Below are 72089 nucleotides of genomic sequence, written 5' to 3' on the forward strand. Positions count from 1 at the left end.
CACCATGGACGTCCAGTCCCTGTACACCTGCATTCCGCATGGAGATGGCCTCAAGGCCCTCTGCTTCTTCCTGTCCCGCAGGCCCGACCAGGCCCCCTCCACCGACACTCTCATCCGCCTAGCGGAACTCGTCCTCACACTCAACAACTTCTCTTTTGACTCCTCCCACTTCCTACAGACTAAGGGGGTGGCCATGGGCACCCGCATGGGCCCCAGCTATGCCTGCCTCTTTGTAGGTTACGTGGAACAGTCCATCTTCCGCACCTACACAGGCCCCAAACCCCACCTCTTCCTCCGGTACATTGATGACTGTATCGGCGCCGCCTCTTGCTCCCCAGAGGAGCTCGAACAGTTCATCCACTTCACCAACACCTTCCACCCCAACCTTCAGTTCACCTGGGCCATCTCCAGCACATTCCTCACCATCCTGGACCTCTCAGTCTCCATCTCAGGCAACCAGCTTGTAACTGATGTCCATTTCAAGCCCACCGACTCCCACAGCTACCTAGAATACACCTCCTCCCACCCACCCTCCTGCAAAAATTCCATCCCCTATTCCCAATTCCTCTGCCTCCGCCGCATCTGCTCCCACGATAAGACATTCCACTCCCGCACATCCCAGATGTCCAAGTTCTTTAAGGACCGCAACTTTCCCCCCACGGTGATTGAGAACGCCCTTGACCGCGTCTCCCGCATTTCCCGCGACACATCCCTCACACCCCGCCCCCGCCACAACCGCCCCAAGAGGATCCCCCTCGTTCTCACACACCACCCCACCAACCTCCGGATACAACGCATTATCCTCCGACACTTCCGCCATTTACAATCCGACCCCACCACCCAAGACATTTTTCCATCCCCTCCCCTGTCTGCTTTCCGGAGAGACCACTCTCTCCGTGACTCCCTTGTTCGCTCCACACTGCCCTCCAACCCCACCACACCCGGCACCTTCCCCTGCAACCGCAGGAAATGCTACACTTGTCCCCACACCTCCTCCCTCACCCCCATCCCAGGCCCCAAGATGACATTCCACATTAAGCAGAGGTTCACCTGCACATCTGCCAATGTGGTGTACTGCATCCACTGTACCCGGTGCGGCTTCCTCTACATTGGGGAAACCAAGCGGAGGCTTGGGGACCGCTTTGCAGAACACCTCCGCTCAGTTCGCAACAAACAACTGCACCTCCCAGTCGCAAACCATTTCCACTCCCCCTCCCATTCTCTTGATGACATGTCCATCATGGGCCTCCTGCACTGCCACAATGATGCCACCCGAAGGTTGCAGGAACAGCAACTCATATTCCGCCTGGGAACCCTGCAGCCATATGGTATCAATGTGGACTTCACCAGTTTCAAAATCTCCCCTTCCCCCACTGCATCCCTAAACCAGCCCAGTTCATCCCCTCCCCCCACTGCACCACACAACCAGCCCAGCTCTTCCCCCCCACCCACTGCATCCCAAAACCAGTCCAACCTGTCTCTGCCTCCCTAACCAGTTCTTCCTCTCACCCATCCCTTCCTCCCACCCCAAGCCGCACCCCCAGCTACCTACTAACCTCATCCCACCTCCTTGACCTGTCCGTCTTCCATGGACTGACCTATCCCCTCCCTACCTCCCCACCTACACCCTCTCCACCTATCTTCTTTACTCTCCATCTTCGGTCCGCCTCCCCCTCTCTCCCTATTTATTCCAGTTCCCTCCCCCCATCCCCCTCTCTGATGAAGGGTCTAGGCCCGAAACGTCAGCTTTTGTGCTCCTGAGATGCTGCTTGGCCTGCTGTGTTCATCCAGCCTCACATTTTATTATTATGCTTCTTTTGCAAATCACTTTAAATTTTTGCCCTCTGATTCTTGTTCCTTTTTGCAATCAGGAAAAGTTTCTTCCTATCTAATCTATCTATCTATCTAATCTGTCTATCTATCTATTTATCTATCTATGCAGCCTGCTCATGAGTTTGAAATCTACTATCAAATCTCCTCTCAGCCTTCTTCTCTCCAAGGAGAACAATCTCTTCAATCTATCCTCATCACCAAAGTTTCTCATTCCTGGAACCATTCTTGTAGATCACTTCAGCACTCTCTCCAGTGCATTCGTGTTTTTCTTAGAATGTGCTACCCACAACTGTACACAATGCTCCAGCTGGGATCTAACAAGTTACTCTTACAATTTCAATATCGCTGCCTTGCTGTTCCACTCCCTGGCCCTATTAATAAAGCCAAGAACACTCTCTGCTTGATTAGCTGCTCTCTCCACCGGCTCTGTCACAATTTCAGTGATCTCTGCACAAATGGTCCCAGGCCCGCCTTGTTCGTGCACCCCATTTAGAATTGTACTCCTATTTTAAATTGGTTTTCAATGCTCTTCTGACAACATTGCAACCTCTCACACTTCTGTGCATCGAACCTTAACTGCCACCTCTCTGTCCACTCATCAACTTGTCAATATTCTTTGGGAGATCCACACTGTCCGCCTCACAATTTACAATTCTTCCAAACATTGTATTATCTGCAAACTTTGAAATTGACCCCTGCACACCAAGATCTGTCAGTGCAATCTAGATGGGCCAAAGGGCCTTTTCTGTACTATAATGATTCTATCGAGCTCATCAACATATATCAGGAAATTGAAGGGTCCAAATACTGACCTCTGGGGAACTCCACTGCAAACCTTCTTTCAGCCAGAAAAATATCCAATCACAATAAATCTGTTTCTTCTCATTCAGCCAATTTTGTATCCATGTTGCTCCTGACCTTTTAATTCTAATACCTGGAACTTTCCTCTCAAGTCTGCCATGTGGTGTGACTATTACTTGCCAAATATTACCTCAAGCCTGGGCAGCACGGTGGCTCAGTTGTTAGCACTTCTACCTCACAGCACCAGGGGTGAAGGCTTGATTCCAACTTCGGCCAACTGTCTGTACAGAGTTTGCACATTCTCCCTGTGTCTGTGTGGATTGTTGCTGGATGCATCAGTTTCCTTCAACTGTCCAAAGATGTGCAGGTCAGGCGGGTTAACCATGGGAAATGCAGGGATAAGTCTGGGTGGAAAGGTCTTCAGAAGGTCAGTGTGAACTCGATGGGTCGAATGGCCTGCTTCCACACTGTAGGTATTCTATGATCATCTTATCCTCGTTGATTCTCATTACCTTAATAGAAAAAGAACTAATTTGAAGAACAGTAGATGTTCATCTTGTTATTAGTATAGATTTGGTTCCTTATTACTCTTAATACAGAACAATGTTTACCTTTTTGGTATTACTCTATAGTATGGAGACAAGCAATTGACATGAATCAGGATTAAGAAAACTATGCATGAGAATTACTTATTGCAATGAGTATCTGAATTTTCAGGCTTGATTTGATCTGAATACTGAGCTCAAAACCATAATGCCTATGATTTCCCAATCATCACTCAGTGTGATTGATAATGTCACATAATTAGTTGAATGATTAAACAGTATTGGAAGTACTACCACTTGCCTCAATGAGTGCAGCTCCAACAACTTTCAAGTAGCTTGACACCATCCAGGACAGAGAGTCTGCTTGATTAGCACCGCATCCACAAACATTCACTCCCTCCCCCACCAAAGCTCAGTCACTGCAGTGTGCACCATCTACAAGACACATTGTAGAAATTCACCAGGTCTCTGCAAACAGTACCTTCCAAAACCATGACAACCAGAAGGACAAGACCTGCAGACACATGGGAATGCCACCATTTACACATTCCCCTCCAAGCGACTCACCATCCTGTATCGCTGTTCCTTCACTGTCACTGGGTCCAAATTCTGGAGTTCTCTCCATACCGGCATTGTGGGTCTAACCTCAGTAAATAGCAGCAGTTCAAGAAGGCAGCTCACCACAGCCTTCTCAAGGGCAGCTAGGCATAGGCAATAAATGGCCACATCACCTGATCGAATAAAAAAGAACGTTAATAAATTGAGTGCTTGACTTTAATTTTTCAAGGCCTTATTGACTGTTAAGAATGCTAAGAAGTAAATGTATCACTCAATATGATCATTTGTGGGACTATCCCACAAGTAATTCTGACAGCTAGCATCAGACATGAATAGATGAGTGGTATTTTGATGGCGAGTACCAAACACTGTAAGCTAATAATCTCTAATGATTGCAGGATAAAACTTGTCAGTAACTTCAGGGCCATGAGAACATGCTGCACCCTAACAAAACACATCTTCTGCCAAGGTCAACTTTGTGTTTCCTTTCACATGAGGCATACGCTGCAATGCCTCCTGAATACCAACGCAAGCAGAGCATCTAGCCCAGATGACAAAGGTCAGTATTTCTGTCTCCTGCCCCTATCTCCTCTACAAAAGCTGTCACAGACATATGACGTTAGCAGTGTGGTGGTCAGCTCACCAGCTGGGGAACCAGAAGCTGGACCCGCACTAGAGCATAAAATTGGATGAACTACGAAAACAGAATTGCAACAGATCTCATTTGTTTTTTGATTGCAGATGGGGTACTAGGTTAAAATTGCAACGCTGCTGATGCTACTTATCATGGCCTGAAAAAAAGTAGAAGTGAGGAAATCCTAAAATGGGAAGGCAAGGAATTTTGCAATGGTTGTGTGAGAAGTCACACATTTGAGAGTCGTTTGTGCTGGTGTCCTGATAGCATCATGAAGCCATTTAGCCAAGTGGAAAAGGAATGTCTAGACCTTTTCAGTCTCAAGCAAAGTGAATGTGATTATAATCCAATGGTCAATTAAAATTTTTATTATGCAACTGTGCCTTACGAATTTTCACCCCATTAGAAGAAAGTGCATAATTGCAATCCCGCTGGTATTGACAAAAAATAAACAGCAGATCCTGGGTTTGTTTCACGTTATGGAAGCACCTTTTTGTCCTTAGTAATTAAGTCTGACTGTGAAACGTCTCAAACTCCAAAGAAAGATTGTCACGGTAGGAAAGTATTTTTTGCTTCAAAGCACATTGTTACCTTCAAAACTTGCACTCCAGTCATTGTAGTGACTGTTTTCCAAACTTCACAATTCTCTGAAGGTTTTGACATGATTGTTTCTAATTGCTCCAGTTAATAGTCTCAGAACATTTTGCATGACATCAAATCAATGACAAATAATTCCTTGCAGATCGCATTATAACTAAACACTAATTAGACAGAAAGATGTTACATAATGTTTCAGATGTAAGAAGGTGGTGTTTATATCTAATCCTCAATTAGAAATAAAATTCAAAGCCACAAGACAGCTCTTTGTCTTATGCATATACTGTTTTAGTCCATTGCTATTACTCTGTTTTCCAAACTGACCCTCTTGCAACTTTAAAGCTGTAAGTTTGCATTGATGCCAATTGAATGGAATAGAATTTTCACAAACCTGGAGGTTTTCATTCACAAACATTGATTTTCCCTATTAAAACTAATGGATTAATTTGGCTGGGTTTGCATAATTTAACTGAGAGCAATAAAGTGGAAAATTTTCTTTTATCATTGTTCTCGGAATGAGGACAAATTTGGCAAGACCAAATAACTTTCTCACGGCTAGTTGCCCTACAAAAATGATTGGCTCTCTTTGTATTCATTGTCTGCATGATTAAGCATCTGTGCTGGCCACTTCAGAGGCAAGAGGATCCACTGTAAACTTTGAAGGGAGTTTCAGACCAGGTAACAGTAATGTCATCTTTCCATGAAGGGCTATTAATGATTCAAGATAACAAAGTGTGGAGCTGGATGAACAGAGCAGGCCAAGCAGCATCTCAGGAGCACAAAAGCTGACGTTTCGGGCCTAGACCCTTCATCACAGAGTGGGATGGGGAGAGGGAAATGGAATAAATAGGGAGAGAGGGGGAAGCGGACCGAAGATGGAGATGAAACAAGATAGGTAGAGAGGAGAGTATAGCTGAGGAGGTAGGGAGGGGATAGGTCAGTCCAGGGAAGATGGACAGGTCAAGGAGGCGGGATGATGTGGTAGGTAGGAAATGGAGGTGCGGCTTGAGGTGGAAGGAAGGGATGGGTGGGAGGAAGAGCAGGTTAGGGAAGCAGAGACAGGCTGGGCTGGTTTTGGGATGCAGTGGGGGGAGAGGACGAGCTGGGCTGGTTTTGGGGTGCAGTGGGAGGAGGAGAAGAACTGGGCTGGTTTTGGGATACAGTGGGGGAAGGGGAGATTTTGAAGCTGGTGAAGTCCACATTGATACCATTGGGCTGCAGGGTTCCCAAGCGGAATATGAGTTGCTGTTCCTGCAACCTTCAGGTGACATCATTGTGGCACTGCAGGAGGCCAATGATGGACATGTCGTCTGAGGAATGGGAGGGGGAGTTGAAATGGTTCGCGACTGGGAGGTGCAGTTGTTTATTGCGAACCGAGCGGAGGTGTTCTGCAAAGCGGTCCCCAAGCCTCCACATTACCAAGCGGAGGCTTGGGGACCACTTTGCAGAACACCTCCGCTCGGTTCGCAATAAACAAATGCACCTCCCAGTCGCGAACCATTTTAACTCCCCCTCCCATTCTTTAGATGACATGTCCATCATGGGTCTCCTGCAGTGCTACAATGATGCCATCCGAAGGTTGCAGGAACAGCAACTCATATTCCGCTTGGGAACCCTGCAGCCCAATGGTACCAATGCGGACTTCACAAGCTTCAAAATCTCCCCTTCCCCCACTGCATCCCAAAACCAGCCCAGTTCTTCCCCTACCCCCACTGCATCACAAAACCAGCCCAGCCTGTCTCTGCTTCCCTAACCTGCTCTTCCTCCCACCCATCCCTTCCTCCTATCTCAAGCCAAAACTCCATTTCCTACCTACCACCTCATCCCGCCTCCTTGACCTGTCCATCTTCCCTGGACTGACCTATCCCCTCCCTACCTCCTCACCTATACTCTCCTCTCTACCTATCTTGTTTCCTCTCCATCTTCGGTTCACTTCCCCCTCTCTCCCTATGTATTCCACCTCCCTCTCCCCATCCCCCTCTGTGATGAAGGGTCTATGCCTGAAACGTCAGCTTTTGTGCTCCTGAGATGCTGCTTGGCCTGCTGTGTTCATCCAGCTCCACATAATGGACGTGTCCTCTTGGATTCTCCAGCATCTGCAGTTCCCATTATCTCTATTAATGATTCAATCAGGTAATCACCACATAACTGCAGTTTTAAAGCACATACAGAGTTGTTGTGCTGAGTTATCATTCATAACCTTTACTGAAGTCATGTAATATTGAGTTTTGAACTTTTAAACTTTCAGTACCATAATAATCATACAGTCAAATTCAGCATTTGTTCTTTGGGGTTCAAGCCCCACTCCAGAAGAATAAGGAGCCCAGACTTAAAAGAAAACAAAAGAACAGAAGATGCTGTAAATCAGGAACAAAAACAAAAGTTGCTGGAAAAGCTCGGCAGGACAGGCAGCATCTGTGAAGGAGAAAACAGAGTTCACGTTTCAGGTCCGGTGACCCTTCCTGAGGAGTCTAGACTGACCCTCTAGTGCAGTACTGATAGAAGACTGCATTGTCTGAGCTATTAATTTCAGGATTATGAAGTAAGTCCCTCTCTGCCTATGAGGTAAATGTAAAGATCTTTTCTCAAGACCATAATTCATAAGAGTCAAAGTAGACCATTCAGCCCATCAAATCTGCTCTGCCTTAGGGTGAGAAATGGCTGACCTGATAATCCTCAACTTCACCTTCTTATCTTTTTCACATAACCCTTGATTCCCCTTACTGACTAAAATCTGTCTATCTCACCTTTAAATATGCGTAACGATCTAGCCTTGACAGACTTCTACAGTACAGATTTACTTCCCTTCTGAGATAATAAATTGCTTTTAAGCTGCCTTGACTGGGCAGCTCATTACTCTGAACTTGTGCCCTCTGTTCCTACTCTTGCTATCTACTGTGTCACACCCCTTAAAGATCTCCTCTCATCAGACAGTCCCTCCATTCCTGGGATTAACCTAGTGAGCCTCCGCCAGCCTGCCTCTAATGTCAGTACATCTAAGATAAGACGACCAGTTCACGTTTAAAGTAGAACAGGTAAATTCTCATTGGTCTGGTTAATATTTATCCTTTAAACCAACACAGCCATCCAATGAGATTGTGGCTGATCCGTGGCCTAACTCCAAACACCTGGCTTTAGTCCTTATCCCTTAATACTTTTGTTTAACAAAAATTTATCTCTCTCAGATTTAAAATTAACAACTGATCCAGCATCCATTGGAATTTGTGGAAGTGAGTTCCAAATCTCTACCATCTTTTATGTGTAGAAATTCTTCATAACATCCCTCCTGGCTGGTCTGGTCCTAATTCTCAGACAATGCCCCGAGTTCTAGAATCCCCAGTCAATGGGAATAGTTTATATTTTTCTACCCTTCTTTTCCTGTTAAAATCTTGAGGAATTCGATCAGGTCACCTCTTGAGCTTCTAAATTTGAGAAATAACAGGCCTTATTTAGATAATCTCTCCACATCACTTTATCCCTCTTCAATAAATGCACAGAGGCCATCTCCAAGTGCCCTTTATTTACATGTACACATTACACTGGCTGTGGCCAACCAGCTGGGAATCAGTCCCTGAAGTGAGGAGATTCTGAATCCCTTGTTTACGTCAGTCAGCCAGGGCTCCCAAATTGTCCCTAGTTAACAGCCCCAATTAAGGGTCACATAATGAATAAGATCCATCTGGTTCCAATCACCTCACCGTCTCTTTTTATCTTTGGTTTCTCTGTTACAGTTATCCCCACATTTGCATGGTATCTTATGAAATCCCTCACTTAATTCATCCTTTATCATGAATTTTTACTTTTGATAATTTAATAGTATAGTTTAATTTTTAATTTAATTGTTCAAAGATTTAATTACAGACCAGTTAGCCTAACATCAATAGTAGATAAACGCTGGAGTCTAATATGGGCAGATTTCCAGTTTTAATGTGAATTAAATTTCTATATACTCTGCTAGAACAAATATCGGAAGCACTAAAAAGTTTCCTCGAAAATCACAAAAGAAGAAGTCGACGCTACCACTGAAAATAGAGGACACAATGTTAACAAAGTGGTGAGGCCACTTCAATACTGTTCACAGGTGACAAGATGAAAGGATAATTATAACTCACAGAAACGAGCACAGAAATACAGTAAATGTGAGAAGTAAAGGGAATTTTAATTTACAATAAGAGAATGAACTTCAGAAATGCTCAGGATGGAGTCACTTGCCATTTCATGTGCAATTCAATGTATCAAAATGCCACAGAAAAACTGAAAGGGCCGCAGAACCTGTAAATCAGAAACAAAAACAGAAATTGCTGGGGGAGAAAAGTCAACCGGCCTTGCAACATCCGTGGAAAGAAATCAAAGTTAACATTTCAGGTCCAGTGACCCGACCTCCCAACGGTTTTCTGAAGAAGGGTCACTGAACCCAAAACATTAACTCTGTTTACGCTCCACAAATGCTGAGAGACCTACTGAGTTTCGCCAGCGATTTCTGTTTTTAATTATTGTTTTAAAATATTTAGGTGCTTGTTTTGACTGATGCAAACTTGATGGGCCAGCGGGTCTTTTTCTGCGCTCTGTGTCTTCGGCTCTAAGGCCTTGGGAGGAGGCAGAGTATGACAGACATTGACAAAGAAAGAGACCACAACATTTGGGGTGAGATTGGTTATTACTTGGGCTGAGACTTGAAGGAGACTTTAACACATCAACCTGAAATACAGATGGGACATTTGTTTTATTTGCAATGAATGAGGGTGATTGGAATGTAAATAATTAGATGCTAACATATAAAGAGAATTAATTTTCTCTATCTTCCAAAGCTAGGCTTTGACCTAGCAACGAGGGTCGATCTTTCCTTGCATCGTTTGAATAAAACAAGTGTAACAACTACACTCCATCTCCAGCAATTGATTGTTTAAAAATCAAGATGGCATCACCCAAGATTTTTTGTTCCCTCATATAAATGGACGTTGCATATATTTTTCATTGGGAACACCTGGATTTCCCTTTTGAAAGGGAGTTGGACATCTACTAGAAAAGGAAAATATTTTGGGGTTGTAAGATTAGAGAAGAGGTGTAATGCTGTTGGCTAACTTTCAAAGAAACAGCACAAATTAATGGGCTTTCGACTGCATTGAATAATTCTAATTATTCAGGAACAAGAGATATAACATTGGGGGTAGTAGGTGGCTTAATTAGGTGGGGAAGCAAATTTTCAATTTTTCAATGGTTCGTTCCCAAGTAGTGAGGACGTCAGTAGCAACTCTACAGCATGTCGACAATGATACTGGCATGTTGCACGTTTCTCCATAAAATACATTTCCATGCTGTGACTATTTAATGGCATGGATTTTTTTGATCAATCCTACCTGTTAGTTAAAGTCAGCAGAGCACAAGCATCTTGTGGCACCTTTTCATGATCTTTTAAAGAATACAGGCACCTCACTGTTCATTGCAATGGTGATGAATGTAACCAAATTTCTGGCTGGATCGTTTTGCAAAAGCTGGTGGGCGTTGAAGGTTTGATGTTCGGGTGAACAGAAGGTCCAGTGGAGGGTAGGGGGCCCAGGATGGAGGGTGGGTTCCAAGTGGGCAGAGGAGCGATGGAAGGTCTGGCAGGCAAGTACAGTCTCCCTCTTTGAACAGGAAGTTCTTTCATAATCTGTCTATAGATAGAGCAGTTTCGGCTCTTTCCAGTGAAAACATCTTCACCACTAGGTTACAGTTTCGCCTGTACATCACTGGCTTGCAGAATTTTGACTGTAAGCATGTAGGGAAAGGCAAATAAGCAAGGCAATAGAGATGGCACCCAGTTACTAGAAATATGTCAGGAAGCTGAGGGATGATGTTATAGAGGTTTATAAAACCATGCGGGGAATGGATAGGGTGAATAGCCAAGGTCTTTTTTCCCTGAGGTGGGGGTGTTCAAAGCTAGAGGGCATAGGTTTAAGGTGAGAGGGGAAAGATTTAAAAGAGCTCCAGGGGCAACTTTTTCACACAGGGGGTAGTGCATGTATGGAATGAGCTATCAGAAGAAGTGGTGGAGGCTGGTACAATTACAACATTTAAATGGCATCTGGATGGGTAAATGAATAGGAAGGGTTTAGAGGGATATGGGCCAAATGCTGGCAATCCAAATGCTGGTTTTGGTTACCTGGTCAATGTGGATGAGTTGGACCAGAAGGTCTGTTTCCAGGCTGTACATCTCTCTGTCTCTGCAAACAGCTCTCTGTTGACACTAGAAGGAGTGCCAGGCACAGTGCAGAACTCAGGATTTCCAACTCAGGATGGTGAGTGGTTTGGAGAGGAACCTGCAGGGGGTGATGTTCCCATGAATGTGCTGCCCTTGTCCTTTTCTATGGAAGTGGTTGTGAGTTTGGAAGATTCTGTCATAGGGCCCTCGGCGAATTTCTGCACTACATCTTGCAGACGGTACACCCTGCCACCACTGAGCATCGGTGGTGGGGTGAGTGGATGTCTGTAGATGGGCTGCTTTGTCCTGGATAGTATCAAGCTTCTTGGAGCTGCACCCATCCAGGCAAATAAAGGTTAAATACAGAAAAGAAAGCCAGAAGAAACAAATATAGAGAGTGTTATTATATCAGCATGGCCTTAGTTTCTTTTTAAAAAGGAATTATTCTTACCAGACTAGCCCTGTTGAATTATAGCTAAAGTAGTCATCACCATTGCATAATGTGTTGTACAAGATCTCCCGCTATTGTTGTCTCAATATAAATGAAAACCTGAAACTCAAGCTTCAATTATTTTCCTTTTAACTGAATGTGTGTCTTTGAACTGTCGAGAAACGACAATCTTGTGTAACATCATTGTACCGTTTGAGTGGCACAGCTCCACAGGATAAAAGAATAAAGATCTGCATTTTCAAAGATGTATTTATGTTGCCTTTGAATGCCACCTAAAGAACAATCAGTGTCACAAAAGAGTGTCCAACCCACTCAATCCATGAATCTGAGCCCAGTAAATTCCATCAAGATAACTATGTTACAAAACCAAAACACTCCACATGCTGGAAACTGTTTTGATGTGTGGATATCACTGACTAGGCTAGGGGGCAATGCAAAATCAACAATATTGCCATGGGTCAGATCCGGTAAGGACAGCAGCTTTACATCCCTAAAAGATGTTTAGTGAACCAGATGTGTTTTTACAACAATCCACTGTGGTTACATGAGCTGGCTGTTCTTCCCCACTCCTGCAGATTTTCATTGATTCATACTTCAATGCTTGCCTTTATGGGATTAGCAACTATGCTCACAGCGTTAACCAAGGTCTCTGGATTACTAGACCAGCAACGTTACCACTTCATCGCCACAAGCTACAGCTGCCTCCCTCCAATACATAGCAACTGCTCCAGATGCTAAAGGGTTTTGGATGACGATCATCGGGTATGTATCCAAAATTTCCAGGGGCGCTTCTTTCAGCAGGCGAGGAAGGATATTTTCAAACCCTGGTGATTTGTCAGCTTTCAACCCCACTAATTTCTCAATCACCTTTTTCTTTTAAACTGATACTGATTTTGTTTGATTCCATCCTCTCACTTGACCCTCGGTTCCCTAACATTTCTGGGAAATTTTCCATGTCCACTTTTTTGAAGGCAGGACCAAAGTATAGAAACATATGTGCAGGAGTAGGCCATTTGGCCCTTCAAGCTTGCACCGCCATTCAATACGATCATGGCTGATCATACAATCTCAGTTTCTCACTCCCACTTTCTCCCCGTACCCCTTGATCCCTTTAGCCACGAGAGCTGCATTCAGTTCCCTCCTGAATATATCTAATGAACTGGCCCCAAACAGCTTACTGTGAGAGAGAATTCCACAGGTTCACAGCTCTGTGAGTGAAGAATTTCTTTCTCGTCTAAAGCCTGAATGGCTTACCCCTTATTCTCAGAATGGTGAGTCGAAGCCTTCACTGTGACTGGCCCAGGATAAATGAAGCATAATAGCTTCTTCTTTTGTCTAACTCAAAGTACACAAAGATGGCACATGAAATTCCAAATATTATTTCAAACTGAATTCTTTTATAGTTGTAGGCAGTAATTGATTTTTGGATTCTGTCCCAAGCAACACTGAAAGTAGGGACACATTTTCTCTGTTGAACTTTGCTGGCAGTTAAATTATTGTTAATTAAAATAATTAAGCAGGAGTAATTAAATATAAGGATTAATGTTTCACTAAATAATTATGAAGAAAAGTCACATTGCATGAGTGCGAGAGATGAGATTTCAAGCCCAACTCTGATTCAAAGGATAAGATCTGTACTCAAGCTAAAATTGGGAAATTGGTTCTACATTTTAACTCATTGTTGGGAAATTAAAAGTTTGCATTTCACCTATTTGAATTATCTCACACATCACTTTTCTTGTGGGTTTCATAAATCTTTCCCTTGTTTCTATAATTTCTTTCAAATCTATTTATCTAAGGTAACCAGAATGATTGCTTTTCCCCATTGACTCACTTGGAGATGGATGATGAAAAGGAAGAAATGCTTTTGATTTGCATAGTGCCTTTCGTACACACAGCGCATCTCAGAAAATGTGAGCACAGCCTGTGAGATCTATCTGATACATGAGTAATGTAAGAAATGCTGTAGCCATCTTATACCCTGCAAACTCTTAAAAAACAGAAATTGCAGTAAAATCTCAGCAGGTCTGGTAGTATCAGTGGACAGAAAGAAGAGTTAACATTTCGGTTCCAGTAACCCTTCTTCAGAACCAAAGAACCCATTAATGCATACTCTCTGTTTTCCTTCAGCCAACCAATCCACAATCCCCCTTCACCTCGGGCTCCTCCTTTATGCATTAACCCACTTATGTAGGAACTTCTCACAACAAAAGCCCCTGAAAATTAACCCTTAGTTTTCCATTATTTGAAAGCTGAGTTGAGCCCCAAAGGTGAAATTAAATAAAGAACCAACAGTCAGCAAAAATATTGAAGGTAACCTTATCAATTGACAGGACACGCTTGCGAGGGAACATAGGACCAGGGGTAGGCCATTCAGCCCCTCGAGCCTGTTCTGCTATTTATAAAGATCATGACTAGTCAGTGCCTAACACTTCACCCGAGGATTGTCAAAATAGCCCAGTGATCCCACACAGAAGTCAGCAGCAATCCAATGTTCTGGTGGATTGCTTATTTTTAAAAGAATAGTAACAAAATACAGGGAGTTTCTCTTCTTATGAATATAAACAGGTAAATTGTGGTGAATGAAACATCCTGACTAATTTGTCACATGCAACTCTGATTTCTTTTCTTCATAGGTGCCACCAGACCTGCTGAGCTTTTCCAGCAACTTCTGTTTTTGGCCCGATTTACAGCATCCTCAGATCTTTCGGTTCTAATGTATCATACGAACAGCTAAAAATGACGGCAAGAAACCATCACCTGGTGCAGAAAGCTAGACCCAAATACATGACATGTGGAGGGCCAATACCACCCCTTATTCACCCTCAGTTATGTAGCTATGTTTCTGTTGTGTTGGGCTCACCCAGGAAGCTCTTAATGACTTCTTTTTAATATTGCAGATTTTTCCCACTCGTTTCATCTATATCGACCACAACCTTGCTCGATCATCTTTGCAAGATACTTTCCTGTCTTTGTGTCCCATCCTTGGACTTGCTGCTTTTCGACAAAGCTGATTGTGGATCTGGTCATCATCTTGTGCCTGACATTCCCAACCAGGCTAGAGGGGTTTCAGGTGCTGGGGATTCACTGGTTGACAGAAGGGGCAATCAGCACTTTCCTTCCCTCCCCAATACACCCATCCCTCATCCCCATCCCTTGATCAGCCACTGTGTCTCTCATCAGCCCCTCCATGGAAGCTAGAAGCAAGCTCCTGTCATCTGTTGATAAGCTGCCCACTGCTGCATTAATGCCAGTACCAGAAGGATGAGGCCTTAAGGGGTCACATCCCGAATTCATTAGCCACGTAAGGATCTTAACTGGTCATGGGATGTGACGTCTTCCTGCCCTGGTAGAATTCTAATATAATAAGGAGGTTAACATGGACCATGGTATCCAACATAATTAAATGCCCTTCCTACTTCAAAACATGCCCCCAGAGGGGCAATTAAATTCAATTCTAAGAGCACCGTACTATTCTACACTTCGGTGGTGTGTGTGTGTGTGTGTGTGTGTGTGTGCAAGACTGTTCATGTGTTTGTGCGTGCAAGTTATGTGTATGTGCAATTGTGTGCATATATGCAAGTGAGCGTGTGCACATGTGTGTGCATTTCTGCAAGTGTGCATGTGTTTGTGTGTGAAAGGCATACGTGTGTGTGTGTTTGTCTGTGTTTGTGCGTGTGGGTGTGCATGTATGTGTTTATGAGTCTATGTTAGTGTGTGCATGTGTGTACATGTGTTTGTGTCTGTATGTGTGTGTATATGTGTGCGTCTGTGTGTGGGTATATATGTGTGTCTGTGTATGTGTGTGTGTCTTTGTGTCTGAGTGCATTTGTGTGTGTGTGTGTGTGTGTGTGTGAGCATGTGCCTGTGTGTGCATATGTGTGTCTGTGTGTGTATGTGTGTTTGTATAGTGGTGTGTGTGCGTCTGTGTGTGTGTGAGTGTTTGTATAGTGGTGTGTGTGTGTGTATGTATGTGTGCATGAGTGTATGTGTGTGTCTCTGTTGTCTCTGTGCGTGTGTGTGTATATGTGTGTCTCTGTGTGTGTGTGTGTGTGTGTCTGTGTGTGGGTAAATGTATGAGTGTGTGTGTGTTCAGCAAATCCTGCAGACTCAACAACTGGTAATTCTCTCTGCTTCTCGTAATATATTGTTTTTCAATGTCCTGAACACACTGAACAAAATGAGACAATTCCACATCTATTGCAAAAGACTTGACTAATGTTTGTTTAAAATTAATCATTGTGTTTTTCAAGGCCAGCCTGTTTTAACAAACTGTCCAATGTCAAAAGCAAGAATGTTAGCTTATGTGATAACCAGGTGAACATTATGAAATAAAAGCTGAAGCTTTGCTGATATGGAGATGAGTGTAACACACTGGAACAGTACTGAAATGACTACTTATTAGAAAATGGTTTACCATGAAGTAAATAATTGTACCACACGGTGTGTATAAATCTCCAATGGAAACACAAGCAAAACTGTGCTTTAACAGAAATTACAACGTCATCCTGTCAGCAGTGAGCATGTAACAAATATCAATGTCCTAATCCAACCTCTGCTGATTACGCAGGTTAAATTAAATGCAGAAAAGGACAGAGATCTAAAATCATTTGGAATATATCTGGAAGATGGGATGGAGCTGTAAAAGTTGGACCGAAATATCCAGGCTTCTTTAAAGCTGTGTCTTTATATTCCCATTGGAAAATAATTCGCCCTCAGTTACGATGGGAAGTGCTTTCATAACATTGTCAGCCACCTGTCATTTGCGATGTTGTGGTGACTCCACTAGAGGGAGATGTAATTACAGGCGTTATGTTTACGTAGCCAGTTTTCATGCTCGAAACAGAGGCTGAAGAAAGGATAATGTCTCTATCTTTGGACTAGGAGGTCTACGCTCAAATCTCACCAGCTCCAGATGTGTATCTTAATGTTGCTGAACTGGTTAGTTAGAAAATACATAAAGAAATGGAAACAGCACTTGGGATGGCTTAAGGTTGCACAAAGGTGATTCAAACTTCATTTTAAGATTATAAATTCTGTTCATAATTTGTGTCCTCATTGTAAACTCCTGTGTTCACATTTATAGTGGAAACTATTTGTCTGAACAATTTACTCTCTCTTAATGCTCTATTTCCATCAACACTCTCATTGAATTACTCTCTTAACCACTTCCCTCAATCTCACCTCCCCACCTTTCAACTTCTCCCTCCCCACCCCCTCAAGCTCAACTTTCTCAAACCCAAATGTCCCTCTGATGCACATTTTCATGTCTCTATCCTTGTCAGAACATCCCACCCATTGCACTGTGGTGTACTGGATTAAATCTAACGGTTTAATATGCTTATTTGTTGTATATGTACATAGAGAACAGAGATGTATGACATGAAAATAGACCCTTCAGTCCAACTTGTCCATGCCGACCAGATATTCTGCATCAATTTAGCCCCGTGTGCTAGCATTTGGCCCATATCCCTCCAAATCCTTCTTATTCTTGTCTACATGATCTATGCCCCTCAGAATTTTATGCATCTTAAATCATGTCCTCTCTCAGTCTCATGTGCTCGAAGGAAAATAACCCCAGCCTATTTAATCTCTCCTCATTATTGACACTCTCCAACACAGGCAACATCCTGGCAATCTCCTCTGCTCCCTCTCCATTGCTAGCACATTATAGGGCTAATGTGGATTCTTGTAAGACTCTAGCAGCCTAACTAACATTTTAATCAGTTTAACCTCCCTGCTCTTAAACTCTATGCCTTGCCTAATGGAGGCAAGCACACTGTATCCTTCTTAACAATTTTATTGATCTGTCCTGATACTTAAAAGACTGGTGTATGTGCACTACTGTGTGCTTTCCAGGATCTGACAGTTCATCCTGTCTTGTTTGTCCTGCCCCAGTGCGTCACTTCACTTTTATCCAGATTGAATTCCATTTGCCACTGATCAGCCCATTTATATTCTCTTGTAGTCTAAGGCTATACTCCTGAGTCTTTAGCACTTCACCAGTTATTTTATTGCTGGTAAACTTACTGGTCGACATTCCTCCATTCAAGTCCAAATCATAAGTGTAAACCACAAACAACAAGGGCCCTAACACGAATGGTTTCAGGTACATTTTCTTTGAAATTTGCGTCACAGCTATACAGGGTAGATAAGAAGCCATTCAGCATGCTTGCTTTCATAGCTCAGATCATTAGGTTTTGGAGTTGGGCTGATATGTTGCACATATATAGGATGTTGGTGAGGCATCTTCTGGAGTATTGTGTACAGTTCTGGTTGCCCTGCTAAAGGAAGGAGATAGTTGAACCGTCAAGGTTTCAGAAAACATTTACACAGATGTTACCGAGACTGAAGGGTTTGGGTGATAAGGAGAAGCTGAATAATCTGGGAGTTTGTTTACTAAAGCTTAGGAGCTTGAGGGGTGACTTTACAGAGATTTATAAAATCATTAGGGGCATAGATAGGGTGAATAGCAAGGGTCTTTTTCCCTAGGCTGGGGGAGTTAAAAACTAGAGGGCACAATTTTAAGGTGAGAGAAGAAGGATTTAAAAGGGACCTGAGGGGCAGCTTTTTCACCCAGATGGTCGTTCATGTGCAGGATGAACTGCCAGAGGACCTGTTCAATGCAAGTACAGTTACAACATTTAAAAGACATTTGGACAGGCGCAGGAATAGGAAAGGTTTGGAGGGATATGGGCCAAATGCAGTCAAATGGGATTAGTTTAGTTTGGGAAAATGTGTCAGCATGGACGAGTCGGAGCCGAGGGTGGGTTTCTCTGCCATTTGCTTCTGTGACTCTAGTCATGTCCCCATCCAGATGCCTTTTAAATGCTGTAATTGTACCCACCTGCACCACCTCCTCTGGCAGCTCATTCCATACACACACCACCCTCTGCGTGAAAAAGCTGCCCCTTAGGTCACTTTCAAGTCTTTTCCCTCTCACCTTAAACCTTTGCCCCCTCGTTTTGGACTCCCCCACCCGGGCACAAAGACTATTTACGCTATCCACGCCCCTCATGTTTTTATAAACCTCTATAACGTCACCCCTCAACCTCTGATGCGGCAAGGAAAATAGCCCCAAGGATATTCAGCCACTCCCCATAGCTCAGAACCCCCAAACCTGGCAACATCTCTATAAATCCTTCCTGAATCCTGTGACGTTTAACATGATCTTTCCTGCAGCAGGGAAACCAGAAGTGAACGCAGTTTTCCCAAAGTGGCCTAACCAATGTCCTGTAACAGCCACAACATGACCTCCCAACTCCCATACTCAATGTTCCAAACAATGAAGGCAAGCATACTGAATATTTTCATCGCTATCTTGTCTACCTGTGACTCCACTTTTAAGGAACTATGCACCTGCACCCCACGGCCTGTTTGTTCACTGGAAGTTTTGCGTCACTTGATTCACACTCCTATTGAAGCAGCTCTGTGTAAAATTCAGTCAAAGCAATATCTCCCCTTATATCACCGGTCTTTGCAGGCTCAGTAGGTATTCTGCATTGGTTGAACAATACCAATTGTATTCTATGGTGGCAGCATACACAGTCACAGAGAGGTCTCTATCATTGTCAGATGACTTTGCAAGAGTCACAGGCCCTAACTAAGCTGAACCATGGCTGAGTTGGTACTGGAGATTTCATAGAATCCCCACAGTGTGGAAACAGGCCCTTCAGCCCAACAAGTCCACTCCACCCCTCCAAAGACCCATCCCCCTATAACCCACCTAATCTAAACATCCCTGAACACTACGGGCAATTTAGCGTGGCCAATCCACCTAACCTGCACATCTTTGGACTGTGAGAGGAAACTGGAGCACCAGAGAAAACCCACGCAGACACAGTGACACTGTGAAAACTCCACACTAACAGTTGCCCAGAGGTGGAATCGAACCCCGGTCCCCAGCACTGTGAGGCAACAGTGCTAACCACTGAGCCACCGTGAAGGTTGTGGTTTGACCACATTTGGAATATGGTGAGCAGTTTTGGGTCTCTATCTAAGGAAGGATGTGCTGGCCTAGGAAGGAGTCCAGATGAGGTGTAAAAGAATGATCCTGAGGATAAAGAGCTTTTCATATAAGGAGTAGTTGAAGACTCTGGGTCTTAAAAACTTGATACAGTTTAGGAGGATGAGGGAGGTCTGTTTGAAATTTACAGAATACTGAGAAGCCTGGATAGAGTGGGCATGGAAAAGATGTTTCCACTCGTAGGAGAGACTAGGACCCAAGATCCTCAGAGTGAAGGGACAAACCTTTTAGAACTGAGATGGGTAGGAACACTTTCAGCCAGAGGGCGGTGAATCTGTGGAACTCATTGTTGCAGAGGGCTGTGGAGGCCAAGCCATTGAGTGTATTTAAGAGAGAGATAGAAAGGTCCTTGGTTAGTAAGGAGATGAAGGGTTACTGCGAGCAGACAGGAGAATGGGGTTGAGAAACATATCAGCCATGGTCAAATGGTGAAGCAGACTTGATGGGCTGAATGGCCTAATTTTACTACTATATCTTATCATGTTATGACCTTACGGTTTTATGATCTTGCCGACAAGCAGTCTCTGGGATAGCAACCCATTATCAACGGTTCCTTTGACTACCATTGGCAGGAAGAATAGAAAAGCAGAATATCAATTTAGTGGAGAGGCACTGCAAAATGTTGCAGCAAAGAGTAATCTAAATGCCCTGATACATGTAGCACCAAAAGTTAACATGTTGGGACAGCAAGTAATTAGGAAGACAAATGGAATACTGGCCTTATTTGCAAAGGGAAAAATACGGAGGACTTGTAACAACTTTACAAGGCCTTGATGAGACCTCACTAGAGTACTGTCTACAATTTTGTCTTCCTTCAGGAAGCATTGGAAGCATATCAGTCAAGGTCCCCTAGATTGACACCTGGGGCTAAAGGGTAGGTTAGATGAGGAAAAGTAAATCCTTAACTCCTTGAAGCTTAACACTTGAGATTGTTGAACAGTATAAGATTCCAAGGGGATTGCTATGACAGATGCTGAGAGAATGTTTTCCTCCGTGAGGAGGTCTAGAATAATGGACAATAGTTTAAAAAATAAGGGATCCTTCATTTTGATGGAGATGAGGAGGAATTTATTCTCTGGGGATCATTAGTCTTTGAAATACTCTGCAACAAAGAGCAATGGAGGCTGCACCATTGAATATATTCAAGTTGAGATCAACAAGTTTGGTTTTTAAGGGAGTCAAGAGTTAAGATATCAGGCAGAAAAGTGGACAACGCCATAACATATTGAAAGGTGGAGCAGGCTTGAAGGAATAAATCTGCTTTCTGCTTGATCTTGTGAAACTGTGTGGTCTTCAACTACTGCAAATTCATATTACCAGACTAGTCACCTGTACATCAAATATTAGAATTCAGTTAAGATCAGAGATATTGGGAACTGCAGATGCTGGAGAATCCGAGATAACAAAGTGTGGAGCTGGATGAACACAGCAGGCCAAGCAGCATCTTAGGAGCACAAAAGCTGATGTTTCAGGCCTAGGCCCTTCATCAGAAAAGGGGGATGGGAGAGGTTTCTAAAATAAATAGGGAGAGAGGGGGAGGCGGACCAAAGATGGATAGAGGAGAATATAGGTGAAGAGGAGAGTATGGGTGGGGAGGTAGGGAGGGGATAGGTAAGTCCAGGGAGGACGGGCAGGTCAAGGGGACAGGATGAGGGTATTAAGTAGGAAATGCAGGTGCAGCTTGAGGTGGGAGGAGGGGATAGGTGAGAGGAAGAACAGGTTAGGGAGGCGGGGACAAGCTGGGCTGGTTTTGGAATGCAGTGGGGGGACGGGAGATTTTGAAGCTGGTGAAATCCACATTGATATCATTGGGCTGTAGTGTTCCCAAGCGGAATATGAATTGCTGTTCCTGCAACTTTCGGGTGGCATCATTATGGTACTGCAGGGGGCCCAGGATGGACATGTTGTCTAAGGAATGTGACAGGGAGTTAAAATGGTTCACGACTGGGAGGTGCAGTTGTTTGTTGCAAACTGAGCGGAGGTGTTCTGCAAAGCGGTCCCCAAGCCTCCGCTTGGTTTCCCTAATGTAGAGGAGGCCACAAAATGTACAGCGGATGCAGTATACCACATTGGCGGATGTGCAGTTGAACCTCTGCTTGATGTGGAAAGTCATCTTGGGGCCTGGGATGGGGGTGAGGGAGGAGGTGTGGGGGCGAGTCTCCTCCCACATTTCCCGCAACACATCCCTCACACCCCGCCCCCTCAATAACTGCCATAAGAGAGTCCCCCTCGTCCTCACACACCACCCCACCAACCTCTGGATACAACGCATCATTCTCCGACACTTCCGCCACCTACAGTCCGACGCCACCACCAAAGACATTTTTCCATCCCCACCCTTGTCTGCCTTCCGGAGAGACCACTCTCTCCAGGACTCCTTTGACCGCTCCATACTCCCCTCCAACCCCACCATGTGTGGCACTTTCCCCTGCAACCACAGGAAGTGCGACACCTGCCCCCACACATCCTCCCTCATCCCTAACCCAAGCCTCAAGATGACTTTCCACATCAAGCAGATGTTCACCTGCACATCTGCTAATGTGGTATTCTGCATCCGCTGTACCCGTCGTGGCTTCCTCTACATCGGGGAAACCAAGCGGAAGCTTGGGGACTGCTTTGCAGAACACCTCTGCTCAGTTCGCAACAAACAACTGCACCTCCCAGTCGAGAACCATTTGAACTCCCCCTCCCATTCCTCAGACGATATGTCCATCCTGGGCCTCCTGCAGTGCCATAATGAAGCCACCCGAAGGTTGCAGGAACAGCACCTCATATTCCGCTTCAGAACCCTGCAGCCCAATGGTATCAATGTGGATTTCACCAGCTTCAAAATCTCCCCTCCCCCCACTGTATCCCAAAACCAGCCCAGCTTGTCCCCGCCTCCCTAACCTGTTCTTCCTCTCACCTATCCCCTCCTCCCACCTCAAGCTGCACCTGCATTTCCTACTTAATAACCTCATCCTGCCCCCTTGACCTGTCCGTTCCCCCCTGGACTGACCTATCCCCTCCCTACCTCTCCACCTATACTCTCCCCTCCACCTATCTTCTCTTCTATCCATCTTCAGTCCACCTCCCCTCTCTCCCGATGTATTTCAGAACCCTCTCCCCATCCCCCTTTTCTGATGAAGGGTCTAGGCCCGAAACGTCAGCTTTTGTGCTCCTGAGATGCTGCTTGGCCTGCTGTGTTCATCCAGCTTCACACTTTGTTATTTAGAATTCAGTTAAGTTTATTCATTATCAATCATAATCAGCTTATGTCAAATCTTGATTGCAGAATCACAAATCTATTCTGCATTTAGAAATTATCTGTAACCAGGTTTACTTTTTGTCATTCACAGCTAATGAAATAATAGTGATACAGAAAATGGTCTCTTGCATTTATATTGCACTCCTCACATCCACTGGACATCTCAATGCACATTCTGGTCAACGAAGTGCTTTATAAAGTGTGGCCAGCTATAACAAAGGAAGCATATGACAGGGTCCAAACAATCATTAATGCACTCAGCAAACTACAGGTTCCACCTCATTTATACAGCAAACTCGGCGTCAGGCCTTTTCTGGGCCAGAGAATGTGCCAGACTTTGGGAAAACACATGTCTCTGATGAAGGGTCTGGGCCTGAAACGTCAGCTTTTGTGCTCCTAAGATGCTGCTTGGCCTGCTGCGTTCATCCAGCCCCACACTTTGTTATCAGGGTCAATATAATCATTATTTAACTGCAAGTTAATCACTTTAATGACAGCGTCACTGAAGTCTTGATGGAACTGTATAAGCCATCAAAACTATCAAGCATATTCAACGTGAGAGCACTTTAAATGTAAAGACGTCACCTTGACTGGTAACAATCACACGCTAGATGGATGAATGAATCATTTTCCAACTGGATACGAAAAACAGGATTGGATAAAGTGTAACAAAATGTAATTCGGATAAAGATGATTATACAGCCACTAATGGAAGACTCAAAGTACTGAGGGTGCTGGGGCACAGAGGTTGCTGGATTACACAAGAACATAAGAGCTAGGAGCAGGAGTAGGCAATCTGCACCACCCCTCCAGGCCGCTCAATAAGATCATTCAATAAGATCATGGCTGATCTTTCCATAGACTCAGCTCCACTTACCTGCCCACTCACCGTAACCCTTGATTGCTTTTGATGTTCAAAAGTCTAAATTTGCCTTAAAAACATTCAATGAAGTAACTGCAACTGCTTCACTGGGCAGGGAATTCCACAGCTCCACAACCCTCTGGGTGAAGAAGTTCCTCCTCAACTCGGTCCTATATCTGCTCCCTCTTATTTTGAGGCTCTGCCCCTTTGTTCTAGTTTAACCTATCAATGGAAACAGCTTCCCTGCTTCTGTCTTGTCTGTTCCCTTCATAACTTCATTTGTTTGTGTTTATTAGGGAAGTAGAACCCTTTTTTTAATTTGTTCACAGTTTGTGGGCCTCACTGGCTCAGCCAGCACTTATTGTCCATCCCTAATTGTTCAGAGGGCACTGGAATGTCAGCCCGAAGTTTTGAGCCTAGGATCTGCAGCGGGTCCTGAAGCCAGAGAGCTGTGATTCAGAGATGAGATTGATCCCAGCTGAGACACAGCAGACAAAAAGCACACCAACACGCATAAATCTTCAAACAGATCATATTTACTGATTACGACTTCTCAGTTTGATTCTATTTACATTCATTATGATAATAAAAGGCACTATTTAAATACCATAATAAACGGATGATAGGCCCCCTATAACACCAAAGTCACAATATATTGTTTTTGGGGAAGGAATTGAGACTTTGTGTTGAGTTGACTGATTATTGTTCTGCCATTCACCTTCACCAGAGTTTGAACATTTTTAAAAATTTAAACACTCAGGACAACATGCAGATTACGGAAGATTTGAGTATATTTCTCCATTCAAAAAAATTGCAATGTGTATTCAGCGCCTGTGGCAAACTGCCATCACAAAGCAGAGAAATTTTGCTTCAGCTGAAAGACTTCTGAATCAGCTACAAACACAATAACAGTCAGTGTGACCGCTCAAAGGTAAAGTAAGTTTATAGCATGCTGATGCTTTGTTCTTTCTTCCTTTTTAAATAACTGCTATATTTACTTTGAAGGAAAGAATTGTGAGACATTAATGGGCATAAAGTTGCTTTTGTGGCAATTGAACAGTTGGGACACCCAAGGTCCCATCTCCTGTCAGGACAGAGGCTGTTATTCTAAACATGTTCTTACTAAGGCTAACAATTGCATTATACCCAGCTGATAATGGGAATGAATGGGCTTGTCTTGTGAGCAATAATTGGACAGTCTTCTTTCCATCAGTGTTCAGAAGAATGAAGAGTGTTTTTTTTATTTATTCATGGGGTGAGGGCATCTCTGGCTATGCCAGCATTTATTGCCCACCCTTAATTGCCCAGAGGCAGTTAAGAGTCAACCACATTGTTGTAGGCCTGGAGTCACATGTAGACCAGACCAGTTAAGGACGGCAGTTTCCTGCCCTAAAGGACACTTGTGAACCAAATGGGCTTTTCCCAATGATTGATTTGTGGTCATTGTTAGACTCTTAATTCCAGACTTTTTTAAAATTCAAATTTCACCACCTACCATGGGAGGATTTGAACCTGCATATCCAGAATATTACCTTGGTCTCTGGATTAACAGTTTAGTTGCTTCGCCCTTTATAGATTTATAAGATCCTGAATTGTCTTGATAGGTGGACGCAGAAATATGGTGGATTTGTCCTACTATCTCAGAGCCAGAAGACACAGTTTAAAAATTGGAAGTGGGGAATGTGTCACACTTTTAGGACAGAGATGCGGGGAAGTTTTATTTGTCACACAGGGTTCTGTCACTTTTGAACTCTGTCTCAGAAGGTAGTGGAGGTTGAGTCATCGAATATCTTAAAGGCAGAGGTGGAGAGATTGTTGTTGCTGTCAGATGGGAGAGAGTGGAGGTGGTGGTATTGTAGAATTCGAAACGTAATCATCTCAAGCATGGCGTTATTGGATGGTGGAACAGGCTTGAAGTGCCAAGTGGCCTATATCCGTTCCTACTTATTATTGTGTTTGTAGTGATTAGAACAAGGTCAGCTAGGTAGACCTCTTAGGATATGAGTTCCCTCTTTGGGGCTGTCAACCTGGTCTGAGCAGGGAGCCCTGGTTGGCAGATATAAACAAGAGTGTCAGAGGTTCTGCTCACTTTAGGAGCCGCCTCTGAGCTAGCAGAGTCAAAAAATGTGAAGCTGGAAAGTCACAGCAGATGAGATAGCATCTGAAGAGCAGGAAAGTCAAAATTTTGGGTTGGAGCCCTTCTTCAGGACTCAAGATGGACTCCGCCCTGAAGAAGGGATCCAACCCTGGAACTTTGGCTTCCCTGCTACTCGGATGCAGTCTGACCTGCTCTTCTTATCCAGTTCATATTTTTTGACTCTAGCTTCTAGCATCTGCAGTCCTTACTGTCTCTGAATTAGCAGGGTCATGTACAATGCACATGTAAATAAAGAGTGACTTGGTGATGGGATATCAGCCTTTGCGGGGTTATTTCAGTGTTCATATGACACAATTCTAATCAAAAGCTATAACGAACTTTGTGATTGTTAGCCAAGTGAACTAATTAATTTATTAATGACTTGGATGAGGGGCTTGAAGGATGGGTCAGCACGTTTGCAGACGACACAAAGGTCGGAGGTGTCGTTGACAGTATAGAGGGCTGTTGTAGGCTGCAGCAGGACATTGACAGGATGCAGAGATGGGCTGAGAGGTGGCAGATGGTGTTCAACCTGGATAAATGCGAGGTGATGCATCTTGGAAGGTCGAATTTGAAAGCTGAGTACAGGATTAAGGATAGGATTCTTGGCAGTGTGGAGGAACAGAGGGATCTTGGTGTGCAGATACATAGATCCCTTAAAATGGCCACCCAAGTGGACAGGGTTGTTAAGAAAGCATATGGTGTTTTGGCTTTCATTAGCGGGGGATTGAGTTTAAGAGTTGTGAGATCTTATTGCAGCTCTATAAAACTTTGGTTAGACCGCACTTGGAATACTGCAGCCAGTTCTGGTCGCCTATTATAGGAAAGATGTGGATGCTTTGGAGACGGTTCAGAGGAGGTTTACCAGGATGCTGCCTGGACTGGAGGGCTTATCTTATGAAGAGAGGTTGACTGAGCTCGGACTTTTTTCATTGGAGAAAAGGAGGAGGAGAGGGGACCTAATTGAGGTATACAAGATAATGAGAGGCATAGATAGAGTTGATAGCCAGAGACTATTTCCCAGGGCAGAAATGGCTAACACGAGGGGTCATAGTTTTAAGCTGGTTGGAGGAAAGTATAGAGGGGATGTCAGAGGCGGGTTCTTTACACAGAGAGTTGTGAGAGCATGGAATGTGTTGCCAGCAGCAGTTGTGGAAGTAAGGTCACTGGGGACATTTAAGAGACTGCTGGACATGCATATGGTCACAGAAATTTGATGGTGCACACATGAGGATCAATGGTCGGCACAACATCGTGGGCTGAAGGGCCTGTTCTGTGCTGTACTGTTCTATGTTCTATGTTCTATGAACTATGAATGATGTACAACATTCCACTTTGATGGTTTGTATGTGATATCTAAGTTAGTACATTTTTCAGTTGCAAATCAAGATTTGTATGATAGTCTCCTCACCTTTTCCAAAGAAAAAAACATTGTACATCCTGTGTAGACAATTCTCTCAGTTTTTTAGATTTACATGTCTGAGCCCTTGGGGCAGTAACGAGGAGACAAGAAACACAAATCCTAACTTACAGCAAAGGCCAATATATTCTGCAAACTGGCATCTCAAGACATCCTGCTGCCTCACACCAAGTATAAGACTTAACATGTAAAGCAATTGGGTTCTATTTGAGAGTACATGGACATGACAGCACAGCAGTTTTCCCTGTGACCCGAATGCAGTCTGCTCAGTGAAAAATCCCACAGCATTCTAACAGGGCTGTGGCCTCCATACTGCCTACTGCCAATCACAAACTTCAAAAAAAAACATTGTCATCATAAAATCACATGTATCTCATGAGTCAAAGAACTTTCGAAAAAGTTTTTATATGAACAGTCGAAATACCATAGTTTTCTGAAGTGTTAGCATTTATTTACACAAACTCACTCAGTCACTTGGCAAAATCTCAAAATAAGTGACAGCCTTAATCTGTAGAGAAGGTAGTTATTAATTAATTGTAAAGCAAACATTGGAAATTACAAGAAACATATTTGCTAAAGTGCACTTATTTGAATATACAGAATGTTAATGAATCAATATTTGAACTGCAGCAGCTTTTATTATACAAACAAGCCTTGCTCCGTGAGAAAATATTTTTCCTCATCCCAATCTCATTTGTTCTTATCCTGAGATTGTCCCCCAATGTTGTAAATTCATCAGCCAGGGGAAATGATCCCAGTGTTTACTCTGTCAAACATTTTCAGAATCTTTTTGATTTTGATGAGATAGTCGATCTTTTCTATGAAAGGATATCAACACTGTAAGAATGGCACTCATCACATTCTCAAGATTTTACAAGACATTACCTACTTTTCAAGTACATTTCCGGTCATTATCTCACTGCTGGTTGTGGAAGTTTGCTGCAACAAGGCAGGCTTCCATGTTTCAAAGCTGTGCTTCAAAATTCCTTCATTGATTTTAAAGATTATAGTAGAACCTGAGGTGTTAGAGAAATGCACGTTAATTCTGTCTTCATTCTCTTAGAGGGGCAATCATACAGAGCAAGATCCCACCAACAGAAAATGAGATGAAAGTTAATTAGAATCTTTACAACACTGCAGTTTAAGGGCAAAATGTGTCTTCTCAGGCAGTACCATGACCCCTCAACCTCACTCCTGACCTCACTCTTCTCCTATCTTCTTAACTTATCGTTGGTCCTGTGCGTTTCTCCTACTACACTGGCCAGTTCCTGCCCGCTGGCCTCCGGTAGTTTTAATCAATCACATTTTATTTCCTGAACCTTATCAAGATAAAATGGCCTGGAGCCTCACTCTGAGAAATTGAGGCCAAAATGGCACTCACCGTTAAGACCACTTGTTGGCATCCAACCCAAAGATAAAATTGAGATTACTGTCTCCAGGCCAGCCTTCAAATATTATGAATAAATTATCAGAGTGCACTTATCTCTAGACGGCACGGTGGCCCAATGGTTAGCACTGCTGCCTCACAGTGCTAGGGACCCAGGTTCAATCCCACCCCTGGGTGACTGGCTGTGTGGAGTTTGCACATTCTCCCTGTGTCTGCACGGGTTTCCTCCCATAGTCCAAAGATGCACAGGCTAAGCGGATTGGCCATGCTAAAAGTGCCCAGAGTACTCAGGGGCATGTAGATTAGGTGGGTAATCAGGGGATGGGTCTGGGCAGGATGCTCTGAGAGGCAGTGTGGACTCGTTGGGCCAAAAGGCCTGTTTCCACACTGTAGGGATTCTACAATGATTCAATTTAATGAAGAAAATATAGTATTCACTTGAGGTCCCTGATATACTTTTATCAGAGAGAAGAGGTATTATTGAAGAGGAATTAAGAAGCTAAGTGCACCCCATGTGAAGGCCAGATTTGGGGTAGAGTCCGGCCTCTCCCACTTATGTGGTAATTGAGCTCTGAATAAAAATCCCTTCTGCTAAGGAACACACGACTTAAGTCTTCTCTTTGATATTTCTCCCTACAACACCTGAAAATGAGGTGTCAAACTGGTGAAGTTTCAAAACAGGCTTACTTGCCTTAAAGCAGATCACTGGACCCTGCACAAACATTCCCATGGTCTAAAGATATACAGGTTAGGGTGGACTGGCCATGCTAAATTGCCCTTAGTGTCCAGGGATTTGTAGGTTAGGTGGGTTAGCCATGGGGAATGCAGGATTTCAGGGTTAGGGTATGGGATGTTCTTCAGAGGGTCAGTATGGACTTGATAGCCTGAATGGTCTGCTTCTGCACTGTAGGGATTCTATTCTTTTACGTATTCAGACTAGCTCTCCTGAGGAAATACACCATTGTTATTAAGATTGTTGCCATTTCCTTTCCATTAATGGATTTATTTGCTCCCAAGATTTGTTTTAAAATATTCAGTGCAGATGGGGCTAGCTTCTGTATTACTTCAGAAAATGTCGACCTCTTCATGACATCAAAGGCTAGAAATTCTTCCACGTGTTTCCGAATGTTTTGAGGATTAGAAATCGCTGCCCAATCGCTGCTCTGCTTCAATTTTATTTTTTGCCACTAAAACAGGTAACCGCAATTCTAGCAGGAGACTCTGATCATGGTTCCTTCAGGAATGTGGAACATATCTGGAATTTAAGAGAACTCTCATTGTGCAGGCTAGTCAGAGAAATGAAAGCAAGTCCCCTTTCACACAGCCTGTATTTCCCCTGTATTCTGTGAATTTAAATGTCCAGTATTACAGACAGCCTCTTTGGCATCTCCTGTGGAAGGATAAGTATGTGAGTGCGGGATTAGGGTGCCAGGTGAATAGGGTCCCAGGTTGGTAGGGTGCCAGAGAAGTGCTTTGGATTTTGGATAGGTCAGGAGGACATGGTGGTGTCACATTCAGTGGCAGAGGAGTGGGTTGCCTGGGCCAATGTGGGGACGGGTCAGGTCCCAACAAAGTTGGGGTTTAGCATCATGTTGGATGGAAGGTATTATTGGTATTGATCAAGGGAGGCATGAAGATCAGAGGTCAGGGGTGAGAGGGGGCTTGGAGGAGGCACAGGGGAATTCCCCATCAAAGTCTCCAATCTCTTGGCCCATCCCAATGTGCAACTCCTATCTGCACTGCATATACACTAGTTTGAACATCAGAAATTCCGGACCTTTACGTTTGTCCCAAAGTCTAGGTGTTCATTATGAGTTTGCCCATGGGATAATTCAAAAGAGCGTTTTCCTGATCCCCTATCAGCCCATCCTGAGTTTATGAGTTACCATTACTGCCTTCAGTTCCTGAATGGAAAGGGTGGCGCGGTGGCTCAGTGGTTAGCACTGCTGCCTGACAGTGCCAGGGAGTTTGATTTTATCCTCAGGAGACTGTCTGTGTTGAATTTGCACATTCTCCCTGTGCCTGCTTGGGTTTCCTCCCACAGACAAAGATGTGCAGACTAGCTGGATTGGCCATGGGAAATACAGGGTTGCAGGGATGAGGTAGGGAGGTGGGTCTGGATGGGATGCTCTTTTGAAGGTCACAGTGGACTCCATGGACCGAATGGCCTGCCTCCACAATGTAGGGATTCCATGAAAGCTGTGCTATTTCATTATGGCTCCTTGCTGGCTTCCAAAATTGATGTGCTGCATATTTTTTTAACTAACAAACAAACCAACGGCAGAATACTCAATTCTATTTCTGTCTTGTTACCCTTAATGCTTTCCTTAGCAATTCAGTTTGCATTTCAAAGTGTGCCACTTTACCTCAGATTTTTTGTTCAAATATTTTTCTTCAAAATATAATATATTACTTCACAAATTACTCATTCTACTTCAGTTTTTGTGACAGTAGATATAAAATTATAACTTCTTTCATCTAATCAGTGATAGAAATGATGAGGTAGAAGATTTGCTTTGACACTTTGGGATTGAAGCAATATGTTGCCAGAAGAGACATGGGCCATGGAAAAGATGGGGCAACAATCAGGAGGGTGGCAGTCAGGAGGGAAACACATTATGGTGAAAATGGTCCTCAGCGCTGCAGTTATCCAGGATGCAGATTCCCGCTTCTCCTTACTTCATCTTCTTTTCAACATTTTCTTCAATTTTCCAACTAATGCTTTAGTTAGCGCCAATGTTTGCTATCCAATGATATGGAGACATGGAAATGTAGGTATTAAGAGCAGGAGTAGGCCAGTTGGCTCTTTGAACCTAGTCTGCCATTTGATATTATCATGGCTGATCATCCAACTCAATCCCCCGTTCCTGCTTTCTCCCCCATCTCCTTTGATCCCTTTAGCCATAACAACCATATTTAACTTCTTCTAGAAAACAATCAATGCTTTGGCTTCAACCACTTCCTGAGGCAGAGGTCACAGGCTCCCCACTCGCTGTGTGAAGAAATTTCTACCTGTCTAGTCCTGTAGAATTTCATAAGTTCCTGTGAAATCTCCATCTCATTCTTCTACACTCTGGTGAATATATTCCTAACCAATCCAGTAACTGTGGGGTTAGGATGCCAAGTGGGAAGGGTGCAAGGTGGGTCTGGTGCTAGGTAAGTGATAGCCAGTTTAGGATAGATAAGGAGGCATTGGGTCTGTGGGTTCTTGCTTGCAATTCATCATTGTATAGCAAAGCATACTGCCCTGCTCATATCATTGATCAGCTTCGTTCATAAGTTGTCTCCCAATTTTTTTTTTCAGTAACTCAAGAAATGCAGCAACTGGAGAAAGGTCATGTCATCAGAAGGGCTAGAGAGCATACAACAAATATGGCACATCGAGCACAATGCCAATATGTAAAACATTTGGTGTGTCTCAGGTAGAAGGACAGGACTAACACACTTAATGGTAGGATCCTGGATGTTGTTGCTGAATGAAAAGACCTTCGTGTGCTGGCTCATAATTCCTTGAAAGTGGAGTCGCAGGTAGACAAGTTAGTGAAGAAAGCATTTGGTATACTTGCTTTTATTGTTTAATGCATTGACTATAGGTGGTTGGATGTCATGTTGCAGCTGTACAGGGCATTGTTTTGGCCACTTTTGGAATATTAAATTCAATTGTAGTCTCCCTGCTAGAGCAAAGATGTTGTTAAACTTGAAAGAGTGCAGAAAAGACTTCCAAGGACGTTGCCAGGATTGGAGGGTTTGAGCTACAGGCTGGAGAGGCTGGGGATGTTTTCCTCGGTGCATCAGGAGCTGAAGGGTGACTTTATAAAGGTTTGTAAAATCATGAGGGGCATGGATTGATAAATAGCCATGACCTTTTTCCCATGGTGGGGGAGTCCGAAACTAAAGGACATTGTTTCAAGATGAGGGGGAAGATTTAAAAGGGACCTAAGGGGCAACTTTTTCACGCACAGAGTGTTGCGTGTATCGAATGAGCTGCCAGAGGAGGTGGTGGAGCCTGGTACAATTATAACATTTAAAAGGTATCTGAATGGGTCCATGAATAGGAAGTGATCAGACAGATATGGGCCAAATGCTGGCAGATGGGACTAGATTTATATGGATATCTGGTCAGCATGGGAAAGTTGGTCCGAAAGGTCTGTTTCAGTGCGGTACAACTCGATGATTCAATGACCTCATGTCACATTTGAAACACGTCAAGGGATAAATACCACAATTGCTGATCTCGACCATTTATCCTCCGGAGGTGGGGGGAGTCAGGTAAATAGGTTATTGTAATATTCAATGCCACTTATAGGCAAATCTATGCAGTGTAATTGCAAATAATCTCCAGAGTAAAGACTTTTGTGGAATTACACATTATTTTTTTCATTGAATTTATCTCATAACTGTTGGTAGTGCCCATAAATGTTTTGTTATAATGAATGACAGAATCTCTATGATGTAGAAGGAGGCCATTCTACCCATCATCATGAAGCTGCTCATTAGCCTAGTCAAGGGGGCAGACAGGCTCAAGAAACCTTGAAATTTGGGAACTATTTCCCTCAAATTGGTCCTTTCCCCTTCCAGGAATTAAAAAGAAAATGAGAACCAAGTTCTCTCTTGTAACATCCTGACTTTATAGAGTCATAAAGTTACAGCACGAAAACTGACTCTTTGTTCCAACTTGTCCACTCCAACCAGATAGCTTAAATTAATCTAGTCCCATTTGCCAGCATTTGGCCCATATCTGTCTAAGCCCTTCCTATTCATATACCCATGCAGACGCCTTTTAAATGTTGTAATTGTACCAGCCTCCAGCAAATCCTCTGGCAGCTCATTCCAAACATGTGCCATCCCAGTATTCACATTAGATGATGAAAGATGATTTAAGAGACCAACTCAGATCAATATAATTTGCAAACACAAGCTTTCAGAGCCTCAGACTTTCTTCAGGTGTTAATGAGAGAGGTGGTACCAGACACCAAATTTATAAGTAAAAGATCAAAGGTTCATACCATTGATAAGGATGTACTAATCAAACCTAAAACGCTGTTTAATCTTTAGTCAGTTGGAAAGTTTTAATTGAGTAATATGTATATGTAAATCTTTCGTAGTGGAGTGTATGTGGGGTCGAGTTCTATGTGTTTATTGATGGCTTTCTTCATGGAGTACCAGGCTTCTAGGAATTCTGGTGCCTGTCTCTGCCTAGCCTGCCCCAGGATTTTGGTGTTATCCCAGTCAAAATGGTGGTTCTACTTGTCCATGCAGATTGGAATGAGTGAGTATTGGTCATGTCTTTTTGTAGCCAGTTGGTGTTCATGTACTCTTGTAGTTAGTTTCCTTCCTGTTTGTCCGATGTAGTGTTTCTCACAGTCTCTGCAGGGGACCTTACAGATGACATTGGTCCTGTCCATGGCAGGGAGTGGGTCTTTAGTTCAGGTGAGCATTTGTCGTGGGGTTGATGTCGGCTTGTGTGCCACTCTGATGCCCAGCAGTCGCAGGAGTCTTGCGGTTAGTTCCAATGTGTTCCTGATGTGGAAACATCCCCATATACACTCCACTACGAAGGAGAACTGGAAGTGAGGCAATCCATCTCAACGGACCCCAGAGTTTAAAAACCAGGCGGGGAAGCACGCCAACACTTCATCGGAGGTTGCACTAATGATGTTCAAGCGCGCTAATGAAACATCTGCAGAGCAACCAACCAACCAGTTCAGTGAGCCAACCAACCTCAACATATATATGTAAATCCCCGAATTCCTTTCAAGTCATGGTCCTGAGAGAACTAAAGGTTTTATTAGTGTAAAGAGGAATGACTTCATCCATCCCAGTCCAACACAGGCACCTCCACATCATCAATATAATTTGCAAAAGGTCTTCATTGAAAAACTTATTTTTGCTGCCTCATCAGCTCACTTGACGATCGCTAGTCTGCAAAAGCTAGACTGTTGACACCAGGTTTTGCATATGATGGAGTATTTGGTTGCAAGCACAGCTTATTTTCAGAAATACCTAATTTTTACCTTGTTTTATCAGCTGGAACTATAATTAAATCATGTCCAAGGAGGAAATAACAAACCAGTTTATAATGAACTAACATATTACCTTTTCCTCAAATTGCAATAAAATAGCTCCTAATGCATTATTTAATAGATTCTGCCCTGCATAAACATTGCCTTCAAACTCTCATAAAGTGTTCTGTAGTTTATGGCAAAATCGAACCTGAAAGAAGAGGAAGATTTGCACTTCACAACTCTGAAACATTCCGAAGTGCTTCCTAGCCAAAAATGTAGAAGCTTAAGCAAATTTAAATTTGCTGCAATATAATTGAAGAAGGGAGTCTGGAAATGTAGACAAGTCAGTTTAACATCAGTGATAGGAATGACAGTGAAACCTCAACAAAACAGAAAATACACAAACACATCTAGAAACCAAAACTATAATAATGGTTAGCTCGTATGAATTTCCCCCTCATTGAATCCAACAAACAGGTAAATTGAGCATTGTGAGGGGTCATGCTGGAGACATTATTTATCAGGCTTTGCAAAAGCCTTAAACAAGGTGCCATATGTTAGATAAATGGATATGGTTAAAACATGCGGTGACAGGGTACAAATAACAGAATGGATAGTTAGAGATAATGGGAACTGCTGATGCTGGAGAATCTGAGATAACAAGGTGTAGAGCTGGATGAACACAGTAGGTCAAGCAGCATCAGAGGAGCGGGAAAGCTGACGTTTTGGGTCTGAAAGAAGGGTCAGGACCTGAAACATCAGCTTTCCTGCTCCTCTGATGCTACTGAGCCTGCTGTGTCCATCCAGCTCCACACCTTGTTATCTCAGAATGGATATTTAGCTGGCTTAAGTCAGAAACAGGGAGTACAGATGACGAATTCACAGTAATTCACAGCAGCAGAAGTGGAAAGGTGAATTCCATGGCCAGATCATTCATTTAAATAATGAAATCAGAAATTACAAATTTTAGATTTACTGATGACACCAAACGCAGAGATAGCCAATCTTGAATAGTATTGCATTAATGACAAAAAAAAGTAAAACTTGCAGATTGAACATGTAATTGGTAAATGAATTTCAGCAGAAATAGTTGTACAGTATAATTTTATAACACAAACAAGGGTGCCAGCCATTACTTGGTAAGTATGAGGGGTACTGTTCTTGTTCTGTATATGAGAAGGGAATAAAAGGTCATACAAATAGCACTAAACAAGAAAAAATGGGTTGGGGTTTATATATGAATATAAGAGTTAGGAGCAGGAGTGGGACAACTAAGCCTCATGCAATCATGGCTGATTTCTCAGCCTCAACTCCACTTTTCTGCCCACTCTCAATAATATTTTAACTTGTTTCTAATTAAAAATCTACCAATCTCTTCCTTAAATTTACTCTTTGTCCCAGCATTCACTTCACTCGAGAGGAATGAATTCCACAGGTTCACGATCCTGTGAGAGAAGTAATTATCCTCATTTCTACTTTAAATCTGCTATTCATTACATAAAAAGTGTGACTTCTCGTTCCAGATTGCCCTACAAAAGGAAATATTCATTGTACATCTACTTTGTCAATCAATCAGATCTCCTATCCTCCTTCTATGCTCCATGCAATACAGACCCAAACTGCTCAATCTCTCCTCATAAGACAAACGCAACATCAAACAATCAGGAATCAATCTAGTGAACCTCTTCTGAACTGTCTCCAATATAACTACTCTCCTCCTCAAGTAAAAGGACCAAAATTGTATGCAAACCTCCAGGTACTGTTTCTCTAATGCCTTGTACAGTTGCAGCTTAGGTGAATTATAATTTCCAAAATGGGGCGGCTAGACAAATTGTCTATATGTGTGTTGTACATTCTCTGCAATTCTTACAAAACCTCAGCTAGCTTATTTCCCCTTAAGGAAAACCTTAGTGAGATAGGTGCAGCACGCTGGTTTCAGTGGTTAGCACTGTTGCCTCACAGGGGCCTGGGTTTGATTCCATCCTTGGGCGACTGTCTCAAGGGATTTTGCACATTCTCCCTGCGTCTGTGCGGGTTTCCTCCGGGTGCTCCGGTTTCCTCCCACAGTCTAAAGATGTGCAGGCTAGGTGGGCTGGCCATGCTAAATTGCCTATAATGTTCAGGAATGTCTAGATCAGGTGGGTCTGGGAGGGATGGTCTGATGATTGGTGTGGACTTATTGGGCCAAAGGGCCTGTTTCCACACTGTAGGGAGTCTATAAAAACCCTCACTATTCCAGAGGAGAGGTGGTTGAATGTATTATGGAGATAAGGATTTTATAGATTTTACTTTGACGCTGCCATCGTGTGAAAATTCAGCAGTAACTCACAGCTCACCATTACTGATTCCAGATGTTATGAATTGAATTTAAATTCCATCAGCTCTCCTGGTGGGATTAACTTGGATATTTAGATTTCTGGTCCAGTGACATCACCACAACACTATCAGGAGGGTGAATGGACTTTGACGCAGAGCTGACCTTTCCCACCAGGGGCTCCTCTACTGAGCAGAGTAGCCAAACATGAGGGAAGCATGACCGCTTGCCCCCAACAATCAAACCAGCAAGGTCTTGCCCCGGTGCATGGATAGCCCAGCATTTTCGTGACAAAATACCATAGCAGCAGGAAGTGGATGTTCAGTGATCATTAAACGGTCTCCGGACAGCTTCCACGATGTTGGTAAAGTTCAGGCAGGGCAGCCAGAAGTATACACAGCAACTTGCAATTTTTCCCCCTGCACACCCCTCCTCTTACTGCTTGCCAGCCTAATCCCAGAAGTGAGCTCAGTTCCGGCCAACTTGTTGAGCAAGTATGTGTTATCAATTTGGAAGCATTTTCTATGCATTCTCCTCTGGGTTGGTGTAGTCCACCCAAAGAACTGTAGAACTAAGCCAAGAGGTTCCTCAGAACTGGCCCGACTCTGCCATAGCGTAGGAGAGGCTCGGAGTCAATTCCCAAGCATAAAGACACATCAGCACTGTGGAATTTCTTAGTAGCAAATGCAACCCGATAATTCCTGATGAAAGCACTGTCTTCAAAATGCAGAGGCATATGGCAATCAGTTCCATGGCCCACCCTCGGATTCGAGCCTTAAAGGGGAGTAGAAAGTAAATTTTCATTATAATACGAGACAAAGAAATCTTGGCCCTGAGGTGGTATAAAAGTTTAGTTCAGCTTCTGCTATTCCAACAATGAGAGTCTGTCTGAAAACTGAAATAAACTGCCATAGTAGGCCATTTATTTCAATTCTCAATGAGTTCAAAAGAAAGATTTTTAGAGTCCCACGCAGAATTCCAAAGCCCTTACTTTTAAAACTTTGGGTTTTCATTTTTGCTACTGCCAAAATCTTGAAATGAAGGCCTGACAGTATATCTCCTTGATTTGATTTGATTTGATTTATTATTGTCACATGTACCTAAATACAGTGAAAATTTTTGTTTCGTGAGCAGTACAGGCAGATCATAACAAACAAGGCCATGCAGATCATAGGGTGCTGAGACAGAGCAAGGCTTATGGCAGCACAGGAGGTGAACCAAAGCAAGGCCAACATTAGATTTGAAACAAGATTTGTCCATTCAGCACTCTAATAACACAATTAGTAATTTTTACAAAAAAAAATGAGTTTTAAAAGTTCAGGATCGTCCTAAGAAATGTGAGAATAAGATCTGCTGCTGAGACCTTGCAAAACATTGCCTGGTGTCAGTGCCATCTTGAATCATCTAAGTTATACAATTCCTCAGGGGACTCAGTTGCTCAGGGCAACTACCGTCACAGGGTAGAATTATCCGAGCTCTGTGCTGGCAGCTTTAGGGGAAATGGGAGGGCACTTTCATGGATTGTTCCCAGTGGGTGACAGGAACTTCCATCAGTTCACCATCTCACAGAGATCACCAGCCAGTGCCAATACTTAAAGTCACGCAATTTGATATAATTCAGAGGGTGCCTGTGCATTTGAATGTTGTGAAACTGACAGCATGTTAGAAACGCAGCACATCAATGACATTTCACTTTAAGAAGATTTTGTTGAAATTTGTGCCTTAGATACAATTGGTTGTTTTAGTTGCGGGACCCCTCTAAAGGGCTATTCTTTCACTATCTGCTTATTTGATTATTTAATTTGTTCAGAAAAGTACATTTGTCCATCGTTCTATTTATACATGGTATCCCCTGTAGAACCACAACCTTAATGTTGTCTCTTCTAACACATGCTACCTATGTATCACTTCCAACGCCCCTGCACAAATATTCATCAGCCACCCGTATTCCCATTAACCAAACCTGACTCTATCGTCTACAATGCATTGACAGCACACTGACTGGATCCATTAGTTTTGTCTCTGGGGGTTTCTACCTTTACCTTCCTTTTTCAGGACAGGGTTGCGCTTTGTAATGTTCTTTTCTCTGGACTATCAGAGGCTGAGGGGTGACCTTATTGAGATTTATAAAATCTGAGGGGGCATGGATGCTGTGAATAGCTAAGGTATTTCCCCAGGGTAGAGGAGTCCAAACCTAGAGGGTCTAACTGGGTCCAAGGTGAGGGAAAAGATTTAGAAGGGACCTAAGGGGCAACTTTTTCATGCAGCGTGAATGGAATGAGCCACGAAAGGAAGTGCTGGAGGCTGGTACAATTATAACATTTAAAAGGCATCTGGATGTGCACATGAATGGGAAGGGTTTAGAGGGATATGGGCCAAATGCTAGCAAATGGCAGTAGATTAATTTAGGATATCTGCTTGGCATGGACGAGTTGGACCAAATCAACTGTTTCCATGCTGTACAGCTCTAAGACTCTATGAATCTGCCTGGAAATGTGGTGGAGGCAGGTTTCAGTTGAGGCTTTCAAGAGGGTATTGGCTGATTATTTGGATAGAAATGTTATGCAGGGATAAGGAGAGAAAGGCAGGAGGTTGGCACTAGATTGGCACAGTTTGATGAGCCACTGCAGGCAATTGGCCAAATGGCCATCCCCTGCATTGTAACAATTCTTCCCCATTAATAATCTCACATTTACAAACTCCTGCAGTGACAGGATACTGTGAGCCTGTGCAGGAATTCTAATACTTTGAATTGTGTTTCAAATTACTTCCTACAATAATTAAGCAGCAAATAACTGGCAGAACAAACATCAATATTTGACGAGTTAACTCCCTACATCACTGCTTCAGGAGTAGTAAAAGTGTGTCACTACAGACATGGCTGTAAAGCGCTTCCTTTTTATTTGGTCTCATAAACTGAATCTCGTTTTCAGTGTTTGAATTTCACATTTCCCAATTCAACTGGTGACCAATAAACTTATATTTAAAAGTACATCCTCCCTGATGAAAAACAACCTATTAATGGCTGCAATTAGTTAATGGGCATGTTGTTAGCAATAGGGCCATAAGGCATTTTTGGTTCAACATTAAAGGAGTGCTTTAAGCTAAACAGCAATTAGTTGGTCTTAATAGAGAAAGGGCATTTTAAAAGATCTTGAATTCCTTTCATTAGAAGTCACGTAATGGGAGTAAGAGAACACTTATGTGATTCCAAGAAAGTGTGGGCTGCATACTCTGCAGCATTTTTATCAGATCAATGAAATGTTCATCTTATTAATTATAGCAAAACCACACAATATATAGAGACATGTTGCCATTAAATACAACAACCAGTGTATGTGAATAGAGATTGTTCCATAATCGCTCAACTCTGGCACTTTTGTAACAGCGTTCCAATGAGTTCCACTCCAAAGCTTGAGGGTATAAAAGCCTTGGCTGATATTGTAAAGCAATTGAGATGGATTCAAGGGGAAACCAGATATACACACAGGGATAACAAAGTGTGGAGCTGGATGAACACAGCAGGCCAAGCAGCATCTCAGGAGCACAAAAGCTGACGTTTCGGGCCGAGACCCTTCATCAGAAATAAACATAGGACTATGTTGATGGAGTGCAATGAACTAGATGGGGAAGGAAGATTTGTGTGGAGTATAAATGATACCGATGATTAGTTAGCAGGAGTGTTAGTGTGCTGACAACCTTCTTCAACAAATGAAGTTGGTAGTAATCGTAAATAGCAATAGGCATAGGGTAGGGATGTAAGTGAAATTGGGCTTATTCCTTGATAATAAAATGTGAGGCTGGATGAACACAGCAGGCCAAGCAGCATCTCAGGAGCACAAAAGCTGACGTTTCAGCCCTAGACCCTTCATCAGAGAGGGGGATGGGGAGAGGGAACTGGAATAAATAGGGAGAGAGGGGGAGGCGGACCGAAGATGGAGAGTAAAGAAGATAGGTGGAGAGAGTATAGGTGGGGAGGTAGGGAGGGGATAGGTCAGTCCAGGGAAGACGGACAGGTCAAGGAGGTGGGATGAGGTTAGTAGGTAGCTGGGGGTGCGGCTTGGGGTGGGAGGAAGGGATGGGTGAGAGGAAGAACCAGTTAGGGAGGCAGAGACAGGTTGGACTGGTTTTGGGATGCAGTGGGTTGGGGGGAAGAGCTGGGCTGGTTGTGTGGTGCAGTGAGGGGAGGGGACGAACTGGGCTGGCTTAGGGATGCAGCAGGGGAAGGGGAGATTTTGAAACTGGTGAAGTCCATATTGATACCATATGGCCTCCGCTCAGTTCGCAACAAACAACTGCACCTCCCAGTCGCAAACCATTTCCACTCCCCCTCCCATTCTCTAGATGACATGTCCATCATGGGCCTCCTGCACTGCCACAATGATGCCACCCGAAGGTTGCAGGAACAGCAACTCATATTCCGCCTGGGAACCCTGCAGCCCAATGGTATCAATATGGACTTCACCAGTTTCTAAATCTCCCCTTCCCCCAACGCATCCCTAAACCAGCCCAGTTCGCCCCTCCCCCCACTGCACCACACAACCAGCCCAGCTCTTCCCCTCCACCCACTGCATCCCAAAACCAGTCCAACCTGTCTCTGCCTCCCTAACCTGTTCTTCCTCTCACCCATCCCTTCCTCCCACCCCAAGCCGCACCCCCATCTACCTACTAACCTCATCCCACCTCCTTGACCTGTCCGTCTTCCCTGGACTAACCTATCCCCTCCCTACCTCCCCACCTATACTCTCTCCACCTATCTTCTTTACTCTCCATCTTCGGTCCGCCTCCCCCTCTCTCCCTATTTATTCCAGAACCCTCACCCCATCCCCCTCTCTGATGAAGGGTCTAGGCCCGAAACGTCAGCTTTTGTGCTCCTGAGATGCTGCTGGGCCTGCTGTATTCATCCAGCTCCACACTTTGTTATCTTGGATTCTCCAGCATCTGCAGTTCCCATTATCACTGGGCTTATTCCTTCTCTGATTCTGTTTCTCTGCTCTTCATTTAATTCCCTGCGAAAACGGAAGGTTGGTGGGAATTGGCAGCAACTTTGAAGTAGTGAGACATGATGACTGCCATGTTCCAGCAGGGTTCAGAAGGATAGGGGCTCCCCATTTAACAAATACCTGACTAAAGAATTCTCTTACTTATGAAAACAATCCCATACAGGGGTATAATTTTAAATATCCAAAATATGAACACTTCCTGTACTTATGTGCATCTCCTTTATATTGTCCTGCGTGGTGTTCTGACTTGCAGACAAATCAGCTTGCAATCAGACACAAGAATAGATAACAAAGTGTAGAGCTCGATGAACAATAGACAATAGACAATAGGTGCTGGAGTAGGCCATTCGGCCCTTCGAGCCAGCACCACCATTCATTATGATCATGGCTGATCATCCACAATCAGGATCCTGTTCCTGCCTTATCCCCATAACCCTTGATTCCACTATCTTTAAGAGCTCTGTCTATCTCTTTCTTGAAAGCATCCAGAGAGTTGGCCTCCACTGCCTTCTGGGGCAGAGCGTTCCATATATCCACCACTCTCTGGGTGAAGAAGTTTTTCCTCAACTCTGTTCTAAATGGCCTACCCCTTATTTTTAAACTGTGTCCTCTGATCCTGGACTCACCCATCAGTGGAAACATGCTTCCTGCCTCCACAGTGTCTAATCCCTTAATAATCTTATACGTCTCAATCAGATCCCCTCTCATCCTTCTAAACTCAAGAATATACAAGCCCAGTCATTCCAATCTTTCAACATGTGATAGTCCCGCCATTCCAGGGATTGACCTCGTGAACCTATGCTGCACTCCCTCAATAGCAAGAATGTCCTTCCTCAAATTGGGAGACCTAAACTGCACACAATACTCCAGGTACGGTCTCACCAGGGCCCTGTACAGCTGCAGAAGGACCTCTTTGCTCCTATACTCAATTCCTCTTGTTATGAAGGCCAGCATGCCATTAGCTTTCTTCACTGCCTGCTGTACCTGCATGCTTGCTTTCATTGACTGATGTACAAGAACACCTAGATCGCGTTGTGCTTCGCCTTTACCTAACTTGACTCCATTGAGATAGTAATCTGCCTTCCTGTTCTTGCCACCAAAGTGTATAACCACACATTTATCCACATTAAACTGCATCTGCCATGCATCCGTCCACTCACCTAGCCTGTCCAAGTCAGCCTGTATTCTAACAACATCCTCCTCACATTTCACACTGCCACCCAGCTTTGTGTCATCAGCAAATTTGCTCATATTACTTCTAATGCCTTCGTCTATATCATTAATATATATCATAAACAGCTGCGGTCCCAGCACCGAACCTTATGGTACCCCACTGGACACTGCCTGCCATTCCGAAAGGGACCCGTTTATCACTACTCTTTGCTTCCTGTCAGCCAGCCAATTTTCAATCCAACTCAGTATTTTGCCCCCAATACCATGTGCCCTAATTTTGTTCACCAATCTCCTGTGTGGGACTTTATCAAAGGCTTTCTGAAAGTCCAGGTACACTACATCCACTGGCTCTCCCTTATCCATCTTCATTGATACATCCTCAAAAAATTCCAGAAGATTAGTCAAGCACGATTTCCCCTTCATAAATCCATGCTGACTCTGACCTATTCTGTTACTGCTATCCAAATGAGTCATAATTTCATCTTTTATAATTGACTCCAGCATCTTTCCCACCACTGATGTCAGGCTAACCGGTCTGTAATTCCCTGTTTTCTCTCTCCCTCCTTTCTTGAAAAGTGGGACGACATTTGCCACCCTCCAATATGCAGGAACTGATCCTGAATCTATAGAACTTTGGAAAATAATTACCAACGCGTCCACAATTTCTAGAGCCACCTCCTTAAGTACCCTAGGATGCAGACCATCAGGTCCCAGGGACTTATCAGCCTTCAGACCTAACAGTCTATCCAACACCATTTCCTGCCTAATATAAATACCCTTCAGTTCGTCCATTACCCTCGGTCCTTCAGCCACTACTGCATCTGGGAGATTGCTTGTGTCTTCCCTAGTGAAGACAGATCCAAAGTACCTATTCAACTCTTCTGCCATTTCCTTCTTCCCCATAGTAAATTCACACGTTTCTGACTTCAAGGGCCCAATTTTAGTCATAACCATTTTTTTTCTTTTCACATACCTAAAAAAGCTTTTACTATCCTCCTTTATATTTTTGGCCAGTTTTCCTTCATAGCTCATCTTTTCTCTGTGTATTGCCTTTTTAGTTATCTTCTGTTGCTCTTCAAAAGCTTCCCAGTCCTCCGGCTTCCCGCTCATCTTTGCTATGTTATACTTCTTCTCTTTTATCTTTATACAGTCCTTAACTTGCCTCGTCAGCCACGGCCGCCCCCGCCTCAACCCTTAGGATCTTCCTTCCTCTTTGGAATGAACTGATCCTGCACCTTCTGCATTATATCCAGAAATACCTGCCATTGTTGTTCCACTGTCATCCCTGCTAGGGTACTGTACCATTGAACTTCGGCCAGCTCCTCCCTCATAGCTCCATAGTTCCCTTTATTCAACTGCAATACTGACACTTCCGATTGTCCCCTCTCCCTCTCAAACTGCAAATTAAAACTTATCATATTATGGTCACTACCCCCTAATGGCTCCTTTACTTTGAGGTCCCTGATCAAATCCGGTTCATTGCACAACACCAGATCCAGAATTGCCTCCTCCCTGGTAGGCTCCAGTACCAGCTGTTCTAAGAATCCATCTTGTAGGCACTCCACAAACTCCCTTTCTTGGGGTCCAGTACCATCCTGATTCTCCCAGTCTACCCGCATGTTGAAATCTTCCATAACAACTGTAGTGATACCTTTGTGACAGGCCAATTTCAACTCTTGATTCAACCTGCACCCTACCTCCTGACTACTGTTTGGGGGCCTGTAGATAATTCCCATTAGGGTCTTTCTACCCTTAAAATTTCTCAGCTCTATCCATACTGACTCTACATCTCCTGACTCTATGTCCCCCCTCGCAAGGGACCGAATATCGTTCCTCACCAACAGGGCCACCCCACCCCCTCTGCCCACCAGTCTGTCCTTTCAATAGCACATATAGCCTTGAATATTCATTTCCCAGGCCCTGTCCACTTGAAGCCACATCTCAGTTATCCCCACAACATCATACTTGCCAACTTCCAACTGAGCCTCAAGCTCATCCACCTTATTTCTTTTGCTTCATGCATTCATATATAATATTTTTAATTTGTTTCTCCCCTCAGCCTTCTTATCACTCCCTATTTCACTTGGCCATACTGTACGATCCCTTCTTGAGTTTCCTGCTCCATTGATTCTGTTGTCCTTCTTAACCTCTCTTATTCTCACTTTCCCTTTAACTTCATTCTTAAATTTCCAGTTTGGCCTCTCGCCCCCATTACTTAGTTTAAACACACCTGTGTTGCAGTGGCAAACCTGCCTGCCAGAAAGCTGGTCCCCCGATTATTAAGATGCAAACCGTCCCTCCTGTACAATTTATTCTTACCCAAAAACATACCCCAGTGATCCAAGAATTTAAATCCTTGCTTCCGACACCAGTACCTCAGCCACAGGTTCAGGTCCATTATCTCTCTATTCCTGCCCTCTCCAGCCCAAGGAACTGGAAGCAAACCAGAGATAACCACCCTGGAAGTCCTGCTTTTCAGCCTTCTTCCGAGTTCTCTGAAGTCCCGCTGTAGAATGCTCCTCCTTTTCTTCCCGACATCATTAGTGCCGACATGCACCAACACCTCTGGGTCTTCACCTTCACCCTCGAGGATTCTCTGCACTCTATCAGTGACGTCCTGGATCCTAGCACCAGGAAGGCAACACACCATCCTTAAATCTCGCCTGTTGCCGCAGAAACCCCTGTCAGTCCCTTTCACAATGGAGTCCCCAGTTACCACAGCTCTCCATGATGTCTGACTTCTCGGCTCTGCCTCTACAGCAATTTTTGATTCGCAGACCTGTCCACCTCTCGGGCTGGTAGTGTTGTCTGTCTCGGCAGTTTCCAAGACAGTCAGCCTGTTTACAATAGGTGCTTCCCCTGGGGTCACTTGTACTTCATTCATATCTTCCTTTGTCATCGACATCCCCCTTCTCTCTTCAGGTATCCTCGGTATAGTGACCTTACTGAAGGTCCTGTCCAGAAAATTCTCATTCTCTCGGATGAGCCTGAAGTCTTCTCGTTCTTTCTTCAGTGCTGCAACAACCTCCTTCAGAAGCTGAATGTGTACACACTTACCACAGCTATAGGAGCCAGAAGCATCATCAGTGTCCCTGACCTCCCACATCATGCATGCAGCACACTGAATCAGCTCGGCAGTCATGTCTTCACCCTCTTCAACAGTGGCGTAATCTCCTCACTGAGCGTCTTTGCCGAAAACTCGCACTTTACTCACCAGGCACTTCCCTCAGCCCTTGTGTGTTTGCTGTGAGTCTGTGGACTCTTAATTAGGTTAGAGGAGGAGGGTGGGAGGGAGGCCCTACCGTGTAGGACCTGGGGCTAAGAACACACCTACTTAAATAGCACTCCGCTGCAAAAAGGACCCGCTGGCTTTGAGGTAAGTACTCAAATAGCAGCAGGACAAGCAGCATCTTGGAGTACAAAGAATAGAACCTGCTCACATCCCAGGGATTGCTCTGGCTATCCTTCCTTTACTGATTTAGCAGATTGCCCAGCTGTGCCAGTCCTTACCAGTAAACCAGAGCTCAAAGATTTACATGAGAGCTTGATGATCATTTTAGGGTCTGACTGTGTGGAGTGGTTAAGGCAGTTGAACTTAGTTCTGTGGGAGAGAGATTCCCTGAGGTTGGTCCGGAGGGAGGAGGGTAACTTCTTCAGGTTAGGCATCCCTGGAAGAGGCTTCGCAGTGAGGTTAAAATAGTATCAGAGATAATGGGAACTGCAGATGCTGGAGATTCCAAGATAATAAAATGTGAGGCTGGATGAACACAGCAGGCCAAGCAGCATCTCAGGAGCACAAAAGCTGACGTTTCGGGCCTAGACCCTTCATCAGAGAGCTCTCTGATGAAGGGTCTAGGCCCGAAACGTCAGCTTTTGTGCTCCTGAGATGCTGCTTGGCCTGCTGTGTTCATCCAGCCTCACATTTTATTATCTTGGAATCTCCAGCATCTGCAGTTCCCATTATCTCTGAACTTAGTTCTGAAAGTGTTAATACCTAGGAATTCCATATTTTTATTTGATTTGAACCGAAGTACAGTGAAAAATTTAGTTTTGCGTGCAGTACAGGCAGATCATTTCATACAACAACACAAAGATATAGGGTGATTGAACAGAGCGAGGAATACAAAGTTATAGCTGCCTAGAAAGTGTACAACTTTCTGTAGTTTCGTAAGGTCCTGGGCAGAGCAGTTGGCACACAACGCCATGATGCATCCACATAGAATGCTTCCTATGTATCCTATAGTCATCACCGACAATGATAATGTGCTATGTTCTTTTGGGCAGAACAATTTAGCAGATGAAACTTAACATCCAAATCCTTCTCATAGTCTCTGCGACAATGTCTATTATTTCAATGTAACTGGTAACACGCAAAAAACAAGACTACTTCTGGTTCAATACCAAAGATGCACTAGATGATTAAACGTTTTTCCACAAGCACATTAGATCAAGCCGGTCCTCAAAGAGGATGGTGCAAACTCAGTTTCTTTTTCTTCTCAAAGGATGTGGGTATTTATTGCTAGTATTTATTACCCACCTTGCCCTTCCCTTTGGGAAGGTGGTGAGCTGCCTTCTTGAACTGCTGCAGTCCACGTGGGGTAGATACGCTAGAGGAAGGCAATTTCAGGAATTTGACCCAGTGACGGAGTTTAGGCTCGCACGCAACAAAGCCAAAACATTGAAATGTCGTTCTGTAAGGCTGAGAGGAGTAAGCGTTCTCCTTCTACCTTCCCAAAGACAGCATCGGTCATTGACACTGGTTTTAGCCCAGCTCTCCCTCTTCATTGGTTGTGCTGGCATCACAGGCAAGCATTGTATTCTGAAGAAAGATCAATGGAGTTGAAATGTTAACCCTGCTTTCACTTTGCTGATGCTGCTTGACCTGTTGAGTTTCTCCAGCAATTTCTATGCTTGTTTCACATCCTGAGAACCTTTTTACTTTGTGATATTGATTAAGGGATAGATAGTTAAGGCCCCCCATCAGTAGCAGTAACCGTGCTGTTTAGGGACGGGCAATGGCCTACTGGTATTAATGTTGGATATTAATCCAATGACTTTAGGTAAATGTTGTAGGAACTTGAGTTCGAATCCCGGGACAGCAGATAGTGGAATTATAGAATTCAATTTTAAAAATTTGGAATTAAGAGCCTAATGATGACCATGAATCAATTGTCAGGAAAAACCTATCTGGCTCACTAATACATTTTAGGGAAGGAAATCACCATCCTTACCTGGTCTGGCCTACATTTGACTCCAGAACCACAACAATGTGGTTGACTTTTAACTGCCCTCTGGGCAATTAGGGAAGGGCAATAAATGCTGCCTGGCCAACAATGCCCTCTTCCCATGAATGAAAAGAAAATGACTGAATTGTACACTCAATGTAAAGGAAAGAGGAAAGAGTCCAAAACATTTTTTTTTAAATTTAATTATTGGTTATTATCAGATTAGATCCCCTACAGTGTGGGGATAGGCCCTTTGCCCAAATGAGTCCACACTGCCCCTTGGAGCATCCCACCCAGACCCATCCCCCAAAACCCACACATCCCTGAACACTATGGGCAATTTAGCATGGCTGATCCACCTAGCCTGCACATCTTTGGACTTGGGAAGGAAACCCACGCAGACACGGGGAGAATGTGCAAACTCCACACAGACAGTCGCCCACGGCTGGAATTGAACCTGGGCCCCAGGTGCTGTGAGGCTGCAGTGCTAACCATTGAGCCACCGTGCTGCCCATAAGGGCATGAAAGCAAAGCTAGTGATAGTGAATTGGCAAATTAGGTTAAAGAATACACAGTGAAAAAAGAGGCAGACATTCTATTTCAGAATTCACAGAATAGATACTATCCAATGCATAAGAAAAATTCCAAGGTATAGACCTCTCCCCCATTCATTGTTAACTAAAAATGTCAAAGATTGCATTAATATAAAAGTTAACAAACGTAGTTGTACAAAGACAAGTCAGAAGTTTGGACAGAACATAAAAACAGTAAGGAATGACAGAAGAAAATGCAAGGAAAAATTAGAGTACAAGGGACGGCTGTCAGAAATATACACATTGATGATAAGATTTTGTACAAATGTTTAATGAAGAAAGTTGTTAACAAAGTGAGTGTTAGAGCGATAGAAGGTGGTGCTGGAAAAAAAAACAAGGAGCTAGTTGATGAATTTAACAAAATATTTTGCATTAGCCTGCACTAGAGCAAATACAAATAACATCTCAGAAGCAGTGATACTTTGGTGAATGGAAGGGCAGAGAGGGATTCAGGAAAGTTAGAATCACCAGGAAATGGTCCTGAGTTAATCGTTGGAGCTGTGGGTTGACAAGTGCCCAAGTTCTGGTGAACCAGATCTTAAAGTCTTAAAAGTAATGGCTGATGAGCTAGTTGATGCATTGATTTAACGTTGTTAGAATTCCCTTGAATCAGAGGTGGATCCACTACATTGGAAGATACTAAATGTTACTCCTTCAACTCAAAGGAATGAAGTGAGGTATATAACACACTGGTGGAAAATGCAAATGTCCACAATCCTCAACAAAACCCTTATAGATAATAGACAATAGGTGCTGGAGTAGGCCATTCGGCCCTTCGAGCCAGCACCACCATTCATTATGATCATGGCTGATCATCCACAATCAGTACCCTGTTCCTGCCTTATCCCCATAACCCTTGATTCCACTATCTTTAAGAGCTCTATCTATCTCTTTCTTGAAAGTATCCAGAGAGTTGGCCTCCACTGCCTTCTGGGGCAGAGCATTCCATATATCCACCACTCTCTGGGTGAAGAAGTTTTTCCTCAACTCTGTTCGAAATGGCCTACCCCTTATTTTTAAACTGTGTCCTCTGGTTCTGGACTCACCCATCAGCAGAAACATGCTTCCTGCCTCCAGAGTGTCCAATCCCTTAATAAACTTATACGTCTCAATCAGATCCCCACTCATCCTTCTAAACTTATGTGCATTACTGAGGGTGTGCTGCACTATCTGAGGAACCCTCTCTGGTAGATGTAAAAATTCCCATGCCAATATTTCAAAAGAGAGAGTTTGGTCTGGATAAATTAAATTCTACATACATTTTCTTTAATGCCGATTAACTGGTTGTTGTCTCATTGCAATTTGTGGGAGTTTGTTACGCTTAATTGGCTGTGGAGCACTAGTGGATGTCCTGAAATCCTTTAAAAATGCAAGTATTTTATTTTTTCAACCACCAAATTTACATCAGGCTGCTCGCCTACTGGAGGGAGATGACAGGTGGTGGGCTAACTTGAGGGTCACTACACCTCAGGTGAGCGGAGAAGAGAAGTGGAGATGGTGAACTTTGACGTTAACATCAGTCGACCCTGGAACTGAAACTGTGCTGTTGGCATCACTCTATGTTGTAACCTTACAGTCCAGCCAACTAAACTAAAAAAAACAACTTTTAGTTGAATCAGGAGAACACAGATCAACATTTTTAAAGCTTTAAGACTTCCATTCTAGAATATATGTAGATCAAATGTGTGAAGTATTACAATAAGGTTTATCAGTTTTACACTTTAATTCCTTTTAAACTTAGCAGTTGAATGAATCTGTTAACTCCGTCATCGAAGGTAATGATCCCCAATCTGACACTGTGAACAACAAATCTCAAAGTCTACTGAATGAATTTCACTCAGAGATAGTAAGAACTGACAATGCTGGAGTCAGATGCTGTGTGGCCTGCTGTGTTCCTCCAGCTCCACGCTGTGAAATCAATGAATGAATTTCACCAAAGCCGTTTACTCCGATAAGATGTTGTTCAAGGGAGAACAGATTAGATTTTGTAAAAGATGTCAATTTGGGTTTTTTTTTCAGTGAATCCATGAACATCTGGGGACAGGACTTCTTTTCTCCATAGACTTTTTTATTTAAAATGTTGCCATTGCCTCAGCTGTTGTAGTAAACATGATTTTATCTGTCAAAACTGTTAGCAGAGTTTTCAGAGCAGTTTGTTGGATATATATTGACGTGAAGACACTTCTGCAAAATGGAAACTCTTGATAAACCTTTTTAGGTATGCAGTTATAATGTACCAATCAAGTGGGGAGAAGCCTTAAGGAAGAACTGTAATTAATGTAACACTGAGTTAATGCGATTGTAATAGAGGCACATGCTCTGAGAAACCTCTTCACTTGTTGCAGTCATCTTGTGTCTGGATCTCCTTTATGATCATTCAGACCCTCATGAGGTTATCTTTCATTATCTTTCTGTCCTACACCATTCCCATTCGTGCCTTTGCATTTTTGTCCAACAGGTTTATTTAAAATCACAAGCTTTCAGAGCATGATGAAGGGGCAGCACTACAAAAGCTTGTGATTTCAGATAAACCTGTTTGACTATAGCCTGGTTAACAAAGTGTGGGGCTGGATGAACACAGCAGGCCAAGCAGCATCTTAGGAGCACAAAAGCTGATGTTTCGGGCCTAGACCCTTGATCAGAAAAATTTTTCTGATCAAGTGTCTAGGCCTGAAACGTCAGCTTTTGTGCTCCTAAGGTGCTGCTTGGCCTGCTGTGTTCATCCAGCCCCACACTTTGTTATCTTGGATTCTCCAACATCGGCAGTTCCCATTAGCCCTGACTATAGCCTGGTGTCGTGTTGCTTCTGCCCTAGCCCACTGCAGTCCAATACTCTTCCATCTTTGCATTTGTGTGTCACGCTGAAGTATTGCCAATCTACAGCAAACTTAAAGGGTAAGAACTTCTCTTGGTCTCTTACCTTCCTAACAAGTAAATATTCCTCATAAAAATGCGGATTAAATTCCTGGAGGGAGTACACCTCCATGTTCTCTTCAAAATGAAACCGACTGAGTTACCGTTACTTAATGTTAATTAATTGGGAAGGTGATGGTCTACTGGTATTACCTCAAGACTATTAACCCAGAGACACAAATAATGTTCTGGGGACATGGCTTGAATCCCATCGTGGCAGATGGTGGAACTTGAATTTAATAAAAATTCAACTAAGAGTCTAATGGCAACCATTGTCAGTGGTTGCAGAAAAGACATTTAGTGTACCGATGTCCTTCAGGGAAGGAAACTGCTGTCCTTACCTCATCTGGTCTACATGTGACTCCAGACCTACAGTAATATGCTTGATTCCTAATAATAATAAATGCAGTGACACCTACATCCTGTGGATGAATGAATTCATAAACTTCTTGGTGTTAATCTTAAATTACAGAAGAGAAACCAAACATAAATTGCTTAAGGAAATAAAAATCGAATTATGATTTTCTCCTCGAAGGGTGTACATTCTTATATCCTTAGCTAGAATCCCAGGACTGGGAAAAAAAGTCAAATTTATGTGAGGGTTGAAAGAAGAAGTGTATGTAAACAATGGTGGCTGTGATTTTATACTCTGCATTAAATCCTTTGAAGGGTGAAAATTATTGCAGTCCTTTAATGGAAGAGACAGAAATCTTACACCAGGTGTCAGTAACAATCTTCTTAGCTTTGATGTTAATAGTGAAAGGTATTGATGAACTAAGGAATGAATTGGGAACTAGGATTTGAAGATATGACCTTACGGCCATGGAACATCATTTTCCACATAAAACCTGAAAAATTGCCTTCGACCAGAATAGGGTGAAGATGCAGTTAGCAAAAGGTAAATTTTAAACCAATAGGAAAAGGTTTTTCACACAAAATATGAAGCCAGCTTTCGGACAGGGTAGCAGAAGTTTAAAATCAAGTGATTAAGAATGAGATGTCGCAAAATGTAAACACAATTAATTTGAATCAATAACTGTCAATGGGATAGCACTCTTGCCTCTGAGCCATGCTTTCAAGCCATATCTGCAGGGACTTCAATGCATTGCTGAGGGAGTACTGTACAGTTTCTGGCATCACCTTTTGAATCTATTCTCTTAGATAAATGTGAATATTTGGTTCAGTCAGTGCTATTTTCCTGGCATCTAGGACAATATTTCTTCATCAGGCCACATCAATAAGTCATTATCTAACCATCCATGTTGTCTCAGTGACAGGATCTCAGTCCAGGGGGTTCCTCAGGGTGTTGCCCTAGGCCCATACATTTGCAGCAGTTTCATCATTAAGTCAGGAGTGGGGATATTCGCTGATGTTTGCACAATCCTCAGCCCAGGAGCACAGAGCTCATCTACTCTGTTCACTTTTACGATGTTTTTCTTTTCCTTTCTCTGCTTTTTATATTTCCAATTAGCATAGTTCATAGCAATGAAACATGGCTGTGTGTTTCATTAAAGCAGCAAAACTCACCTTGCCTTCATTTAACAGCTTCTCCAGTGCTGGCAGTCTTTTCCCAGCATGGTGGTCTCAGCCCTGCAGAACGGTGTCCTGGCATGACAATTTTTTCCCAGTGTTGCGATCTCTTCGGCGGTCCAGCTTATTCTCCGGTGAACAATTCCATCCCAGTCTTCTGACGGCCCGTTCTGGTGTTTATATTCCAGGCGGGCAGTCTTTCTCCTGAAGGCTTTTGCTTCAGCTGATGCTTTCGGCCCAGTGTTCTGACAGCTCAGTGTGGCGTTTTTCATCCTGATGTGGCATCCTTGTAATGGATTGATGGTCTCATTCCAGCTGTGTGTTTCATCTTTTGTTCGGCTTTCTCTGTAACCGTTAAATGGACTGTGATGAACTTTTGACTTAAATTTACTTTCTATTGCTACTCGTGAATTTACTTATGACTTCAGTTGTTAATACAGGTGCCACGGTAAGGCGACTTATAACACTTTTCACTGCATTTGTCTTGCAAAAGTACACATGACAATAAATTCTAAATTCAGGTGCTAAATGTTCAACACCATTCACATCTCCTTGGCTGTTGCACACTGCCCTGCAAATTTCTCCTTTTCAAATATGTATCCAAGTACCTATCGCATCAGCTTTCCCCAGCTGGTTTGCTCCCAATCAGCAAGAAAATGCACAAAGGAAATTCTCCCTGGATTTGTCTGATATTGAAAAAACAAAACTGAAAGACTTTGCAGCCATTCAGCCCATCAAGTCTGCACCACCATTCAATGAGATCATGGCTGATCTGATAATCCTCAACCTCACATTCCTGCCTTTTCCATATTTTGCTTACTGATTAAAAACCTGCCTATCTCAGCCTTGAATATACTTATTGATGAAGACGCGACAGCTCGCTGCAGTGAAGAGTTCTATAGATTCACTGCCCTCTGAGAGAACAAATTCCTCCTCATCATTGTCTTAAATGTGTTACCCCTCATTCTGAGATGATACCCTCTGGTTCTGGACTGTCCCACAAGGGGAACCAATGTCTCCAGATCTACCCTGTCAAGTCCCCTAAGAATCTTTGAAGTTTCGATGCAGCCTGCTATTGTTCTTCTAAATTCCAACAAGTCGAGATGTAATGGCGCAACGTGTTTTACAACTCTGGTCCAGAGGAGGTAGTCACATTCCTCCAGTTTGTTGTAAAGTGACCATGTCAAACACAATTTGCAGGGTAAAAGACTGAAATATACAGAGTTCTGATTTTTTTCAAGTCACAGTTCTATTGCAACTGAAATTGAGTGCTGTTTTTCCTCACTCGCGTTTGAATGCTTTTGGAACTTCCAAATTAAAAAAAAGACAAGTCATCAGTTGAGGCTCCCCTGATGAGCTGAGCACTTAGTGTGGAATTTTTATGAAGTAAATTGATTTTCCTCAATCAGGCTGGCATACAGTGAAACAGCGTTAACAGCATTTAACGAAACTTCTAAAGTATTTGAACACTGCTGGAGCTCATTTAGATTGCTCTCTGTTATAAGGAGAAAGAGTATCATCTCCAGTGCTCTTTCTGACAAGTCTTGAATAAGAACAACCCCACATGACCGGACTAAAAGTCTCACACACCCCAACTTTTATAAGTGAGCAGTAGAAAGCATTCTATCTGGATGCATCACTGTGTGATACGGCAACTATTCTGCCCAGGACCGTAAGAAACTACAGAAGATTGTGTGCACAACTCATTCCATCACACAAACCATCCTTCCATCCATTGACTCTATCTGTACTTCTTACTGCCTTGGCAAGGCAGCCAACATTGTCAAAGACCCCTCTGACCCTGTTTATAATCTCTTCCAACCTGTTCCATCAGGAAGAAGGTACAAAATCTTAAACACACATACCAACAGGTTCAAGAACAGCTTCTTCCCCACTGTTATTAGACTACTGAATGGACCTCTCAAATTTCAAATCTAATCTTTTCGTACACCTTCTATGCAGCTATAATTTTGTATTCCTCAGTCTCTTCAATCACCCTATAATCTTTGTGTCCTTGTATGTTATGATCTGCCTGTACTGCATGCAAAATAAACTTACACTGTACATGTGACAATAATAAATTGAATCAAATCAAATTGTTCCAATTGAAAATTTAGCTTTCTTTCTACCATGTGTGTTTTTTCAAAATTTCAGACCATGCCTCTTCTATTCAATCCTGTCCGTGCATGAGCATCAGGAAGCCCTAGTAATGCATTGCAAACTGATATATATGTCTTCCTTTCTCTAGATTTAATGTAGCTCTACTCTAAGGATTGACCACAATTGTGGTAAATTTTAGACTGTCTGCATGCTGCATGATAATTTGAATAATGAAAATTGGCACAGTCAGAACTATTTTATACCAGTTATATATTTTGTTTTCTTGACATATTTATTTTTAGTACATTGGAATTACCAACTGTCAGCATTTATTGCCTGTTGTGTTATGTGTGCAGTTGGTAGGCAGTATACTTTTAAAAGACATATCTGCCGTATCATTACAAGATCAGTGCATGAAGCCAGAAGTTATAATCATCTCAGACTCCATCTTCACAGGAGCCACTTGAAGCATGGTATGGAGTTGGAAGCTAGCTATTGTTTGTAACCAGATAGCTTAATATTAGCCTGGGCAGTGAAGTACTTTTATGAGTATATTAGGAGCTGTAGTAAAATCTGTTTAATCTTTCAATATCATATTACCCACATCTAGTTCTCATGTTATACAAGTTAATGCAAGCATTATGGATCAGTTTCAAATATGCTCCTGTCTTAAACCCACATAACAGTGGTAAACAGTGGTGGATGAACGCAAAGGGACCGGTGGTCTGAGGTGCATTTGTTTTAATGTGAGAAGTGTAGTAGCCAAGGAAGATGAATTTAGGGCTTGGATTAGTACCTGGGATTGCTATTACTGAGACTTGGTTGAGGGAAGGGCAAGATTGGCAACTAAATATCCCAGAATATAGATGCTAGAGGTGTGATATAGAGGGACATGAAAGAGGTGGAGGAGTTGCATTACTGGTCAAAAAGGATATCACAGTTATGCTGAAGGAGGGCACTATGGAGGACCCGAGCAGTGAGGCAATGTTGGCAGAGCTCAGAAATAGGAAGGGAGTGGTAACAATGTTGGGGCTGTACTACAGGCCTCCCAACAGCGAGCATGAGATAGAGGCACAAATATGTAGACAGATTATGGAAAGATGTAGGAGCAACAGGTTGGTGGTGATGGGAGATTTTAATTTGCCCATCATTGACTGGGAATCACTTAGTGTTAGGGGTTTAGACGGAGCAGAATTTGTAAGGAGTATCCAGGAGGGTTTTCTAGAGCAGTTTGTAAATAGTTCAATTAAGGAAGGGGCCATACTTGGCCTGTTGTTGGGGAATGAGCCCAGCCAGGTTGTTGAAGTCTCAGTAGGGGATTGCTTTGGGGACAGTGATCACAATTCTGGAAGTTTTAGAATACTGATAGACAAAGATGAGAATCATCCTAAAGGAAGAGTGCTGAACTGGGGGAAGGCCAACAATAGCAAAATTCAGCTGGAGCTGGGGAATGTGGATTGGGAGCAGCTGTTTGAGGGTAAATCCACATTTGGTATGTGGGAGGCTTTTAAAGAGAGGTTGATTAGATTGCAGGACAGACATGTCCCTGTGAAAATGAGGGATAGAAAGGGCAAGATTAGGGAACCATGGATGACAGGTGAAATTGTGAGACTAGCAAAGAGGAAAAAGGAAGCATACATAAGGTCTAGGCGACTGAATATCAGGAAAGTAGGACCAATCTGAAATGAGGAATTAAGAGGGCTAAAAGGGGTCATGCAATATTTTCAGCAAACAGGGTTAAAGAAAATCCCAAAGTCTTTTATTCATACATAATGAGCGAGAGGGTAACTAGAGAAAGGGTTGGCCAACTCAAGGACAAAGGAGGGAAGTTATGTGAGGAGTCAGAGAAAATGAGTGAGATTCTTAATGAGTACTTTGCATCAATATTCACTGAGGAGAGGGACATGACAGATGTTGAGGATGAGATAGATGTTTGATTACGCTTGGCCAATTCGGCATAAGGAGAGGGGGGCAAGTGTTGGGTATTCTAAAAGGCATTAGGGTGGACAAGTCCCCAGGTCCGGATGGGATCTATCCCAGGTTCCTGAGGGAAGCGAGAGAGATAATAGCTGCGGCCTTAACAGACATCTTTGCAGTATCCTTGAGCACAGGTAATGTCCCGGAGGACTGGAGAATTGTTAATGTTGTCCCCTTGTTTAAGAAGGTAGCATAGATAATGCAGGTAATTATAGATTGGTGAGCCTGACGTCAGTGGTGGGGAAGCTGCTGGAGAAGATATTGAGGGATAGGATCTATTCCCTTTTGGAAGAAAATGGGCTTATAAGTGAGAGGCAGCATGGTTTTGTGCAGGGAGGATCATGTCTTACCAACTTGATAGAATTCTTTGAGGAAGTGACAAAGTTGACAGATGAGGGAAGGGCTATGGATGTCATATGCATGGACTTCAGTGAGGCATTTTGATAAGGTTCCCCACGGTAGGCTGATGGAGAAAGTGAAGTCGCATGGGGTCCAAGGTGTACTAGCTAGATGGATAGAGAACTGGTTGGGCAACAGGAGACAGGCGTAGTGGAAGGGAGTTTCTCAAAATGGAGACCTGTAACCAGTGGTGTTCCACAGGGATCCGTGTTGGGACCACTATTGTTTGTGATATACATAAATGATCTGGAGGAAAGTATCAATGGTCTGATCAGCAAGTTTGCAGATGACACTAAGATTGGTCAAGTAACAGATAGTGAAGGGGACCGTTGGAGAATGCAACAGAAAATAGATAGATTGGAGGCTTGGGTGGAAAAATGGCAGATGGAGTTCAATCCAGGCAAATGCGAGGTGATGCATTTAGGAAGATCCAATTCCCAAGCAACTTATACGATTAATGGAAAAGCCCTGGGGAAAATTGATGCACAGAGAGATCTGGGTGTTCAGGCCCATTGTTCCCTGAAGGTGACAACGCAGGTCAATAGAATGAACAATAAGGCATACGGCATGCTTTCATTTATCAGACGGGGTATTGAGTACAAGAGTTGGCAGGTCATGTTACAGTTGTATAGGACTTTGGTTCGACCACATTTGGAATACTGCATACCGTTCTGGTCACCACATTACCAAAAGGATGTGAATGCTTTGGAGAGGGTACAGTGGAGGTTCGCCAGGATGTTGCCTGGTATGGAGGGCACTAGCTATGAAGAGAGGTTGAGTAGATTAGGATTATTTACATTAGAAAGACGGAGGTGGAGGGGGACCTGATTGAGGTCTACAAAATCATGAGAGGTACAGACAGGGTGGATAGCAAGAAGCTTTTTCCCAGAGTGGGGGACTCAATTACTAGGGGCCATGATTTCAAGGTAAGAGGGGAGAAGCTTAAGAGAGATATGCTGGAAAGTTCCTGATGCAGAGAGTGGTGGGTGCCTGGAACACATTGCCAGCGGAGATGGTAGAGGCAGGCAGATTGAAGATGTATCTAGACAGATACATGAATGGGCAGCAAGCAGAGGGATATAGATCATTGAAAATAAGCGAGAGGTTTAGATAGAGGATCTGGATCAACGCAGTCTTGGAGGACCAAAGGGCCTGTTCCTGTGCTGTAATTTTCTTTGTTCTTGTTCTTTGATGTTTATAAAATGCCCAGGGTCCCAAGGGCAGACACTTAGGAACCTCACTGAATGTCAACTAAACAACAGTCCTCACCTTCAAAGCATTCAGAAAGCTAATAGCACTTTTCTTTGTCAGTTGAGAATTGTAAATCAACAGCCAGAGGGAGAAGCTACATTCGCCACCTCAAATATAAGTTCTATTAAAGAAGCTAATGTAAGTTAAATAACTTTTTTCTAATTTACATTCAATAAAAGCTGTTAAAGTCTTCTTACAGCATAAATACAGAGCACCCAAAAACACCTTTTAAGATGCTAAACAACAGTTCCTAAATTAATCAGTCTTACCTGTGTGCAGAGGTCAGTTGGTTCTGCCATTTTATCTCTCCAATTCAACATAAGATCAAACGAAAGCCAAATGATAGAGCGCCTTTTTGTCACAACTGTCATCCAGAGGCAAAAATCTGCTACTACAGGCCTGCATTTCCTGAAGGGACCATTTCAAAACTGATTGAAGCCCAGTAAAAGACCAGCAACGGTGAAAAGTAAGTTCAAACAGGAACAAAAGAGGGAAAGCCAAAACAAGTAAAAGAACAAATCAACACTGTAGTCTAAAAAAAACTTTAACAAAAATGAAAGTCAAATATTTAACTGTAGATTAGGTAACCAATGATACCTTCAGTGAATCGTAGCTATTCAAGCAATATATGTCAATCCAATGATATACAATCTGAAGAAGAGATCAATGTGGAAGATTGCCCAGGCATGTTCTGTGCACAAAAAGCAGGACAAATCCAATTACCGCTGCATGGGTCTACTCTTGATCATCAGTAAAGTGATAGAAGGTGACATCAACAGTGCTGGCAAGCAGCACATGCTCAGAAATAACCTGCTCAGTGATGCTCAGTTTGAGTTGTGCCAGGGCCACACAGCTCCTGACCTCATTACAGCCTTGGGTCAAACATGAAAAGAAGAGCTGAATTCCAGAGGTGAGTTTGACAGTCTTTGACATCAAGGTTGCATTCAACCGAGTGTGGCAACAAGGACCCCTGGCAAAATCAATGCGTATCAAGGGAGAAAAATTCTGGAATTCCCTCCCTAGTGCCTTAGCAGGTGGATTGCAGTGGCCAAAAGCAACACCACTTTCTCAAGGGCAACTTGGGATGAGCAATAAACACTAACCAGTTAGCAATGCCCACATCCATCAACTGAATATTGAAAAACAAAAAGAAATCTCTGAAAGTCTTCTTGCCATTAGCAAGGAGGGATTTTGCAGAATCGACACATTCAGCCTTTCTGCAAAAGATCAGAAAATTTCAGAAAAGGTCTGGAGAGCACATGAAGACCAACTCAAGGTGAGAATAAACTTCTGGATTAAGACACTCCAACTCATGTCATATGGACAAAAAGCCCCAAGAGATCATTGATACCAAGGTGTAGAACTGGATGAACACAGCAGGCCAAGCAGCATCAGAGGATCAGGAAAGCTGACATTTCGGGCCTAGACCCTTCTCCAGGGGCAAAAACGTCAGCCTTCCTGCTCCCCTGATGCTGCTTAGCCTGCTGTGTTCATCCAGCTCTATACTTGTTATCTCAGATTCTCCAGTATCTGCAGTTCCTACTATCTCCAAGGAATCATTGACTAGTTTGTCGCAAGATGCTGTTGCGAATGCACTGATGAAGGGCACAGACAACTGTGCAAAAGGCAAATTCTGAAGAATGAGCAAACTTTCCGTATCATTGACCTGACATACCATGCAATGCACAGCTTTTAGAACAATTAACAACATGCGTCCTTAACATCTAAAGAATAAAATCAGCTAAGGAGCTGGTGCCAACTTTATGCCACTATGCATCCCGAAGGACATGCAAGTGGTGCTTCATGGAACAAGCCATGAGAGACCATTCACAGCATAAAGTAGATTACCAACTCTGCGTATTGGCATAATCACACTGCAGCGTCAATTAAAAAAATCTTATCTTGGCTTCCAGAAATCATCTACCTGATAGATACCAATGGTCCATCACCAGCAGGACAACCAATATGCACAAATCTCAGTATAGTCACAATTTTCAATCCACACCCTCTGCAACATTTGACCTAATCAAATCAGCTGAAGTTGTAGACATTCATAAGGTTGATCTGTTAAACATTGGTCAAAGCTTTAGTAACCATAAAATCCGTACAGTCTGGAAGGAGGCAATTTGGCACATCAAACCCACACCAACCCTCTGAAGAGCATCTTACCCAAAAGGACACCCCTAACTCTGTCCCTGTAACCCAGCATTTCTCCATGGCTAATCCACCTAGCCTGGACATCCCTGGACACTCAGCTAACATAGACCACTGCAATCATTAAATGCCAAAGGTAAGCAACTGCAAGATTTGTTGACTATTTATAAAAGATCTGAGCCATTAACACCTTGAACAAAAATAACAACATGTTTTTTTTCACAAGAAAGATGGACAGTCTTTGTTACAGTTCACTTCTCCAAATTTCCCATTGTTTAGCTGCCTATCAATACAATAAATGCAACAATCGCTGTGCAACGACCTCTATTTTCAGTTTGTTTAGTGTCAAGGAATGCATAGAGTCTGAGAATAGACTGCTATTCACAAGCCAATTATTTCAAGATAGGTGTTGAGGGAGGAGTGACCTATACACATCACAATGCCTACCACTATCCTCTCTCAAACACTCCTGCCAAGTGTATGGCACATGTAAATTAAATCAATGATCACCAAGGGTCACTCAGCAAACACAGTTTTACCATGCATTGCCACATTTCCATTAAACCTAAAAGGAGGACCAACCATTACCCTCGACGATGCTTATACTCAGAAGGCAAGTGTGAACAATTTTGCTCAACAATCAATTATCTGATCACAAAGAGATATGGGGGATTCTTTGTCAAGGATGAAACAGATACAGGGCTAGTGAGAAGGCAGAGAATGACCACAGCATGATTTAGAAATACAAAGACAAATAATTGCATGCCAGGACAGTCTCTTCGAATATGCAACCAGCCCCAGTGGTCCAAAATCATTACAGGTCGTGGTGAAATACTGTGTGGGAACAGAAGCCAGTCAGAGCAGCGTATGATTTTATAAACTCTCCACCACGACTGAGGAAAAATCACTGACAATGATGAAGAAAACTCTGCTGATGATGGCTGCACTGTAATATTGGGAGACAACAACTAAACATCAGCTGCATATCAAACATATACCTCGCCAGACAGATATACAACTACCAGATCAAGCTATGTCAAAAGTGCAAAGTGTTACATTTAAGTTTAAAATATTAATTTTGTAAGTTCCTTTTTTTAAACCTGTTTGCCTGACTATTGGATTGACCATGTCTGCCCATGTGCAACCATGTTTGTCTTTTTTTAATGTTTTGGAAAATGACCATGTTGAGTGATGTTTATTCTGCAGGTTACATTTAAGAGACACGCTTGCGATATATATCATGGCATCATAGCATGAGGATATAAGGGTCTCAGACTCCATACTAACTGAGGCCATTTGAAGCATGACATGCACATTGAAGTGCGACATTGATTGTAATCAAATAACTTAATATTAGCCCAAGCACTAAAGTGTCTGTTGATTGTAATATATGCTTTTAAATGGCTTATTGGATCTTTCAATACCACGTTATGTGCATCAAATTCCAGAAGAAAACTGACAATGTAGACACACAAACGCCAACAAGCCACCAAGAGACACAACAAACTTTCACTGGTGCATACATGAGGATCAATGGTCGGCACAACATTGTGGGCTGAAGGGCCTGTTCTGTGCTGTACTGTTCTATGTTCTATGTTCTATGGTCTCACTACACACGGACAAAAAGGGGTGCGAATTTGACTGCGACAGCACATCCATAATCCCACAAGATAAACAGAGACTCGCCAGCAAATTTCAGGAAGCGTGGTATTCGAACCGGAACTCCTTCAACAAATACATGAACTAGCCCTGTGTACAAGCCACTGAGATACAGAACTGGAAATAATACCAATTAAACCAGCAAACCGAGGCAAATAAATAACAAGAGGAACAGAACCACCAAGGTGTCTGGCAGCAGCATGACAAGCTTCTTGTCGTTGAAGACTGGAAAGTCGACAATTTCACGACCGGTCGTTTCACCAATGACAGTGTGGTATAGTGGTGATAATAAAGTGTGAAGCTGGATGAACACAGCAGGCCAAGCAGCATCTCAGGAGCACAAAAGCTGATGTTTCGGGCCTAGACCCTTCATCAGACAGGGGGATGGGGTGAGGGTTCTGGAATAAATAGGGAGAGAGGGGGATGCGGACCGAAGATGGAGAGAAAAGAAGATAGGTGGAGAGGAAAGTATAGCTGGGGAGGGAGGGAGGAAATAGGTCAGTCCAGGGAAGACGGACAGGTCAAGGAGGTGGGATGAGGTTAGTAGGTAGGAAATGGAGGTGCGACTTGGGGTGGGAGGAAGGGATGGGTGAGATGAAGAACAAGTTAGGGAGGCAGAGACAGGCTGGGCTGGTTTTGGGATGCAGTGGGGGGAGGGGAGATTTTGAAACTGGTGAAGTCCACATTGATTCCATTGGGCTGCAGGGTTCCCAAGCGGAATATGAGTTGCTGTTCCTGCAACCTTCGGGTGGCATCAGTGTGGCACTGCAGGAGGCCCATGATGGACATGTCATCTAAAGAATGGGAGGGGGAGTGGAAATGGTTTGCGACTGGGAGGTGCAGTTGTTTATTCCGAACCGAGCGGAGGTGTTCTGCAAAGCGGTCCCCAAGCCTCCGCTTGGTTTCCCCAATGTAGAGGAAGCCACACCGGGTACAATGGATACAGTATACCACATTGGCAGATGTGCAGGTGACCCTCTGCTTAATATGGAAAGTCGACTTGGGGCCTGGGATAGGGGAGAGGGAGGAGGTGTGGGGGCAAGTGTAGCATTTCCTGCAGTTGCAGGGTAAGGTGCCGGGTGTGGTGGGGTTGGAGGGCAGTGTGGAGCGAACAAGGGAGTCACAGAGAGAGTGGTCTTTCCGGAAGGCAGACAAGGGTGGGGATGGAAAAATGTCTTGGGTGGTGGGGTCGGATTGTAGATGGCGGAAGTGTCAGAGGATGATGCGTTGTATCCGGAGGTTGGTGGGGTGGTGTGTGAGAACGAGGGGGATCCTCTTTGGGCGGTTGTGGCGGGGGCAGGGTGTGAGGGATGTGTTGCGGGAAATGTGGGAGATGCGGTCAAGGGCGTTCTCGACCACTGTGGGGGGAAAGTTGCGGTCCTTGAAGAACTTGGACATCTGGGATGTGCGAGAGTGGAATGCCTCATTGTGGGAGCAGATGTGGCGGAGGCGGAGGAATTGGGAATAGGGGATGGAATTTTTGCAGGAGGGTGGGTGGGAGGAGGTATATTCTAGGTAGCTGTGGGAGTCGGTGGGCTTGAAATGGACATCAGTTGCAAGCTGGTTGCCTGAGATGGAGACTGAGAGGTCCAGGAAGGTGTGGGATGTGCTGGAGATGGCCCAGGTAAACTAAAGGTTGGGTTGGAAGGTGTTGGTGAAGTGGATGAACTGTTCGAGCTCCTCTGGGGAGCAAGAGGCGGCGCCGATACAGTCATCAATGTAACGGAGGAAGAGGTGGGATTTGGGGCCTGTGTAGGTGCGGAAGAGGCCCCAAACCCCACCTCTTCCTCTGTTACATTGATGACTGCATTGGCGCCGCCTCTTGCTCCCCAGAGGAGCTCGAACAGTTCATCCACTTCACCAACACCTTCCAACCCAAACTTCAGTTCACCTGGGCCATCTCCAGCACATCCCTCACCTTACTGGACCTGTCAGTTTCCATCTCAGGCAACCAGCTTGTAACTGATGTCCATTTCAAGCCCACCGACTCCCACAGCTACCTAGAATACACCTCGTCCCACCTGCCCTCCTGCAAAAATTCCATCCCCTATTCCCAATTCCTCCGCCTCCGCCGCATCTGCTCCCACGATGAGGCATTCCACTCTCGCACATCCCAGATGTCCAAGTTCGTCAAGGACCGCAACTTTCCCCCCACAGTGGTCGAGAACGCCCTTGACCACGTCTCCCACATTTCCCGCAACACATCCCTCACACCCTGCCCCCGCCACAACCGCCCAAAGAGGATCCCCCTCGTTCTCACACACCACCCCACCAACCTCCGGATACAACGCATCATCCTCTGACACTTCCGCCATCTACAATCCGACCCCACCACCCAAGACATTTTTCCATCCCCACCCTTGTCTGCCTTCCGGAAAGACCACTCTCTCTGTGACTCCCTTGTTCGCTCCACACTGCCCTCCAACCCCACCACACCCGGCACCTTACCCTGCAACTGCAGGAAATGCTACACTTGCCCCCACACCTCCTTCCTCACCACTATCCCAGGCCCCAAGATGACTTTCCATATTAAGCAGAGGGTCACCTGCACATCTGCCAATGTGGTATACTGTATCCATTGTACCCGGTGTGGCTTCCTCTACATTGGGGAAACCAAGCGGAGGCTTGGGGACCGCTTTGCAGAACACCTCCGCTCGGTTCGGAATAAACAACTGCACCTCCCAGTCGCAAACCATTTCCACTCCCCCTCCCATTCTTTAGATGACATGTCCATCATGGACCTCCTGCACTGCCACAATGATGCCACCCGAAGGTTGCAGGAACAGCAACTCATATTCCGCTTGGGAACCCTGCAGCCCAATGGAATCAATGTGGACTTCACCAGCTTCAAAATCTCCCCTTCCCCCACCGCAGCCCAAAACCAGCCCAGTTCGTCCCCTCCCCCCACTGCACCACACAACCAGCCCAGCTCTTCCCCTCCCCCCACTGCATCCCAAAACCAGCCCAGCCTGTCTCTGCCTCCCTAACCTGTTCTTCCTCTCACCCATCCCTTCCTCCCACCCCAAGATGCACCTCCATTTCCTACCTACTAACCTCATCCCACCTCCTTGACCTGTCCGTCTTCCCTGGACTGACCTATCCCCTCCCTACCTCCCCACCTATACTCTCCTCTCCACCTATCTTCTTTTCTCTCCATCTTCGGTCCGCCTCCCCCTCTCTCCCTATTTATTCCAGAACCCTCACCCTATCCCCCTCTCTGATGAAGGGTTTAGGCCCGAAACGTCAGCTTTTGTGCTCCTGAGATGCTGCTGGGCCTGCTGGGTTCATCCAGCTTCACACTTTATTATCTTGGATTCTCCAGCATCTGCAGTTCCCATTATCACTGGTACAATGGTGACTTTACCTTACCAATATAAAGTGCTGTAGATGAATGCTTCTTTTATTCTGTTTTTACCACAGTTAGCCAACCTATTGTTCTATCATTGTAATTATAAATACTTTTAGAAAAATTGCTGTTTGAAGTTTTTTTAAATGGTGCATGCTCAGCTTTAGCTAATTTCTTGGCACCAAGTACACAATTTAAAAGTATGGAGCTGGAAGAACACAACATGGAGTTCACCAGTTTTAAAATCTCCGCACCCCCAGCCTCATCCATGCTGGATTATTTTGGACCCAATCCAGATAAACATCATTTACTGCATTTTCCGTTCTTTAATGTCATGAAGGATTCTATATGTGAATTTCCCTATACTACCTTCTCAAACAACCTCATTACCTGTGTACCCTGACACTATGACACCCCTCTTGTCTGAGGCTAGCCTCATTCTCTCACTCACTGCAGCCAGAACATCTCTTTGGGGAGGTGATGGGTCAATGATATTATCAATAGACTAATATCAGTATTATTCTGGAGACACAGGTAATGTTCTGGGGGCCCAGTTGAAATCCTGCCATGACAAGTGGTGCAGGAAGAAGACTCTAATGATGATGCTGAAATCATTGTCAATAGTTGGAGAAAACCCATCTGTTTCGGAAAAGAGCTGTAATGTTGAACTTTTTATTTATTTTATCTAAGATTTTGTACCTGGGTACCTTGTACCTAAGATGGCACAATGAATGGCTACTTTGTAAACTTTTCACTGTACTCCTGTATCCCTGTACTTGTATATTTGTCAATAAAATTTATTGCTAAACTTTAAATTTGTAATTCTAATGCTGTTTAGGGAAGGAAACTGCTGCACTGACCTACGTGTGACTCCTGATCCACAGCAACGTGTCTGACCCTTAACTGTTAGGGAATGGGCAATAAACATTGTCCCAGCTAGCGATGCACACATCCAATGGATAAACATATTTAATGGTAAACTGGTACCCCTGCCACCAGTGCCATCTTTCCAGCCATACAACCCTCCGCGATACTGCATTCCTCCAGTCTTGGCTTTCTGCACATCCCCATTTTATCTCGCTGCACTATTGAGTCTGTGTCTTCAATTGCCTTGGTTCTAAAACTGTGGAATTAATTCTCTAAACCTTTCTGTAGCTCTCTAAGGCACTCCTTAAATCCCACATCGGTTGTCTATCCCAAAATTTCCTTTCACGCTCAATGCAAATTATATTGGATAACTGGTCCAGTGAGGATGCTATATAAATGCAAGTTGTTGCCACTATCAAAATGGTAGTCAAGGTCAATTTGTGCACAGCCAAGAAACCTCAGTAATTTACATAGGACCAAAAAATATAAGATTACTGCTATAGGCTCTGACTTTTATCCATTTGCAAACTCCTCAGATTTACCCATAGAGTTATAGAGATATATAACACAGAAACAGACCTTTCGGTCCAACTCATCCATGCCGGAGAGATATCCTAAATTAATCTAGTCTCATTTGCTAGCATTTGGACCATACCCCTCTAAGGCTTCCTATTCATATACACATCCAGATGCCTATTAAAGGTTGTAATTGTACCAGATCCCACCACTTCCTCTGGCAGCTCATTCCATACACGCACTGCCCTCTGCACAAAAAAGTTGTCTCTAAGGTCGCTTGTAAATCTTTCCTCTTTCAGCTAAAACTTTTGCATCTTGTTTTGAACTCTCCTACCCTGAAGAAAAGACTTTGACAATTCACCCTATCCATGTGCCTCATGATATTATTAACCTCTATAAGGTCATCTCACAACATCTGATGCTCCAAGGAAAATAGCCCCAGCCCATTCAGCTGCTCGCTATCGCTCAAATCCCCCCAAATACCACATAACAAAGTGTGGAGCTGGATGAACACAGCAGGCCAAGCAACATCTCAGGAGCACAAAAGCTGATGTTTCAGGCCTAGACCCTTCATCAGAGGATGATGAAGAGGAGATCAGATACCAAACGCTTTCTTCACTATCCTATCTACCTGTGAATGTTACAAAAAATGGTCCAAGTGCAAATCACTCGTACTGTACAGCAGCTCTCTATTCTCCATATCATTGGCTGGTTTAGATTAGTGAATTCTAATTAAGTTGATGCCCATTTTTTAAAGTGCCCTGACATTGTAACATCAAGCAGTCGTATTGAAATTTTTGACGCAGTTTCAGCAGGGATTTTACCCCCAAAGGGTACACATGCCTTAATAACAAGGTTATTTCAAAATTTTATGCAACGGATATGTCAGCCAGATTGCTCAGCAGTTTAAATTGGAGTTCATTCACACAACGCTCAAGGTTGTACTCAGATAGCCTCCTCTTATGAAATAAAGTTACCACAATCAATGAGGCAGAGTGACCCTCATAGAGGCTTTAGCACAGAGATGTTTTAAGGTTGAGCTTTGTTTTCATTTTCCTAAAAGATCTGCTCTGTAATACGTTTTCCTTTTCAGAGTTTTGTGCGTTGATGTAATATTTACTTTCACGGTTGACTGTTCAAGTGTCAATTATTTACCTTCTCTTATTCAAATGATTGTAAAGGCAGTCCTTATCTGCTAAGTTAACTGATTGGAGAGTTGCTGCTTAAGTAGTAACTGGGTTACCTTCCTGCTTTATGTTTGTGATTTCTTGCTTTGAATATGATCCAATGATTTGAGGGCAACAGCACAGAATGAGTAAAGACTGCACAGATCCTCTGAAGACACACTTTTCTTGCTGCTGGAAAACATAGATATTTGCAGCCATGTTTAGTTCAAATCCCACCCATTCAACCACTTTCAGCTAATGAATAAATCTGTGCTCCCCACTCCCTCAGTGCAGAATATCTCCTGGCTCGTTCATCCCCACTCTTTCAGTAAATGATTTACTGTAGTCGCTGTCTGGGGCTCCTTAGTAATAAGGCTTGCAGGTCAATAGGGTGGTCAAGAAGGCATACGGCATGCTTTCCTTCATTGGGCGGGGTATTGAGTACAACAGTTGGCAGGTCATGTTGCAGTTGTATAGGACTTTGGTTCAACCACATTTGGAGTACTGTGTACAGTTCTGGTCGCCACATTACCAAAAGGATGTGGATGCTTTGGAGAGAGTGCAGAGGAGGTTCACCAGGATGTTGCCTGGTATGGAGGGTGCTAGCTATGAAGAGAGGTTGAGTAGATTAGGATTATTTTCATTAGAAAGACGGAGATTGAGGGGGGACCTGATTGAGGTCTGCAAAACCATGAGGGGTATAGACAGGGTGGATAGCAAAAAGCTTTTTCCCAGAGTGGGGGACCCAATTACTAGGGGTCATGAGTTAAAAGTGAGAGGAAGAAAGTTTAAGGGAGATATGCATGGAAAGTTCTTTACACAGAGGGTCGTGGGTGCCTGGAACGCGTTGCCAGCGGAGGTGGTAAACGCAGACACGTTAGCGTCTTTTAAGATATATTTGGACAGGTACATGGATGGGCAGGGAGCAAATGGACACAGGCCATTAGAAAATAGATGACAGGTTAGACAGAGGATCTTGATCAGCGCAGGCTTGGAGGGCCGAAGGGCCTGTTCCTGTGCTGTAGGTTTCCTTGTTCTTTCTTCTTTGTTCTTAATCAAGGCCAGGAAATTTTCTATTATTTCTATTATTTCCTATTCTATTAATTATTGTTTTTTTTAATAAACAGTTTCTTTTTTGCATAAGTATGCGTTAGTGAGAATGAAAGTCACCATTCTTTTTACAATTAACTTCAAATGGAAAAACAAATTGGTTTGTTACAAACATCCTTGTGCTCAATTCCTAACATGTTAACAAGCCAATGAGCACAATCTACTTGGGCCAGAAAATCTTCTTTGTTAACATCTTAATATGTTACTTTCCTTTTGGGCCCAAGCTGCGGAGGACTTTCTTCACCCAGAGAGTGGGGCCCCTGTGGAATTCCCTGCCACAGAAGTGAATCAAGGCCAAAACATTGTATGATTGCAAGAATAGTTGGATGCACTACTTGCAACTAAAAGGATCAAAGGATATGAGGGAAATTTGGGAATTGGATATTGAAATGGATGATCAGTCATGATTACAATGAATGATCAGACTTGAAGAGCCAAATGGCCTACTCTCGTTATTATTTTCAGTGTTTTCTTTTATTCAATCATGGGACATGCGCACCAGTGGTTGGAAGCATTTATTGCCTATCCCTAGTTGCCCTTGAGAAGGTGTGGTAAGCTGTCTTCTTGAACCATTGCTGTCCAGGTGCTGTGGTAAATCCACAGTGCTCTAAGGGAACTCATTCCAGGATTTTGACCCAGTGACACTGAAGAAACAGTGAAGAAACATATTTCCAAGTCAGGATGGTGAATGCCTTGGAGAGGAAGTTACAGGTGGCTGCGTTCCCATGTATCTGCTGTCCTTGTCCTTCTCAATGGAAGTGGTTGTGGGTTCGGAAGGTGCTGTCTAAGGATCTTTGCTGAATTTCTGCAGTGCATCTTGTAGATGGTACACACTACTGCTACTGAATGTCGAACATGTGTGGATAGAGTGCCAATCAAATAGACTGATGTGTCCAGGATTGTGTTAAGCTTCTTGAGTGTTGTTGGAGCTGTACTCATCCAGGCAGGTGGGGAGTGTTCCATCACACTCCTGACTTATGCCCTGTGGATAGTGGGTAGGCTTTGGGGAATCTGGAGAGGATTTATCCGCCACAATATTCCCAGCCCCTGACCTGTTCTTGTACCCACAGTATTTATAATGGTGAGTCCAGCTGAGTTTCTGGTCAATTTTTAAGATTGCAAAAACATACTTTATTCACAAAAAAACCTATAAGTGTGTTCAAAAGGTCCTTAAGGGGAGGCAATGGCCTGGAGACATTACCACTGTACAATTCAGAAGTACCATGAATGTGTAGGTTATTTTGCAGCAAATATTCTGTCAATGACCATATTTATTGTGCCTTCCAATGTACAGGAAATCAGTTCAAAGGAGACAGACTACTGGTAACAGAAAATGAAGAAAAGTTGTGAAAACAAATCCTAACAAAGAGCTGTCACCCTGAAGGAGAAGTCTGATCTTTGTCTCAAAATATATTTTATTCGACAGATCCACACACTACTTCCTACAATATGGAGTAAATCATTGACTTGTCACTTCATTGAGTTTCAAATTGCTGTTTAAATGCCATAAACAACATAACAGCTATTGTATCTATTTACCAATGAAGCTCAATTTCAAAAAGCTTGCTCTGCATGCTTCTGTGCCTCCAAAGCAAAAGACTTACGTTGTTCTTTTTTAGGAAGTTTTAAGTAAACAAGGAAGTACATGTGGCATTATCTCGGGAAGGTTGCGCCATTTAGAATCTTTCATTTGTCTAATTATCTTTTTTCTAAATTCTTTGCCTCTTCTAACAAGGCAGTTTAATAGGGGTTTGATTTGTCAATGTATTGTTTTCTCTAATGCATTGTCAAACCTTACTTGCCATTGCTAATTACCACCACTGTCACTACCACTTCAGCTCAATCAATTAGACCATTCATCGGACAATTCACATTTTTCCTTCTTTATTCCTTCATGGGATGAGCGAGTCATGAGGAAGGTCAGCATTCTTTGGATGGAGTGGTTTGCTAGGCCAAATCAGAGGGCAGTTAAAGGTCAACCACATTGTCGTAGGTTTGAAACACAGGGCAGGAATAGGCCCTTCAAGCCTGTACCACCATTCTATATAATGATAGCTGATCCTCTATCTCAATGCCATATTCCACTTCCACCCCATGCCCCTTGATACC

Source organism: Stegostoma tigrinum, chromosome 18 (genome assembly GCF_030684315.1).
Source record: "Stegostoma tigrinum isolate sSteTig4 chromosome 18, sSteTig4.hap1, whole genome shotgun sequence".
Classification (NCBI taxonomy): Eukaryota; Metazoa; Chordata; class Chondrichthyes; order Orectolobiformes; family Stegostomatidae; genus Stegostoma; species Stegostoma tigrinum.